The following is a 66,201-nucleotide window of genomic DNA, read 5'->3' on the forward strand; positions in this document are numbered from 1 at the left end:
CGGTTCCCTGCACCTCCTCCTGCTCCCCCTTCTCCCCAAGTTCTTCCTCAGGAAGAGCCCCCGCCCCCGCCTGCCTCGGCCTCTGCCCCGCCCCCACCCCCACCTGTCAGCCGCCTCTCCTGGTCTAAGCCCCTGAGGCCTCTCCTGTGCTGGAGCCCTTCGCCCGTTCTGTCTCCCTGACCCCTGAACGGCTGAGCCCAAGGCCCAGCCCGGCCTCCCGAGCCCCGCAGCCCTGCCTGCCCATCACTGGACCCGTCCGGCCAGGACAAGCCCTCTGCGCAGAGGAAACTGAGGCACCGAGGCCCCCAAGGAGCCCGCTCTGCCCATGTCCCGGTGGCAGCAGGCCTGAGGGCGACGTCTTACAAACAGACATTATTGGTTTCAGAGACGAAGGGAGAGACAGAAACATCACGGCCCCCAAGGGGACGCCCGCGATCCGGGCGCGTGCCCTGACCGGGACCGAACCGGGACTGAACCGGGACCTACAGGCTCACAGTTCATTCTCAACCACTGAGCCCGCCGGCCGGGCCTGAGGGTGACTTTCACTGGGACTCACACCACACCAGCCGAGTCCCCAGGGCCCTTGACAGTGAGGGAGCGGCTCCCCCTCCATGGCGGCCGCAGCAACCCCACAGAGTGGGTCCCCCACCGTGCGAGCAGAGCGAGCTCCTGGCCAGCGCCTAGGCCCCACACCTGCGGCTGGGGCAGCGCGTCCAGACGGTCAGCAGGAGGGAAGTGGGAGCCTCCGGGAGCCCCGTCCGCCCCCCCGCTGCCCCCCACGGGCTCCCCCTCCTCGTGTCCGGGCACCTGGCGGGGGGGGGGGGGAAGGAGGCTCGGAGCTCCTTCCAGGGGGTGGGGTGGATGAGGGTGCGCGTGGGTGCCAGTGCCGAGCCAGGGCCAGGCTGGGACGGCGGATCTGAGCCAGGGTGGCAGGGCAGGCAGGGAACCTGGGGTCCCCCTCCTCGCCAGACCGCTCTGTGGAGGGGCCTTGGGGGGCCTGCAGCCCCAGGACCCAGGAGAGAGACAGGCAGGGGACACGGAGAATTAAGAAACAGCTCTTTACTGTCACACACGGCCACAGCGCTCTCGACGCAGGGCCGCGGGGCAAAGGGAAGGAGGGCGGGTCCACCTCCCGCCAGACCCGCCAGCTGCTGCCCGTCCTGTCCCGGGTCTCGGGAGGTGGTGTCACTTGGCGCTGGGCAGTGGCCGCCTGCGCTGCTCCAGCAGCTCCTCCAGGTGGTCGGCCCGCTTCACCGCGGCCTGCGACACGCACGGGGTCAGGCCGGGCTGACCCCCGTTCCCCCCACTCCCCACCCCCGCCTGTCGCAGACCCACCTGGTGCTGCTTCCGGAGGCTGCTCACGGCCTCCTCCTTCTTGGCCAGGGCCGCCTTCACCCTGGGGACGCACAGCGGGTTCTGGGCGCTGCAGCCGAGTGCAGCTGGGGGGCTGGTGGGGCCTCCCCGCCGACAGCAAGAGGGCAGCTGTCCTGCCCAACGCCCCGCCCCCCGGGCCTGCTGACTGTGGACATTGGGCTGTCCGTAGGGGTTGGGGACAGGAGCCGTGACCCCCGAGAACCAGCCCCTGCGGGTCAGAACCCACAGCAGGGACCTGGCTGTGCACGTTGCCTCTCAGGGCCCGTGGTGGGCAGACAGGCGGGCGGGTGGCCGGGGGGACGCCGGGGCGGGCGGTGGGGGCCTCCAGCCCTCCCGCACAGCCCCCGCTCACCCAGGCGGGGCCGGAGTTCCCCCTGGAGACGCACAGGGGCGCCCGCCTGGCCCGGCCCCCACGGGCACCTGGCTTCTTCCTGGTCTGAAGCTGCGCCCCCCCACCCCCCGACCCTCAGGCCAGCACCCACCTGGCGTGCACGTCCTCCAGCTCCGCCTGCTTCTCCCGCCGGAGCTGCTCCAGCTCCAGCCGCTGCTGCGCCCGCAGCTCGGCCAGCTCAGCCCTGACCTGCCGGTTTTCCTCCTCGGAGGCGGCCAGCCGGTCGGCGAACTCCTGGCGGAGCACCTGGGCCAGGCCGCTCCGCTCGCCCGCCAGCTGCTCGTTCACCTGGGTGGCGGGGACGGCGGGAGCGTGTGAGCCCGTGGCCGTGCCGTGGACGGAGCCCGAGGTGGACGGGAGTCCGCCCGCCCACCCGCCCGCTGGCTGCTCACCGCCTTCGCTTCGGCCAGGGCCCTGTCCTTCTGGCGCACCAGGCCCTGCAGGCGCACGCCCTCGGCCTCGGCCTCCGCCAGCCGCCCCTTCAGCTCGGCGCACTGGTCCTGCAGCCTCCGCTCCGCCTGCTCCAGCTCCGCCAGCTCCGCTTCGTGCTTGTCTCGGAGGCGCCTGACGCTGCAGGAGGCGCGGGTCAGTCAGGCCACCCACAGCCCTGGCGCCGGCACGGTGCCCGTCTCGGCCGGGCCAGGCTCACCGGCTCTCGGCGGCCCTCTCGCTCTCCTCCCTGGCCTGCGTCGTGTCGGCCTCCAGCCGGCGGATGACCAGCTCGATGTCCTTGTCGCGGCCTCTCCGGACCTCCTCCTTCAGCTCCCGCTCCCGGCTCAGCAGCCACGCTTCCTGGGGGCGGGAGGAGGCCCGGGGCCGGATTCGTGGGGGCGGAGGGGGCCTCACCCCACCCCAGGCCCCATCCGTCCACAGGGGAGGGGCCAGGTCCTGTCACTGGGACCCAGTGGGGACCGAGGGGTGCGGTGGGCGCCGGCAGAGGGCCGGACACATGACAGGGCCTCATCTGGGGCTGAGGGTGGCCGGGCGCCCCACGACTGGGGTGAGGGCATCAGGGGGGCGGGCACTGACATCTGGGCACTCCGGCAAGTTTAACACGGTGCCCTTTGACCCTGCTAGCTCACAGGCTCGGAGCCCGCTGTGCGGCTGTGGGAGCAGGACCGGGGCTTGGCCACACTGAGGGCGTCACCAGGGCAGAGGGCAGTTGCACCCGCAGGGGTCTGAGTGGCAGTTAACCTGGAGAGGAGGGGGAGGGGCGCTCCCCTCGGGGTCACCTGGACCTGCCTCAGCCCCGCTGGTGCCCCGGGCACTTGGGGGAAGGGCTGGGGCAGCGCTCAGGGTGAACCGCCAGTCGAGAACCCAGGACCGGACCCAGGGGAGGCCCCAGAGGCAGACCCACCCTGACGCCGGGTGCTGGGGGGAAGGGGCCGGCCAGCCACCGCCGCCCGCAGTGCCCACCTCCTTCTTGGCACAGTTGGCCTCCCACAGCTGCCGCTCCACCTCCAGCTGGTCCTTCAGGGCCTGCAGCTCCATCTGCGGGCGGACGACCATGAGAGCAGCCCCGGCTGCCGTGCCCCCGAGCAGGGCTCCCCCACGGGGCTGGCATGGACGTGGCGACAGACCTGGTGCCGTTGCTCCAGCTCCTCCCGCCCCTTGTCCAGCTCAGCCCGCAGGGCCCGGGCCCTGGCCGCGCTGCTCTCCTCCAGCTGCTGCCGCAGGTCCTCCAGCTCCGCCCGCTGCCTGCAGGCCCGTGGAGGTCAGTGCACGGGCGGGGTGGGGGGTGGCCAAGGGGCGGGGGGCAGGTGGACGGCGGGCACCCCCCAGCACCTGGCAGCCTGCTGGCCCAGCCGCTCCTTCTCCTCGGCCACCTCGCTGTAGAGCCGCCGGCGCAGCTGCTGCAGGTCCCGCTGCTCCTGCTCCAGTTGCTGCTCGAAGCTGCGGAGGAAGGAACTGCTGGGCACGCGGCCGCGACAGGGGAGCCCTGCCCCGCACCCACTGGTCCCGGCCACCCAGCCGCCGCCCAGGGCACGGTCCCTCAGCACCGGCTGGTGTGGCTGCCGCCCTCCTGGCACGCGTGCGGGGCTGCAGCTCGGCTCTGGGCCCCCGTTCTCACTCTGGGGGTCCCGAACTCCCTCTGGGCTCCAGGCACACCCCAGCTCCGCTCGGACCATGGCCCCTGTGTCCTGTGGGGTGCTGGGAGGGGGACACCCACCGCTGCTGGGTGCGCGCGCGCTCCTGCTGGGCCAGCGCCTCCTTCTCCTGCTCCAGCTGCTCCCGCAGCGCCTCCGCCTGGCGCCCGTAGCGCTGGGCCGCCCGCTCGTCCGCCTGCAGCAGCTCGGCCGCGTGCAGGCTGCGCAGCTTCTTCACCTCCTGCTTGTGCTTGGCGATCAGCTTCTGGATCTCGGGCTCCAGGCCTGGGGGCAGGAGCACAGCACTGCAGGGACCCCATCTACACCCCTGGCCAGCGGGGGCCCCGGCAGTACCCCGGCTCCTGGGAGGAGGGAGCCCAGGGGAGAGGGTGCACCGGTGCAGGAGGGCCAGGCCCCATCCGTCTGGGACCCGCTCTCTGAGGGGAGGAGCCACGGGACAGGTGGCAGGAGCCCTGACCCCACCTGAGCGCCCACAGCGCCTCCTGGGCCTGCACCGCCGAGCCCGCAGCCCCCAGCCGTGAGCTGACCCGCGTCCTCACGCAGAGCCGCCCCACCTCTGACCGTGATCTCCTTGATCTTCCGGGTCTTCTCGTTCATCCACTTCTCCCTGCGCACCTTCTCCGTCGCACTCATCAGCTCTTTGAGCTTCTTCATCTCCTACCGGCAAGAAGACGGGCGTCGGCAGGAGCTGCGGGAGCGGGGACGGGCACGCCCGCACCGCCCAGGCTGTGGCGCGGGCTCTCTGGCGCGGGCACTGCACCCAGCACCAGCCCCGTGACTGGCTCTGAGGCCGGGCAGAGGCTCGGCGGCGTGGTCTGCAGGCGGGCGCCTCGGCCGCTCACCAGCGCGTGCTGCTCCCGCATCTGGGCCTCCCTCTCCTGGCGCCTCTGCTCCCCCTGCTTCAGCTCGGCCACCACGGCCGCGCACTTCTCCCCCAGGGTCTTCTTGTCTTCGATCAGCTGCATCGGGCGGGAGGTGCGCCCAGGTGAGGCCCCGCTGGCGTGACCACCGACACCTGCGTGGTGCCTCCCCCTGCCTGGGGGCCAGCACGTCAGCTGGGGCTGGGCCACCCCCCCCCCAGCCCATGTGGACAAGGGGCCACGGCTGTCACCCCCTCCACGCCCTAGCACCACGGCCCCCAGCAGAGCTGAGTGGAGTCCCTCACGACCACTGAGGCCTCCCGGTCCCTCTGGGCTCCTTCCTCTCCTCACAGACCTCGCATTTTGCCCAGAACAGGACCTGGCAGAGGCGGGGGCTGAGCGCAGGGTGAGCTGGGAGCTCGCAGCCCTCACCGGGGCCTCCAGCTGCCACCGGGTACAGCCGCCCAGGACTCAACGGCCAGAAAGCACAGGAGCGGCTCAGGGGGTGGGTCCCGCAGACACCTCCCACTCGTGGGTCCTGAGCCGCCCTCCAGGTGTGCCCTGCCCGCCTGACCTGGTCACCGCCCGCTGCCCACCATGCTGGGCCAGGAGGCAGGGCTGTGAGCCTTGGACTGGCCCATCGAGCGGTGGACACCTTCTCCCTGCAGCGGAGACATGCCCGCTTCCAGAGGGGGGCGGCACACCGTCCAGAAGGCCGTGGGCCTAGAAGCTCCCCGAGGCCCTGTCTCTGACCCTGTCCCTGACCCCAGGGGCCCTGACCCCCCCCTCCCCGGGGCCGGCGCCCAGGCGGCCTCACCTGGTCGATGAAGGACAGGTGCCGCTGGATGGTGGCCTCGTAGTGCTCCCTCTGCTGCCGCAGCTGCCGGCCCAGCTCCTTCTCCGTCTCCTTGACCCGCCGGATGGTGAGGTCCCGCTGCTGCGCCTGGCGGTGTGGGGAGGGGGACCCAGAAGATAAGGACCACTCAGGGGCGGCACTCAGACCACACGCCGAGGGCAGCCTGGGACAGAGGAGGTGATGGCCCACGGCAGGACGCGCAGTGGGGACTGGAGGTGACAAGTGAGGGGCGGTCGGTGAGTGAGGGCGGTCGGTGAGTGAGGGCGGTCGGTGAGTGAGGGCGGTCGGTGAGTGAGGGCGGTCGGTGAGTGAGGACAGTCGGTGAGTGAGGGCGGTGGGGGCGGGAGGGCGGTGGGGGCGTGAGGACGGTCGGTGAGTGAGGGCGGTCGGTGAGTGAGGGCGGTCGGTGAGTGAGGGCGGTGGGAGCGTGAGGACGGTCGGTGAGTGAGGACGGTCGGTGAGTGAGGGCGGTGGGGGCGTGAGGACGGTCGGTGAGTGAGGACGGTCGGTGAGTGAGGGCGGTGGGGGCGTGAGGACGGTCGGTGAGTGAGGACGGTCGGTGAGTGAGGGCGGTGGGGGCGTGAGGACGGTCGGTGAGTGAGGGCGGTCGGTGAGTGAGGGCGGTCGGTGAGTGAGGGCGGTGGGGGCGTGAGGACGGTCGGTGAGTGAGGACGGTCGGTGAGTGAGGGCGGTGGGGGCGTGAGGACGGTCGGTGAGTGAGGGCGGTCGGTGAGTGAGGGCGGTCGGTGAGTGAGGGCGGTGGGGGCGTGAGGACGGTCGGTGAGTGAGGACGGTCGGTGAGTGAGGGCGGTGGGGGCGTGAGGACGGTCGGTGAGTGAGGGCGGTCGGTGAGTGAGGGCGGTCGGTGAGTGAGGGCGGTGGGGGCGTGAGGACGGTCGGTGAGTGAGGACGGTCGGTGAGTGAGGACGGTGGGGGCGTGAGGACGGTCGGTGAGTGAGGGCGGTCGGTGAGTGAGGACGGTCGGTGAGTGAGGGCGGTCGGTGAGTGAGGGCGGTCGGTGAGTGAGGGCGGTGGGGGCGTGAGGACGGTCGGTGAGTGAGGACGGTCGGTGAGTGAGGACGGTGGGGGCGTGAGGACGGTCGGTGAGTGAGGACGGTGGGGGCGTGAGGGCGGTCGGTGAGTGAGGGCGGTCGGTGAGTGAGGACGGTCGGTGAGTGAGGGCGGTGGGGGCGGTGGGGTGACGAGGCGCTCACCAGCGCCCGCTGTAGCAGCGCCATCGCCTGCTTCTTCTCCTCCACCTCCAGCTTCAGCCGCATCACAGACGCGCTCGCCTCGGACGCAGACTCCAGGTGCCGCGGCCCCTCCTCCATTGCGAGCCCCTGAGGACGGCTGTGTCAGGAGGTGCGGTTCCGGGGGAAGACCTGCCGCCCCTCCTGCCTGGGGACCCGCACACCTGGGGGGACCTGGACACCTGGGGGGACCAGAACACCTGGGGGGACCCGCACACCTGGGGGGGCCCGGACACCTGGGGGGACCCTGACACCTGGGGGGGCCCGTGCACCTGGGGGTACCCGTGTACCTGGGGGGACCGCGCACCTGGGGGGACCCGGACACCTGGGGTGACCAGAACACCTGGGGGGACCCGCGCACCTGGGGGGACCCGGACACCTGGGGTGACCAGAACACCTGGGGGGACCAGAACACCTGGGGGTCCCGCGCACCTGGGGGGACCGCGCACCTGGGGGGACCCGTGCACCTGGGGGACCCGTGTACCTGGGGGGACCGCGCACCTGGGGGACCCGTGTACCTGGGGGGACCACGCACCTGGGGGGACCCGTGTACCTGGGGGGCCGCGGCCGGCCGCTCCCGCCCCGACTGCTCCATCTCGTCCAGGAAGCACATGATGCTCTGCAGCTTGGCCTCCGACAGCAGCGCCCCGTCCTCGGGGGGGCCCGGCGGGCGCACTCAGCTTCCCGAACTTCTCCAGGTTGTCGGCCGTCAGGGAGCTGGCGTCCTCCTGCGGAGGGACTCGGGCTGCCTTCCAGGAGCTCCTGGGGCCCCGGGGCAGGAGGGGGGAGGCAGCGCAGGGAGGAGGGGAGGCGGGGAGGAGGTGGGGGGGTAAAGGAAGGGGAGGGCAGGGGGAAGGGGGCAGCTGGGCCTGGGTGGGAAGGAAGGGCCCTCGGCGGCTCGGACCCTCGCAGGGCATGGCTGGCGGAGACAGTGCCCCCACCCCCCCCGGGGCCCTAAGCCTCAGCTGCCCTGGGTGACGGGGGTCGCCAAGGCCCCACCTGGGCCTCAGTAGGGACCAGGAGAGCAGGAGGGCCCAGTGGGCTTCCCTGCCCCCAGGGGGACGGGTGCCAGGGGCAGGGCCCGGTCACCTCGTCGCTCCAGGCGTATCTGTCCTTGTGGTAGGCCCTGGGGCAGGGCAGCGGCTCGGGCGCCTCCTCCAGCAGCCTCAGCGTGTCCAGCAGCTCGTCCAGGGTCGCCCTGCACTGGGCCCTGCTCCCAGGGCCGCCCGTCTCCAGGGCCTCACCAGCCTCATCCTGGGCGCTGGCGTCCTGAGGCAGACGGGTGGGCGGGAGAAGCTAGCACGGCCCTAAGAGGCCGACACCACCCGAGAACCGTGGGGGTGAGGCCGAGCACCCACTCAGCACGAGGACCCGGCGTGCCCAGACCCACTGCCAGGGAGACAGACGGACGGCCGAGTGGGGTGTGCGGGGGCCTGGCCACCACCTGACCTCTGAGCTTCCAGCTGTGTGGGCACAGCGTGGGCCCCACCCCAGGGCATCGGTGACCACCCAATAGGACCCCAAGCCACCAGGGACCCCATCCCTGCGGTGGAGCAGCCATTCCTGGCTGAGCGACCACAGCTGTAGAGGGGCAGGGCAGGGGAGGGCAGGGGCAGGGGAGGGGCGGGGCAGGACAGGGGCAGGGCAGGGCAGGGGAGGGGCAGGGCAGGCTGGGTGGGAAGGGCTGTGACCACACCTGCAGCTTGTCGTCCGGGAGCCGCTGGGCCTCTGGGGAGGCGTTGGGGACAGGCTGGCAGGGGTCCTCGGGGCCCGGGGCCCGGGAGCTGGCCCCTGCAAAGCAGAACAGAACGTTGGCACCCCGCCCGGGGGAGCCCTGGAGGAGGCCAGGCGCGAAGGCCTCGCGGAGCAGAGGGGACACGGGGCCCTGGCCTCTGCTCTAGGGTCCCATGTGTCCGGCTCGAGAAAGTGGGGCAGGAGGGGAGGAGCAGGCCCGGGTGCCGTACAGTGAGGCCTCCTCCACGGGGGGTGGGAGCCCACAGCTGGGCAGCAGGGCCACAGCTCACTCCAGCGACCAGAGCCCCCAGAGAGAGCGGGAGGAGGCGGGGACAGGGGCAGGGGCAGGGCTGCGGGCTCTCCCGCTCACCCGTGTTGTTGGCCTTGGGGGTCTGCTGAGCGCCGTCTCCTGGCTGCAGGGGCGGCTCCTGGGCCGGCTGGGGCTTCCCCGCCTCCTGGGTCCCGTGGCTGGACTTCTGGGCTCGCTTCTGCTGCAGCTCCTGCAGGGCGGCCCATGAGCAGCCTCGCCCACAGGACAGCGGCCCTCGCCCTCGCCCTCACCCTCCGCGGCCGGCTGCCCGAGGCGTGTCCTGGGCCCCCCTGGGGTGCGGCCGCCCTCCGGCCCTCGGTCCCACCCTCGCACCGGGCTTATGAGGCCCAGCCCCTCGCCCCCCGCACCTGGATGGCCGCCCGCCTGGCCTGGCGCGCCTTCTCCTCGCGGGCCTTCCTCCGGGCCGCCTCCCTCTGCCCGTGCAGGTCCAGCAGGTCGCCCTCTGCCGGCCGCTTCTGCTGGCCCTGGGAAAGGGGTGGCTGCCTGGGTGTGGGCTCCCGGCAGCCAGGCCCCCGCAGGCCCCACCTGGATCTCTGCGCCCACAGAAGACAAGCTACCCTCTCGGTGGCTCTTCCGGGCGAGGGGACGGCTCTGCATCACGGAGCAGGGACCCCCAAACCAGAAACCGATTTGGACCCCTCAGCCGGGATGGACCCGGCCGGCATTTCCCGACACCCAGGCCCCGCCGACCGAGGGAGCAGGGAGCGGCTCAGGGCAGGGAGGAGGCGGGGCCCCCGACAGGTGTGGGCCACGGCCCGTCTAGTTCCAATCCCGCGGCCCCAGAAACCCCGCCGTTCACGTAGCTGAGGCCCCAGAAACCCCGCCCGCCCCCGGCGCGGCTCCCACCCACACCGACCTCAAGCTTAGATGCCAGCAGGTGCCCCAGGCTGGCGGCTTGGGCTCGGCGCCGCTGGGCCTGGTGCCGGTACCAGCGCTGGATGGTGATGGCGGCCTGGTTCACCTGGTGGATAAACCTGGCAGAGAGCGGACTCAGGACCCCCGAGGGGCAGGCGGCTGAGCAACAGCCTCCCGGGGCCCCCAAGGCCCAGCGGGGCAGACGCGGGGGCCTGTGCACAGGTGGCCGAGGGCCCCGCCCGCACAGACTCCACCACAATCACCAGGTCTACATGGTGTAGAAATCACACTCAATGGCGCCGGTTAAACATGAAGCCTCAGCCTCGGCGCTCGGGCAGGGCCAGACCGAGCGATTTCGAGGCCCTTGTCTGGCCCGCGGACTGGCCGTTCCCCACCCCCGCTCGAGGGGACAGCAGGCGGTGACCGCCCAGCCAGGGAGGTTCTCACTGTCACTGAGCCGTTCCTGACCCAGAGGGACACACGGCCGGGCCCCAGCAGGAGCCCCCCCCTCCCCCCATCCACCAGCCCAGCACTCGCCATACATCCCTGGGCCGCCCAAGGCTCCCTCTGGGTTTAGTTCTAAGTCTTATTCCCACTCGACGTTTAGCTGCCTTCCTGAAGTTTCCCTCACGCGCTACAAAGGCGGTGCGTTCTGAGTAAGTAACCCGATGGTTTTCTTTACAGTCGCAGAGCGGGCGGCGGGCGGGGCATTGCTGCTAGAATGTCTCCGCCCCAGAACCCCTCCAGCAGCGGTGCCCAGGCCGCATCCCACAGATCTGCCTTTTCCAGATGTTCCCGGAGAACGGGATCGGACAGAATGTGCCTTCCCAGCCTCCGTATTTTAAACAACCGTGATGTGGGAAGTCCCATCACTGGAGCCTGGGCCCCCTCCCCGGCCCCAGCCTGGGTCACCTCTCGGCCTCCTCCTCCGTCACCTCCCGCCGCCGGAGCGGGCCCCCGGCGGCCCCCGCGTTGTTCCGGGCCCCGTGGTTGCTGCCGGCCGAGTTCTTCTGTGGCTTCCCGCCGCCGTGGCCCTCGCCCTCGCGGGTGGCCGCCTTGACGAGGTTGCTGACAGGAGGCAGAGAGAGAGGCTCATGGCGCTGACCCGGCCCTCCCCCCACCGGGGCCTCTGCCTGCCTCGGCCTGGGGCCTGCAAGGAGGCGCCACCGCCCCAGGGGAGCCGGCTGCTCTGTCCACAGCCACCTGCTCTCCAGAGGGCCCGCCCTGGCGGCACACAGGTCACCGTGGCCGTCCCCGACCGAGCACACGGGGTCACGCACTCCGGCCGCTCCGCCAGCTCCACCGAGACCCACCTGGGCTCTGTTCTCGGCTAGGGGGCCCGGGACACGGGGTGGCTGTGGCTTCCTCAGAGGGACCCCACCCAGAGCCGTGAGCCCACCAGTCCCAGCCCGTGTCCCCCCACCAGCGCTCTGGGGTGACGGTGGCAGCCGGGGCCCACGCAGCCCGGGGCCAGGCCTCACTTGAGGGAGGGCGCCGCGCGGTTGGAGCTCTTGGGCGCCGCGTCCGCGGGGCTGTGGTTGTTGTGCACCATGGTGGTGACGAAGTTGCCCACGGCCGCCTTGTTGCTCCTGCAGGAGACAGAGGCGGGTCAGGTCCCCGAGTCCCTATGCCCGCCTGTGCCCCCCCTTCCCTCCTCAGGAGGGAAGCCCCCCAGCTGCGTGCCGTCTGGGCTCCCGGGGGCCACGCAGAGCCTGCCTGTGCGAGACACGCCCTTGCAGCCCCTCCTGGGGGCCCTTGGGGAGAGAGCCAGTCACTCCCTTAATGACTCATTCATTCATTCATTCATTCACTCACTCACTCCCTCCTTCCCTCACTCCTTCGCTCATTTACTCCTTTGCTCGCTCGTTCACTCTCTCCTTCACTCACTCCTTCATGCGCTCCCGAGCGCTCTGGTCTGGCCATGAACTAGACGAAGCACCTGCCCCACGGGTGGGCCATGTGGGCACCTGCGGAGGGCGCACCTGTTGTTGGCAGTGAAGTTGGGCGCCAGGGAGACGGTGCCCTCTCTCCTCCGTGGGCCCACCGGCGTGTCCAGGGCACAGGGACTCCGGGCGGCAGGCGGCGAGGGCAGGGCCCTGGGCTGGTCGTCCTGGCGGTGAACGCAGACGCTCTTCAGCCGAGACGCAGCCACACACGCCGCTGACACCCAGCCCTGCCCCCCGCCTCACTCCTGCCCTCTCCAGGTGGGAAGCTGCGGTCAGGGCTGCACACCCCCTGCCCCCCCCCAGGGGCAGCAGAACAAGGCGGGAGCCAGGCGTGCTCCCGGCCCCTCAGCCGCCCGGCTCTCACCAGGACGTTCCACGTGGCCCCCTTCTCGCTGGAGGCCCTGCTCGCGCCGGCCGGCCTCTGGTTCCCACCGGGGCTGCTCTCAAAGAGCACCAGGAAGTCAGGGGGCTCCGCCGGCCTGGGTCAGAGGGCAGCAGGCGGGGACAGTCAGGAACTCAGCCGGGACGGCCGGCCACCAGCAGGGACTTCTGTCCCCGAGCCTGGGGCTCAGGCGACATGTCCGGGTCCTGATCTAACGGCCGAGCCTGGAAGTGCGAGGCTCTGCCCGTGGCCACGACCCCCCGGGGAAAGCGCCGCCAGGAAGCGGGCGGAGGAGGCAGGGGACGGCGGCCCCGAGTCCACACTCCACACGCAGGGACGACAGGTCCGGACGCGAGTGAAGGGCACCTCAGGCCCCACTGTCCGGCCAGTGCCCACACTGGCGAGGCCGGAAGAAGGGCTGACAGAGGCCAGACAGGAGCAAGTGGGGGTTACAGAGGGGTCAGAGGTTGCCTGAGGGGTCAGAGGTTACCTGAGGGGGCCGGCCCACGCCTGCTTGGCCTGCGGCTGGTGCACCTGCGTGGTGCTGCTGGACCTGCGAAGGTTGTTGATGGCCCTGGAGCTCCCGGGCCCCGTGGCCTCCTGCAAAAGGGGGAACCACCAACCTCGTTCGCGGCCATGGTGTCGCCCGTTCACGCCGTGTGGGCCGTGCAGAACAGGTTAGAGGGAGAGGTGAGGGAGGCGAGGGGGCGGCAGGAGCCGAGGGGCCTCCATCAGCCTCCCTTCTGGAAAGAAGGGGGAGCCCCCCCCCGGATGGAGGCCCCGGAGCAGGTGCGTGAGGCCTGGAGCCTGCCCGCCGGCTCCCCCGAGGCCTCCAGGAGCCTGTCCCCTGCCCCGCAGGCCAGCCCGCTGCTTGCGGATTTAAACAAACCCGTGTCGATGCAGGGAGAGAGCTTGGCACGAGCTTGGCCCCGGCAGGTCTAGGGCCTGGCCTCGTCCTCTGGTCCTCCCTGCTCCCAGGAGGCCACAGGGCTGGATGGGCAACGGGCTGGGGTGTGGGGCTCACCCGGAGTCAGATGCCACCCTGACGGCCCCTCCCTGGGACCCGACGCCCCAGCTCCAGCACTCACCAGCGCCTTCCTCTTCGGCTCGCTGCCTGTGGCCACGGAGATGGAGCGGGCGACAGGCTTGGCGGCAGAGGCGCTGTTGGGGCGTCGGGACACGGGTGGAGGGAGCCCCGTCAGACTCAGGTCCAAGCCTTCCAGGCGGCCCTCGGGGGGTCCGGGGGGGCTGCTGGAGGCCTGGGAGCCTTTCATGGTGGACGAGAGGGCCCTGGGCGGGTGAGGAGAAGTGCAATGAGGCCCCCGCAGAACCGGTCCGTGCACGCGGCCGCTGGCCAGGCCTCGGGGGGCCCGGGGCACCAAGCTCCCTGCGAAGGCGGCGGTCCCCTCCTCCCCAAAACCAGGCACAGAGCAGGACTGCGAGCAATGAGCAGCACAGACAAGGCCTCCGGGGTCACGGCAGCCTCTGGCCCTGAGGGCCCTGCCGGGCGGCGGCCGGCTCTCCGACCCCACCCCTCCCAGGCTCACACCTGTCTGAGCCTCACTGTCTTCATCTGTAAAATGGACATTTAAGAGCCTCTTCACGGGGTCAGACAAGACAGCCGGAGGCTGGCGCACGGTGTGACCGACCGGGATCCGGACGATTCACGCTGCCCAACCAGGGTCCCCGACTCACGTGGCCGCGGGACCCCTCGTCTCCTCAGAACCCGCAGGACAGCCACGAGCTCCGAGGTCCGGCGTCCGCTCTCCCCTCCCAGTGAGGCCGCCCTGCGGGGTCTCCCTTCTCTGGACCCTGAAGTCTGGGTTCCCCCCACCCCCACTCTGCCCGGCCTCTCCTCCACCCACCCTCTCGCCTGGGAGACAGCCTCTGCCTCAAGGGCTGGCGGGTCCCTAGCTCCCCACGCAGACGGCTGCCCTTGCCCTGGCCCCTCAGACCCGAGGCCAAGACAGACCCTGGGTTTCCCCCTCTCGGGCATTTTCTGTAACTGGCTCAGGCCATTTCCCCCCGCACCTCCCACCTGCTCCCTCTGCCACCTGGGGGCTCCCTCTCCCTGCCACCCTCCTGCCACCGTCTGAGTCCTGTGTCCTCCAACCGGACGGCCGCCCCGTCCCTCCCACACAGCGGCCAGAGCTGGCCTTTCTGAACGGCGGGCGTCTCGGGTCACCCTCTGGCCCAGCTTCAACCTGCTGGGCCCGGCCGGCGCGGCTCAGGGGCTGAGCGTCGACCCAGGAACCAGGAGGTCGCGGTTCGATTCCCGGTCAGGGCACAGGCCCGGGTTCGAGCTCCATCCCCGGTGGGGGGCAGGCAGGAGGCGGCCGGTCCATGATTCTCTCTCATCTTTAATGTTTCTCTCTCTCGCTCCCTCTCCCTTCCTCTCTGAAATCAATAAAAAAAATACTTTTTAAAAAAGCCTCTGCTGGCCCCAGGCACAGAGAACAGGGTCCAGACGCCTCCCCGCTCAGATCTGACCATGGCGTTCGTGGCCCCTCACGGCCCCGCTGCCCCTCCCTCTGCTTCAGCCACCGGCCCCCCTGCCGCCGGGGACAGGACTCGGGGACCTCGGCCAGCGGCCCTCTGCCCGGCCCTCCCTGGGGTGTCACAGGCCCCTCCCTCTCCTGCTCTAGCTTGCTTGCCTGGCCACAGCCACCTGGCCACGGTCGCACTGGCCACGGCCACGGCCACAGCCCCACGGCCACCTGGCCAGCAGGCTGGTCTGTGCGCCGTCTGAGCCCTCGGAGGAGCAGAAGCCCGGTGAGGACAGGCCTGTGGCCCGGCTCCTGGCACAGGACGGCCCTGGGTAAGGAGCGGCGAGCTGAGCGGGGAGCGGGCAGCGGGGAGGCCGCAGGGGAGTGAGCCCAGCCGTGGGGGCCACCGAGGGCTCTGGCGGGCACACAGCCACGGTCCCCGCGGGGACCCCGGGCCGGACCTCACCTGCTCCCGAGGCGGCCGTCGCCTGGGCCGGGGGCCGGGGGCCGGGGCCTCCGCCTGCCGCGCCGGCCGGGCTGACCCAGGGCCCCGCCAGCCTCTCACCCCGCAGCTCCCGGCTCCCTGGTCGGGCTCACGGGGCGGGAGCCGAGCCTGCGAACCGGGAGCCGAGCGCGGCCCGGGTGAGCCCCTCGCGGTGCAGGGGCCTCTCACCTGCACATTCCTCACCTGCGCGAGCCGGCCGGGCGCGGGGCCTGCGGGGCCCGAGGCGAGGGGTGCGCGGGTCCGCCTGGCTGGGACCCGGGACCCGCGCCTTGGACCGACGACCTCGCGCCCCCGCCCCGGCGCCGGCACCGAGGCCGAGGTGACAATGAAGCAGCCGAGCGGCGGACGAGCGGCGGCAGCTAGCAACCAGCAAACAGCCCGGCTCCTCCTCCTGGGCCTCACCAAGTCCCGCCTTTCCTGCCCGCGCCGCTTCCGGATTGGCTCCCTAGCCGGCCGCTCCGGCCGTCGTGAGAGTTCATTGGGCCGCTCGGCCGTCTCTCGGGACGTTCAAGCCTGGGAGGAACCGCAGACCTGGGGGCGGGGGGGGGGGGACTACACCGTGGCAGCGGGCTGCCGATTGGACGCGGCTGGCGTGGGCGGGGCCCCGAGTGGTGTGGGCGGGGCCTGGGCAGGAACGAGGGAGGGCGGCGTGGAGTCAGGTCCCGCCAGCCCGCGGGACCCACGCCGTCCCGGGCTCCCCCGGCTCCCCCGGCTCCCCGCAGCCCCGGAAATCTCCGTATTTCTAGTTTCGCGGAGTTTCTCACGAATGGATGTGGATTTGTCTCTTGCTCCCTCTGCGTGTGAATGTGGCGAATGGCACTGGTTTCCAGGTGTGAAGCCAGCCTTCACACCCCGATAAATCCCACTTACCGCGATGGATTACCCACTTATACTTTTTACATATTGCTGCGTTCTTTGTGCTAATTTTTTTTTTGCTTTTTGATAGTATCTTGTTAAGGGTTTTTTCATCTATGTTCTAGATCAAATGCACGTGGACCATTCCCCAACACAGACCATAGTCTGGGCCATAAAACACACTTCAGCAAAAATCTAAAATTTTTGACAATAAAATTTAAGTTATACAAAATGCTAAATTACTGTATCGATTAATAGCAGGAAAGCATACCTTTAAATAACCCCTTGGACAAAAAGGAGGTCTCCAGGTGAGCTAGAAATTATTCTGAACTGAATAAAAATAAGTCAGAGCTCCTGGGATGCAGGCAAAGCAGCAGAGAAGCAAGTTACACATTAAAGTGCTTTATATTAGGACACAAAATCATCTAAACTTCCACCTGGAGCTGGAAAAACATAAACACCACTGAGGCAGTACGAGCAGAAATCAATGAAGCAGAAACACAAAAGCTGCAGAAGCATAAAAGGCGAAGTTAGTTCCCTGAAAAGTTCAATATTAATAAACTTCTAATCAGACTAAGAAAAAGAGAGGAAAACATTGTCAATATCAGAAATGAAGGATGGAACATAAATTAAAAGGACAATTTGACAACTTTCATGAAACTGATTCCTTAAAAGACACAAGTAACTGGAATTCACAAAGAAATATATGCCCCCAACAGTCCTATACCTATTTAAGAAATTGAATTTCAAAGTTAAGAACCTTGCAATTATGAAAATTACAGGATCAGACAGTTCTGGGGAGTTCTTCAGAACATTTAAGGAAGAAATAACGCCTGTCCCTAACTCGAGAAGTCCTCCAAGTGCACCCCTTAGTAAGGCTATTCCATTAGAGTACACCGTGCACACACACACACACGCACACACACGTGAGCACACGCACGCACATGCACACACACGTGAGCACACACACGCGTGAGCACACACACGCAAGAAGGAAAAGCACTTGGTGAGGTGACCGGTTTATTTAGGAAGTTCCCGGAGCTGCCCCGAGAGGCCGCCCTGCAGCCCACAGGAAGCAGCCACCACAGAGGGCGCCCACCGGGGCCACACAGGGAGCTGGCCCGGGCAGGGCCGGTGTGTGGCTGCCCGTGGCCTTCTGCAGAGGGAGGGCTCTGAGCCCAAATACAGAGATCCAAGCAGGTTCCAAATCCACACAACCCGTTTCCGAGAGCGAGGCAGGTGGGGTTCCCTGCGGCCACAGGAGTTCAAGGCCAGAGAGCCAGCCTCTGGGAGGAGGGGGAGAACCGAGGCAGCCCAGGGTCCCCCTCTCCTAGCCGGGCTGTCTGCACCTGGCCCCCTCCCGACACGTCCCCCCATGAGACAGCTCGAGGGGGTCTGGCCTCTGAGCTCAATCACCAGCTCCCCCTCCTTCCCCGCCCTCCAGGGAGACTGCGGGACCCTCTGCCCCGAGGGCCCCCACGACATCTGCAGATGGGACCACGTGGCCGGACAGTGTGCTCAGGGCGCCAGACCAGGGGCGCCGAGGCAGGAGGCCCAGCAGCCCAGGGCGCCGGCTGCCAACCTTCACCAGAGCTCAGCCCCCGGCCTGCAAGCACCGAGGGGCTCCGTGGCCCGCCACCTGCGAGTCCTGCCGCTGCTTCCCCCGCCTCCACGCGGCTCTGGCTAGTTCGTGGCTCCTGCTCTCATTCCTGGAGGCTCGGCCACGCTGCGCTCTCCTGGCTGGGCTGCTCCCCGCACCAAGGCCTCCGGGTGAGAGGGAGAGGCCGACACAGACACCAGGGCTGAGGGCGGAGGGGACCGTGTGCAGTCACTGTCCAGGTCATGAGTTCAAGAAGGCGAAAGCTGATGGCTCTGAGCCAGGAGGCTCTGGGGCTGCCACGCCGTGTGACAACGTCCAAGGGGGCTGCGGGGGCTGCGGGGGCTCCTGGGCGCCAGTCCCAGCCTCCGCCAGGCGGGGGCAGGCCAGCAGCTGCATGCCAGCAAACAAGGACTTGTGGCCGCTGCTGGCCCCCGGGCCCCTCAGGCAGCCGCTGGGTTCTAGGCCGGATTCCGGTCCTCCATTGGGAGCGTCTGAGCCCGACCGGCCCTGCTCGGGTCTGAGCTCCTGATCTCTGGAACCTGCCAGTCTGGGCTCGGCCTTCCTGGCGTCCCCGAGGCCTGGGAGGGGGCACCCACCCAGGGCGGGAGGGGCTGCAGGGCCCCTGGGGGAGAGCAGGGTGGAACTCAGAGGCTGGAGAGACGCAGGGCCCCCGGCGAAAGGCACAGCTTCTGTCAGCAGGTCGGACGCGCCCACACGCGTGGCTGCGGGGCTGGGCTCGGCCTGCGGCCTCCGGGCGGCGGCGTGCTGTCGGCAGGAGGCTTCTAAATGCCTCAGGATCTGGACGGCGGAGAAAGGGAACTGGTGAGGGCCCAGTCGTCCTGGGGATCCTGGAGGGCACATGGCCCTCCCCGGGGCCTTCCCCAGGCCGCTCCAGGGCAGGGCCCGCTGGGGCAGAGTGGGCTACGGGTTGGTCCTCTACGAGCCGTCTCTGCGCTGCCCTCCCACCCCCAGAGGGCTGCCGGGCCTCGAGCTGCTTACACACCGGGCACACCAGGTGCCCACAGATGCCTGCGACCTCCCCTCTGCTGCCTCGTGAACGGCTTCCCTGCCGTCAGACCCGCCGCGTGACCCGTGGCACAGGCAGAGGGGGCCCGGGGGGAACAGTGTGCCTTCAGCCACCACAGCCTCGCCGATGGTTTGATGGACAATTCGGGGACTGGAGACTAAGGATCTGAACTTCCAATGGCCACAGAGGAAGCGGGGGGATGCCAACAGGCAGGGGAGGTATGGGCGGCTGCGGGGTGGGTGGGGGGGCCAGTGAGAGCCCAGGCGGCCTCCCACAATCCCGGCGCTAGCAGGGTGGGGCTCGATGGACGAACAGTTTCTGCCCTCCAGGAGCTGCCCATTTGGGAGCCAAGCACAGACCCTAGAGCTGTGACACGAGGTGGAGAAAGTGAAATAGATCCACCCGAGCAATCAAGGAGGGCTTCCTACAGGAAGCTGCACATGAGCTGAACCACAGGGAAGAAGAAGCGACCCACAGGACAGAGCTGCTGGGCAGTAAGGCGGCTGAGCACAGGCAGGCGAGGCCCCGAGCTGTTCTAGGGCACGGCCTGTCCAGGGCAGCAAGCGGCAGGGGAGCGAGGGGCCTGTCTGGAAAAGCCCGGAGGGATGGGGGGTCCCCGCACCCACTCCTCTGGGCCCGGCGCTGCCCACCTTGGTGGCCTTGCTGGTCACGGGCCCGGGGCTGCCAGCACTGAGTTCCTGCAGGCACGGCCGGGTGAGGAGCAGCATGCGCTCCTGGGAGAGCAGGTCCGTGCACCCCAGGGCGGCGATGGCGCCCAGGGCTCTCTGCGGGGACGGCAGGGGGGTCAGCAGGCTCCACCCGGAAGGCCAAGTTCCCAGGGCCTCCTGGCAGCCCCGCTGGCCCCCTGTGCTCACCCCACGACCCCTCCCGGGGCAGACCCCAGGGAGGGGGTCACCGTGCCTGCCTGCCCGCCCGCACATCCTCACCATCTGCTCGCACTCGCCGGGCCTGCCCAGGCGGCGGGTCAGCAGCTCCAGCACCGCCTCGCAGTTGAGCAGCCCACACCTGCGGGAAGGGCACCGGGCAGGACAGGTGGGCAGGGCAGGAGGCCAGGCCCTTCCCTCGGGGGGCGAGAGCGGGGAGGGAGGGGGGGGGAGCCTTGGTCAGGGGCTCACTCTTTGACGAAGCGCTGAGCCTCCTCTTGGCTCAGGAAGGGGCGCGGCCCCTGTGTCACCATCTGGACCAGGCTCAGCTCCTGCCGGCAGTCGCTCAGGGTCATGGCCTCCACCCTGCAGGGGGCACAGCGGGTGGGCGAAGGGCCAGGCTCTTCCAGATCACACCCCGCTGGGCGGGACCCCGATAGTGAACATGTGGAGGGGCCGAGGGCTGGCTCACCTCTCAGCCACGTCGCCGGGCACCCCGCTGGCCCCCAAGGGGCTGTCACTGCCCGACCAAGTGCCCGAGCCCGAGGCCCTGCTCTGGCCGTTGTCCTGGCAAGAACCCTGGGAGCCGGGGCTGCTGTCCTGCTCGTCCCAGCCCCCGCCCGCCTGCCCCGGCTGGTGTCTTGCGGCTGGAAGAAAGGTGATCACGGTGAGACCCAGGGGCCTCAGACGGCCTCACACCCACTCCCGGGGACCCCAAGACTGGGGGACCTAGGGGACCAGGGAGGGCGCCCCAAGATGTGGACAGGGTGCACCCTCACAGAGGTCGGGTGGACACACCGGCCTAGGGCTCAGGTCAGGGAGAAGCAGCAGCGCTGGGCACCGTGGCTCTCGAAGCTTGGGGAGACCCTCGTCACTCGGGGACACCTCCCCCCTCCTGTCTCCCAGCACCTTGCTCTTCAGTCAACCTGTGCCACTGCCCCGGGCCCCCAGGACGCATGAGTTAGAGGCCAGCCCTTGCTGAGGGCCGTCGGGCAGAGCCATGCAGACGGGATGAAAGGGCTCCTGGCCCCGCCCACGTCTGGCCCTGCACTAGGAGCTGGGGCCTGGGCCTCAGGGCCGATCCACACTGAGCTAACGCCGGGCAGCACCGCCTGCGTGAAGCCACCAGATGCCACAGGACACGTGGTGGTGCTGGTGGCCGGCCGAGCCCCTGGCAGTGTGTCAGGTGGGGCAGGCTGCCCTCCTCTCGCCGGCCCTCAGCTCCGCTCAGCCCAGCAGGGGCAGGAAGGAGCCACGGACGGGGAGAGTCAGACCCCGATACCTCGGGCCCCCAGCAGGGCTCCAGGGGGTGGGTTCGCAGGGGCGAGGTGGCCGTGGCTGGCGGAAGGCGTCACAGCAGGCTGGTAGGCGTCCCCCTGCAGCAGGGGCCCCTGGGAGCTGGGGCCCTCGGGCCCAGGGCGCACGGCACTGGCCACGACCTCTGCGGCCTTCTGGAGGGTGGCGAGGAAGGCTTCCCCCGTGGAGCCTGCACAGAGCGACAGGGAGATGGCGCGGCCCCAGCGGCCCTCCCACTCCAGGAGCCAAGCCTCAGAGGGCCGAGCTGCAACCAGCAGTCAGCACAGCGGCTGGGCTCAGCCCGAGCCCACGTGCCCCTGTGGCCCGGCTGCGGGCCTCCCGCCCACTCCCGCGTCTACTGGGCTGGCCGGGCCCTTTGTCAGCACCGGCCCTTCCTGCCCTAAGCCCCTGTCCCCGCGCCCAGCGCCCAGGCAGCACTCACCCGTGGGACCGTGCTCCCTGCTGTAGCCGAAGCCCCGGAGGGCGCCCTGGGGCCGGGACTGGGAGCCCATGCCTGTGGGGGGGACCCGAGTCACCTGATCCTCGGAGAGGAGCCCCAGGCCCCACCCCAGGGAACCCCGTGTCGGACCTGGACAAGGCTGCGTACCTGCAGGAGGCAGGGCCCTGGGAGGCTGGGAGCAGGGAGGAGGGGACAAGGTGTCCGAGAACAAGGTGCTCCCCAAGTCCTAGACAGGAGGTGAGGGCGCTCAGTGTGGTCACACATCCGACTGGGCCCCCACCCCCACCTTGAGGGCCACACACAGCAGGAAGCCGCTGGGGTCCCCGGGGGAGCTGGTCCTGGGCTCACCTGGGCGGCCGCCCGCACTTGCTGGTACAAGCTGTTCCCGTGGAGGGGGTCCGGGGGCCCCGTGAACCCTGCAGGGCGGGGGGCGGGCTGAGCAGGCGCTGCCCCCGATGCCGGGCTGGACGCCCCAGTCCCCCGTCCCCTCCCCACCTCGGGTGAGCTCGCCGTTCTGCCCCGCCCCCACCAGGGGAGTTTCTGAAACAACAGGTCTGACCTCCAATCCCGTGTGACTTCACCTCCAGGTCAAAGTCCCTCCTGCACCCTCGAGCCTGGCGAAGGCCCGCTCCCCCTCAGGGCCCGCCGCCCACACGGTTCACAGGCGCCACCGCAGCCCCTCGGCCCCTCACCACCCACAGCAGCGAGGCCTCGGTCACCCCGGCGACTCCCTGCTCCTCACCTGCCACCTAACCGCCTCCCTCTACCCGCTCAAAACCCCTCAGCGGTTCCCAGGGGCTTTAGGGAAAACCCACAGGCTCCCGGAAGGCTCCCGGGGCTAAGGCACTCGGCCAGCCGGCAGGACTGGTACCTGCCGCTTCCTGGATGAAGACTGGGTTGCGCTTGAGGATGAGCAGGAAGGAGGAGGAGCCGTGGGCACACAGGTGCAGCATGATCTTCAGCACCTGGGGGGACGGTCACGTGGGGCGGGGCCAGGCCCAGAGGGCACCCCGGCTGCCTCCCGCCTCACCACCCACGGTGTGAGCTCAGGCCTGACCTGACCCCCGAGGGTCTGCGGCCGCTGGGGCCTCACCTTGAGCTTCACGCGGCCGGAGCCGCTGTGCAGCCGGTTCAGGAGGTACTCCAGGAGGCACTGGCTGCTGCCCAGCGACTCGTGGGAGATTTCTGGAAGGCGCTCAGGTTAGGGAAGGAGCGAGCTGACCGGGGCCTCACTGTCACCGAACCTCTTAGGGTCCCTCCCTGCAGGCACCCACCCCAGGCCCGCGTTTCAGGAGCATCGGGCACCGGGGGCCTCCTGGGCTCCTGAAAGGGCCCCGGCCGCCGAGGACAGAAGCCCAGGGCCCTGCGTGGGGACACGGGGAGGATACTGGCGATCTCCTCGAACAGGTAGCCCGGACACGGCGCGTCGTCGTCCGACGTTCCCTTCAGGAGAACCGGGAGCTGAAAGGCAGCGAGAGCCCCGCCATGAGTGGGTGGTGCACAGGGGTGAGCCCACGGCCACCACAGGGGCCGGTGTCCACGCATCTCGGGGTTGGCACGCTGCTGGGTGAGGGAGCGAGGGGACAGCAATGGTCGCATCGGCTGCAGGCAGCTGGCGGGAGTCATGGAGAAGAGCCGTTCTGCTCGGTCCCCCCAGGCGCCTCGCTAACAGCCGGGCAGGACGACTTAAGGCAAAGCCCAAAGCCGAGATGAGCCTTTCCCACGCGGGGCAGATGGGCAGCGTGACGTGGCCCCTAAGCCTGACCCACCCACGGCGGCGCTTCAGGGAACAGACCCTGGAAATAAGCCGCCGGGCGACAGCCGAGCACGTGCGTGTGTTTACTTGTTAGCAGCCAAACAGGTGCCCGTGACGCGCTGACTCACCAGCGCGGGCCGGGAGCAGGAAACCCGCTCCCCACGCGGCCCGCCGGCGGACGGCACAGCCTCAGGGACATCGGGACAGTGCGGGCCGCACACCACAGCGTGAAGGCAGCTGCCCGGTGTCACACGTGCCCGACTGTCACGCCAGGCTGCGCGCACCCACCACCGACACCAGGGGGCGAGGGAGGAGGGGCCGGCGGGGGCGGGGGCGGGAGCCCGGGAGGGGCCGGGGCGCGGGGACCCCGGCAGGGAGGCGGATGGCTCTGGCCCGGGGCGAGGCGGGGGGAGGCGTGCAGCAGGGTCAGACCAACCGCACTCACCCGGTGCAGGAAGCTCAGCCGGTCCCGCAGCAGCGGCGTGGCGGCCATGATGCAGGTCACCTTCCGGCCCTGCCCCGCTCCCAGCCCCTCCAATCACCGCGCGGGCCTGGCCCGCTGGCCAATCGCTCGCGTTGGGCGGGCCCTGAGGCGGAGTTAGGTCAACAAGTTGAGCCTTAACCAATCCGAAGTCCCAGGTCAATGACAGACAGCCTACCAGCCAATTAGCGGGCTCCTGGGGAACGCGGTTCCGGAGAGACAGAGGCGAGAGCTGAAACCTGGCCTATTAGAAAGCGGAAGAGAGGTGATGGACGGAAGCGTCAACCTATCAAAGGGTGCTTCTCCGGAAAGGGACGGACCCAAGATGGCGGCGCCCACGGGTACCAGGAAGAGGTGCTCATGTCGGGGAACGGAGCGGTGTGGGGGCGCGTGCGAAGCCGCCTTCGCGCCTTCCCCGAGCGCCTGGCAGCCTGTGGGGCTGAGGTGAGGAGCCTTGGGTCGGGGCAGCACCTGCGGGACGGGGCGGGGGGTGGGGCACTGGGGGAGGGGGCTGCGCCGGGCCCCGAGGCCGCCGCGACCCTGTCCCGCGCCGCCCGTCCCCAGGCCGCCACCTACGGCCGCTGCGTGCAGGCGTCCACGGCCCCGGGCGGCCGCCTGAGGAAGGACCTCTGCGCGCAGGAGTTCGAGGCCCTGCGGCGCTGCTTCGCCGCCGCGGTAGGTGGACGCGCCCCTCCCGGCCCCACTCCCAGCCCCGCCTCGGGGGCGGGTCCCGCTGGCCCCCTCCCTTCTCCCGCGGGCGGTGTCGAGCGACCCCGCGCCACGAGCTCGTGTGCCCGGCAGGTGGGGAGCGTGGGGGGCCCCAGCCCCTGCGCGAGGGGGTTCCGGGGTGTGGAAAGCGCCTGGTGAACCCCCTGGTGCCGTCGTCAGGGCGGGGGTGGGGCTGCCCACCCAGAACCCCACACCCCGCCTTCCAGCCCCGCTGCGCCCTAGCGGGGTCCCTCCTCCAAGGCGCTCGCAGGGAGATGGGGGCCCCTCCTCCAAGGCGCTCGCAGGGAGATGGGGGGCCCCTCCTCCAAGGCGCTCGCAGGGAGATGGGGGGCCCCTCCTCCAAGGCGCTCGCAGGGAGATGGGGGCCCCTCCTCCAAGGCGCTCGCAGGGAGATGGGGGCCCCTCCTCCAAGGCGCTCGCAGGGAGATGGGGGGCCCCTCCTCTAAGGCGCTCGCAGGGAGATGGGGGGCCCCTCCTCCAAGGCGCTTGCAGGGAGATGGGGGCCCCTCCTCCAAGGCGCTCGCAGGGAGATGCGTTTCCCGGCGCTTTTCCTCTGGAGCCACGTCTGCCTTGGAAACAGCGCGTTCAGACAACGTCCTTCATCTTCCAGGCCCAGCGGACCCTGAAGGGAGGCCCCTAGGCCGGACCCGGCGCCTGGCCCTGAGGAGGAGCCGTGGGCGGAGGGCTGGCCCGCGTCGCGCACACGGGGAGGGTAGGACGGGCCGGGGGAACCGGCAGGAGGCCCACCGGTCTCCCCAGGTGTTGGTACTGAGCGCAGGGTGCGCGGGACCTGGCCTCGCCCCCGTGGGCTGCGGGACGCGTGCCTCCGGGGCCTCGTTTTTTAGAGAATTCTCACCAATAAAATGTCACCCGAACCTCAGACGCCTCTGGACGTTGCCTGTGGGTTGACAGGAGGCACCAAACCTGCGAGACTGAGCGGGAGGGAGAGCCCCAGGCCCGACACCGCTTGGCCTGGCCTTGGAGGGAGCAGGAGCGGCTGGGGGCCTCCCGTGGAGGGCGGTGAAGGCCGAGCCCCAGGGCGGGTGTAGGAGCCCCGCAGCTTCTAGAGCAGCGAGCCTGCAGGCCCCTCCCCTGTGGGGTCACCCCGCGCCCCTTGCAGTCTCCCCGGGACCGAGCCGATCCCTGTCCTGAGAAACACACACACACACCCCCACCCCCACCTCTGAGCCCGCAGCTCCTGGGCGCCACCTGCTGGGAGCTGGGCTGCTCCGAGAAGCCCCTCCAGGGGCACGGAGGTCACACGGTCCCTGAGTTCTGTCTCCTCTTAAAACTCCGGAATTAGCCCGGCTCTCCCCAAGTGGTGAACCCCGGGTCTCAGATGTGGGTGTCATCTCAGCGAGTCCCTGGCAGCTTTGCGGGGCGGCCGGCCCCTTCCTGAGCTGGGCTGCTGGGCAGCCACGTTTCGCAGCCACAAAAACCAGTGACCCCTCTGTCCCCGCCGGGTGAGGGAGGCAGGTTCCTGCTGGGAGGGTGGGCCTGTCTGATCCTGCCCCGACCTCAGCTCATGCCCAGCGGGGGGTGTCCAGCAGGGGCATGGACTTCTCCTTGACCATCCTCCCTCCACTGGCCTCTGACAGCTTCTGGCATCTCCACTGGGCACACCTGTCCCACCTGGTGCTCCCTCCTGCCAACTCCCCTCCAGGTGGCGATGAAGCTACCGACACAGTGCCTTGCACCAGGCCACTGCGGGCTTGCTCTGCTGACCGGCCAGGTGCACCCCAGGCACCAACCTCAGCTCTCTCGGCCTCACAAGATGTCCAGAGGCGCTTCCCCGGGCACGAGCACCCAGGACTCTCCCATACCCAGGGTTCAGGAGTCAGCTCGGCCGCGGGAAATTCCATTCCTCTTACTCATTTGTAGTCAAGCTGCCCAGTGCATAGAAATAACAATAAAAGTTTTAAAATGGCCCTGGCTGGTGTAGCTCTATGGTTAGAGTGTCTGCCCATGCACCAAAGGGTCAAGGGTTCGATTCCCGGTCGAGGGCGTGTATCTGGGTGGCAGTTCATTCCCTGCCCTCCTTCCCACTTTCCCTGAAAAGCAATGGAAACAATAACCTCACGTGAGGGGAAAACAAAGTGAAAGCATTCCCGAGGCCCAGGCAGCCCGGTCCCCTCAGGCTCGAGCTGGAGCGCCCCCCCCCCAGAGGGGGAGCCGGATGCCCACACCCACAAAGCAGTGAGGGGCCTGGGCTCATGGGACAGCTGGTCCACCTGCCGGCGGCTCCAGGGGCTTTTCTGCTCCTTGAAAACCAAACACCGTGAAAACCCGACAGGTGAGCGGGCTCCCGCCGGGCAGCCGAGCCTGGCAGCCCCGGGAGAAGCCGCGCCCATAAGTCGCTGCTGTTTGCGCAGAGGCCCCGTCCTGGTCAGTGCGTTCGGCTGCACGCCTGGCACTGGACCCACGGCTCTGGCAGCAGCCACAGGGTCCCGGGTGCAGGTCAGGTCAGTCTCCCTTCACGACCCTGCGAGGGCTGTGTACAGTCCTGCACACCTTCCTCCAGGTAACAACCCCACTTCACCAACCAGACTGGAATGGTTTTATTTTTAAAGCCCACGGCTACGTGGGGACCAAGGAGCGCGGGAGCAGAGCCATGTGGTGGGCGGGATTCACGCGGCTGCTCTCGGGCCCAAGGACGGAGCCGCCGTCCCACCCGGGGCCTCAGCCAGGCAGCAGCGCTCGTGGTCAAGGCAGAATGTTCATGAAGATTTTCTACGACTCAGGACGTGAGACCAAATTCTGAGTCATGATCTGCGGCCAGGGCTGGTCCAGCAGCCGTGCCTGGGATGGGTCAGCACCGGACGGCACCAGCCCTCACTCAGACCCACAGCTGCATGGACCCCATCTCAGAACACGGAGGGGTGGCCACAGGCATCCAGGGTGGCCACAGGGAGCTCGGTCACCTGACAAGCTCAGACCGCGTTGTGATGGCAGAGGCCACTCCAGGAGAGGACGCAGGTCAGGTGGAGCCTTCAGACCGCCCTCGAGCATGGCCTTTGGAACCGGCTCCAGGCTCCCCGGCGGTCTGGCCCCGGCTGGAGAGGCCAGCAGACCGGGAGCAGGGCAGCCACTGCGAGCCTCAGGCCTCCTCCGGGGCCCCGGGCAGCTCTCTGAGCTGGCGGCTGTGGCCCACCCGCAGGGCGCCCCCCGCGGCCTGGCGGAGCCGGGCGTCCAGGGCACTGCGGAGGTCGCTGACCCGCACATCGTGCAGGGAGTCGAAGCTGATGATGACCCCCTCGTTGGGGACCGGTCCCTCGTCTACAGGAGCCACATCCCGCCGTCTCCTCCTGAGGTCGGCGCCGACCTGAACTTTCAGGTCTCTGTTCGGTTTGACATTGTCCAGCTTCTGAGCCCCGGGCACGGCCTGCTGGGGCCCGAGCTCAGGGTCTGGCTTCTGCTCGGGCTCCTGGACAGCGGCGTCCTGCCTGGGGGCTGGCACATGGTCCCCGCCCAGGGCCTCCTTTTTTGCCTCTGGGTGCCCTTCCGGGGCCCGGGCGGAGACAGCTCGGTGTTCCGGCTGCTGTAACGCAGCCTGGGCCACGGGGACTGCTCCTTCCGACCTGCTGGGCAGGCCTGCAGGTCTCCGGTCTGGGCTCACTTGCTGGGGCTGCACTGGAGGGTCCCCAGCCCCTGCCCCGGCTCCCCGGGCACCTGCCGCTTCCGGAACATGGGCACCAGCGGCTGCTGCCTCTTTATGGGATTTGTTCCTCTCTTGAGAGCCTCCGCCAAGAAGGTCCGGACCCTGTCCGGGGGCGTCCCCGGCCTCAGGCTTCTCTGGGCTCCTGGGGGCCCCGTCCTGCACACCTGCCGCATGGGGCTCAGTGTCCGGCCGGTCCTCCCTCGGCTCTGTGTCCACACCGCCCGGAGGACCAGCGGGGGCTCTGCCTGCAGCCCCCTTGGGCTCCTGCAGGGAACGCTGGCTGTGTCCCTGGGGCGGAGCGGGGGGCTGCCCGGGAGCCCTGAGCTCAGGTTCCAAAGGCTGCAGGGGGGCGTGCACCACCGTCTCCCCGTCATGGGCCTCCTGCTCCTTACTCCTGGGTGCGGCCACCCCAGGCTCGGCCGGCGCGTCCACTGTAAGCGAAGGGACTGGTTTAGCCAAGAAATGAGCAGAAGCCACTGATGCCGGGACTGAAAGGAACAGAACTTGCCACAAACACGTGCCCCATGAAGCAGGAGACGCAGCCCCTCCCCAGCAGCCTTCCTTCAGCGCCCCCCCCCCACCCCCCCCCGCACTTGCCATCCTCGCCATCCGGCCGCTGCTGGTGCATCTCCTTGTGCTGCTCCTCGATCACCGCCAGCAGCTTCTCCTGCTGGTCCAGGAGGCGCTTCTGCTGCTCCTGCTGCTCCTTGATCACCTGCAGCAGGACCTCGTGGTCCAGCCTCTCCACGCGGCCGGCATCTGGGGCGGAAACACCGTCAGAGCCTGTGCCGGCCGAGGCCAGGATGCCAGGGGCGGCAGGACCCTCCCAGGATGCCCTCGGTGTGCTGTCCCCTGCTGGTCCAGGAGGCGGAGGGGCAGAGGGGCTGCCAGGGCTGTTCCCGGGCACGGCCTGGGGCTCGGACACCCCGGCAGAGACCAGGCACCCCAACTCGCCCACGGGCCCCGGCCAGGCAGCACCATGTCCCCTGGGCTGTGGTGAAGCTGGAACCACTTTGGGAAAGAATGCCGGTGCCAGCGGGGCAGTTCCTCCAGGTGAGGATTTTGAGAACAAACAGAACTGCCTGTTTTCGGGGGACAGGCCGCCACGCAGTCCCCACGGCCTTGGTCCCGCCCCAGCACAGGCTGCAGGCGTCGCCAGGAGCTTGGCCAGCGGAGGGGGCGACGCAGCAGGTGTGTCCAGGGGACGCCTGGGGCTGGGCACCTGCAACTGGAGCCTCCACGGGGAAGGGAGCCCCCGCCCGCGCTCCAGCACGGCGAGCTGCTTCCTGAGCAGTGTGCAGACGTGACTGGGCAGAGCTGCCAGTGGGCACGCTCACACGAAGGAAGAAGCATGTTTGCAAGGGGAGGGCCAACAGCCCAGCCATGCCCGCCTGCCAGTGGGGGGGCGGCCTCCTCCCAGGGACTGCAGAGGGTCTCCCGCCGGAGGGGGCGCAGGATGTGCAGGCAGTGGCCTGAGGGAACAGGCTAAGGCTGCCCACGGGGAGGACGGGGCCACGGGAGGAAGGGAGGTTGGGAGGACGGACCCTCAGCAGGGGCCCACCCAGACACCCCGGGCACCGGGACACCGGCCTAGGCCAAGCCACAGCTGTGGAGTGGACGGGGTCAGGACCCGCACTCCCCTTGGGTGAGGGAAGCACACGGACCAACAGCCACCGTGGCCACGGGCCACCTGTCACTCGGCACCCGTGGCTCATGACCGTGTGCTGCTTGGTGGTACAAGGCTGGCCCCACGGGGCCCCAGGCGGGTTCTGGAGGTGCCAGCCCCACTGCCCCACTGGCTCCCAGAGGACCAGCCCTGCACCAACGCCGGGAGGGGCCGCACGGGACAGACATGAAGCAGAGGGAGGTGGCATGCTGAGCCCACGGGGACCACCTGCAGACGGGTGGGAGCTGCCGAGGCTCACACACATGCAGAACGTATGAACACAGGCCATGCACACGGCACAAGTGACACCACCCCTCCCCGAGGCAGGGCCTCTAAGGACTGCAGAGCCATCTCAGGGCATCTGTACGAGAAGGGGGTAAGTTGGGGCGTCGGGGACCCCAACTGGGGCTGGAGGCTGGTTGTGTGTGCAGCTTCCGGGCTCTGCCCACATGCTCCGTGCCGGGCCGTCACGGGACCGCGTGCCCGCGCAGCCCTGTGCTCGCACCCCTGACCCTCGCACCTTCACTGGGACACGCCCCTGCGTCCGTACCTGCTACTAGCTTTTTGATCTCAGCTGCTCATCCCGTTGGAGGCATAGAGAGAGGCAGAGAGGAGCGTGAGAAGTCTCTCCTCCGAGGGAAAGGCAGAGAACCACAGCGAGGTGGGTGCTCAGGCACCAGGACGCAGGGAGACTGAACCCAGAGGCCAAGCAACGCGGGGCCAGGAAGGTCACCCCAGGGAGCCAGGCCCTGGGCCGATGCCACACCTGCTGGCTGCCAGGCCACGCGTGTGGACCCATGAGCACGCCTGCTCTGAGGGTCACGGCCGGGGTCCCGGAGAGCCACACGACAGGCGGCGGCTTTGTAAGGGGAGGAAGGGGACAAGGGTCCCAGGGCGGTGGCAGTGGCAGAGAGAGAGCAGGGCGGGCGGCTGGCTCAGCCTTCAGTCGGCAGGACACTGCAAAGCGCTGAGGCCCGGCACCTGCAAAGACCCCCAGACAGCCCTGGCCTCTCCCGCCGCTCAGGGTCTACGAGGAAGGGGCAGGTGTCCCCTGGGCCCGCGAGGGTGCGGCGAGCAAGTCAGGCCCTTACCCTCCAGCTTGCTGCCGGCGGGGTCCCCGGCCGGGCCCTCCGCATGCTCCCCAGGCTGGCCCTCCGAGCTCCTCTGCCCTCGAGGCTCCGCTGGCTGCCCGGCCCTGGGGGCTGGCTTCCCACCTGCACACACAGTGGACACACGCTCGCTGGCCACTCGGAAGGAGGGGGGACACGGGAGGTGGAGGAGGGGCCGAAGGTGGCAGATGTTCCCTGAAAGGACCTGCAGTCCCGCCCCTCCCTCCCGCCAGCAGTTTACGGGAAGTCTCATAACACACATTTACCCACTTCCCGGCCCTGCTGCGAGCAGGCGCCAACTGCCCGGCCGACCAACACACGCGAGCCGTCAGGCTGCTCTGAGCTGGTGCATGACAACCTGGCAGCTGGCACCTGCCAAGCGCTCGCGCACCGTGCACCGGACACAGGAGCAGCCGGGCCTGACGCTGGTGGCCTGGCGAACACGTGTGACTGTTCCAGCGGCTGCCAGGCCACAGGCTCCCCGCACACCTGCCTCACAAGGAGGGAAACCCGACAGGCCGGGCTGGGCCCTTCCAGGCAGGCCCGCTCCCCCCGGGGGCTTACCTGGGGCGTGGTCCGGCTCAGGGACGCCCTCTGCTCTGTCCGCGGCCCCTGCCCCCAGGGCGTCCTGCCCCTCGGGGGGTACTGCCTGGGGCCCTGGGTGCAGATCCCCGACCACCGGCTCCTGGTCCTCCTTCACGGGCTCCACAGCCCGCGCACCATTTCCTTCTGGAACCTTCTGGGGACCTTTAGGAAGATCCCCCTCGGGCTCCACGACCGGGGCCTGTGCCCCTCGCTCTCTTCCTGAATCCGGCAGAGGTGGTGCCACCTGGCCCTTGCCCCCAGGAGCCTCGTCGTCCACGTGCTGGGACACACGTTCCTTCTCCGCCACTCCTTCTGGGTCTTGACCTTCGTCCACCACCACCTTGTCATGCGGGACAGGGGGCTCGTGGCGATGGGCCTCCCCCATGGGCACCGCCACGCCTGGGAAGACATGGAAGGCATGTCGGAGAGGGAGGGGGAGGGCGTGGAGGGGGAGGGGGGAGGGCGTGGAGGGGGAGGAGGACCCCGTCCAGGGCTGCGGATTGAGGGCTGGTGCCGACAGCAGGCCAGGCCAGCGAAGCCACCTCGGCTCTGGCTGCTGTGGGGACTGAGGCTGTTTCCAGAAAATGACAGACGGGTATTGGCCAACCAGCTGCTCTGGGTGGGCAGAGCAGGCATCTGACCCAGAGGAGGAAGGGGCTGAGGGGAAGACCCGAGGCCCTGGGAGTCCCTCCCCCGGCAGCCTCCGCCCGCCTGCCCGCCAGGCCCACCTTGCCCAGGCCGGTCCAGCTGCGCCTCCTCCTGTTTCTCCTTGGCGCCCGCCCTCGGGGGCACGTCCACGGGGCCCTTGATCTGGGCCTGCTCCAGCTCGTCCTTCTCCCGCGGCGGCTTCGGCTTGTCCCGGGTGTCCGCGGCCACAGCCACAGCCGGGTCCTGGCCTGTGGGCACAGAGTGGCTTGCTGAGCGGCCCGGAGCCAGCGGGCTTCCCTGGGTGGAGTCACAGGTCCCAGCCCAGTGGCAGGGCCTGAGCAGCCATGTTTTCCTGCCCCATCGTTAGCCGGGAAGCAGCACGGAAACTGTCACTTTCCATGTGTCTTCATAACAAAAACATGTCAGGATGAAATTCACACCTGACTCCATGTAGCACTGGCCGTGACCACCAGGTGGCAGCACGGACCCGCCGTCTGAGGGGCTGGGGGCTGGGCTGCCACAGAACAAGGGGGGCTCCTACCCTGGGGAGGTGACTTGTAGCCCTGCCGGCTCTGACTACAGTGCAAGGCAGAGAGGAAGAAGAGCAAGGCCCACAGCGTGTCCTGCAGCCGCCCCAACTCTCCGCACCCCACCCACAGTCCCCATCACCCAGGTTCCCCGTCACCCACAGTCCCCGTCACCCAGGGTCCCCGCCACCCAGGGTCCCCGCCACCCACGGTCCCCGTCACCCAGGGTCCCCGTCACCCAGGGTCCCCGCCACCCAGGGTCCCCGTCACCCAGGGTCCCTGCCACCCAGGGTCCCCGTCTCCCAGGGTCCCTGCCACCCACGGTCCCCGTCACCCAGGGTCCCCGCCACCCAGGGTCCCCGTCACCCAGGGTCCCTGCCACCCACGGTCCCCGTCACCCAGGGTCCCCGCCACCCAGGGTCCCCGTCTCCCAGGGTCCCACAGAGCTGGGCCAGAGGGAGCCTATTGGGAAACCATCTCCATTTCAAACAAACACTTCCTATGTGTCAGGCAGTCGTACGGGGCGGGGGGGGGGGGGGGGGGGGGGTTCAGGGACATTTCACCCCGAGCCAGCAGCCGCCTCAGCTCCCTCTGGAAGGGGAGACCAAGGTCCGAGGCCCGAGCGGGGCTGCCGGGGAGCACCCTGCTCAGACGGGTCCTGCCTCCCAGAGGCGACGGGCGTGCCAGCCGGGAGGCCCCTGTCCTGCGGTGGAGGGAGCCCTGCTGGCTGGTCTGGGTTCAGCCAGTGGCTGGTTCGCAGGAGCACGGGGCGTCACCCCCCAGGTGCAGCGTCCTCGGCCGCCACGTGATCACCCCCTGCAGAAGCCCACGTGCCCACGAGAAGCCCGAAAATCAGGGGTCACCCAGCGACTGCAAGTCAGGAAACGGGGGAACCACCCCCCAGGAGCAGCCTCTGGGCGGTCGCTCCTCAGAGGGACAAAGCCGGGCCCCATCGGGACGGAGGCGAGCTCCACGGGCCTGCCCGGCAGCGGCGACAGGCAGCGTGGATGGCCCAGGAGCCTGCGGCAACCGCCTCAGGCCTGGACTCCACGCTCCACGCTGTCCTTGGCCACGGTCACCGTCTTGAACGCAGAACCGACTCCTCGCTGGGGACCGTGCCAGCAGCGCCCGTGGCCACGGAAAACTGACACACACTTCAGACAGGAGCTGAACAGCCCACGCTCCGCCGGGCCTGGCTTCCGACTAAGAGACAGGAAGTGCCCCTGTGGGGCTGGCGGCTGCTGCCGGGGAACAGGGACAACGGTCTGGACAGGGCTGCAGGGGAGGGGGCTCTGCGCCCCACTTGCTCCTGCAAGGCTGGCAACGCGGGGCTCCAGAGCAGCCAGCAGGGGGTGCCCTGCGCTAGCACAAAACCCGGCCTCGCAAACATCAGCGCCTCAAGGTCATTGCCCAAGTCACTATCCTCAAGGTCATGACTTCCAAGTACCAAAGCAAGACTCGCCAGCAATCCCTGGCCAGGACAGCCAGTCCTAGGGAATTCCGAGCTGATGCCTCGCTGGGCCAGGCCGTGGGGTCCAACCAGCCCGGGGCACCCGGGGGGCCAGCGGCCTCCTGCACACGGAGAGGTGGTGACAGGGACGCCCTCACCCCTGAGGGGCTCCAGGCCGGAGCTCGAGACAGCAGGCCGGTGGCGGGTGCCGCAGACACTTCCCCGAGAGCAGTGTAGCTCTGGAGCAGGAGCAGGCCTGTCTCCCCCCCCCCCCCCACCCCTGCTGCAGGAAGGGGACGAGGTGTACAGGGCTGCGGGCCAAGGCTGCTCCCCACACAGCGTACGGCTGCAGGCGCGGGGCACAGAGAGGGGCACGCCGTGTTGCAAAGCCTGTGCCTGCCTGCAGCCCCCAGGTGCTCCCAACATCAAGTGAACGGCCCAGTGAGCCCTTTCCAAATGGGTGCGGCCTCAGGAGCCTCGCAGGCTGGGCCCCTCCCCCCTCCCCGCTCCCACGCACGGGCGGCCGTGCTCCCCCAGCGCTGGGCCCGGTGCGGTCACTGTCGCCGCCTCAGGGCCAGCGAGGGCTCTCGAGGAAGTCGGGACCGTTTTGCCTCTGAGACATCAGGGCCAGTGAGCGGCGCACAGCCCAGGGCGCAGCCCCGCCGGCCTGTGGCTCGGGCGAGGCAGCCCATCAATTACGGGGAAGACGGCGAGAAAACGGAGAACCTGCTAAACACCGGCATGTGGTTCGAGGGCCATGTGTTTCCTACGGCCTCGAGGAGTAAATGGGAACCAGATGTGGTGCCGGCTCCAGGTGAGGCGGCGCCCGCCCCGACCGGACGCAGCTGCTCGCGGCCGCCCTACCGACTCGCGCCCAGAAACCCGCCCGGGCACGCGCACAGCTCAGCAACCAGTGCCCGCGGCCAGGTCTACAGGGCGGCCCCAGCAGTCAGGGAGACACGCCCCGGGGCCAGGGACTCCGAGGGCGCCACAGGGTGGGCCTGACACCCCCCCTCAAACCACTGACTCCGCGCAGCGGCCACGGGCGCCTCGCAGCTCCCGCACGTGGCTGTTTCTGCCTTGAGCCTCATCCCCAGGTCGTCTCTGCAGGAAACCCACCGGGGGGATCCGCTGGCGGAAGGGCACTCGCCACGCGTGGAGGCCCAGGGCCCTCCCGTGGGGGCCTTTCCAAGCCCAGGCAGGTCCCCAACAGAGGCAGCAGCAAGTCCGAGGCCACAGCGCCCCCTGCCGGCCTCTCCAGCCGCCTTCCCTTCTGTCAATCACGGCGGGCGGGAGGCCTGGAAGGTCAGAACCGCCCTCCCGCACCCCCACGGTGCCGGGCCACCAGCAGGCAGGCTGACCGGGCCAGCTGGGGAACAGGACACGAGCACGGGGGCTCCCGCCACTGGCTGACCCGGTGAAACCTCAGAACCAACCAACGTGATGACACCCACGAGCATCACCTGTGAGCGCCCTGAGCGGAGCCTGGAGGTCCCGGCCCTGCTGTCCACCTGCACCTGCCCCTGCACACAGGGCTGCCCGCCCACTCCAGCCCCAACAGGGTGAAGCAGCTGGCAGACGAGCCAGCCCGGGACGGGCACCCGCATTCTCACGGCCCCACGGTGTCCGCAGGGGCACCTCCCCGGGGCTGGAGGGCTGGGGGGCTGGGCCCATGGTGGACCCGAGGGAGCGTACCTGGGAGCTGGGCCGCCTCCACCTTCACCGCACCCTCAGCCTCCGCAAGTCGACTGCCCGGGTCTTCCTTTGCCAGGTCCACGTCCACAGGGGCCTCCTCGCTCACGGACAAGGTGGTGAGAGTGCTGACCACCAGGATGCCCAGGCCGACCCAGAGCACCACCTGGAGGAGAAGAGGCCCTGGAGCAAGAGCGGTTGGCAACAGGGGCGCCAGGGGGAGCCGAGGAGAGAGGGGCCTGCAGCGCAGGTCTGCGCGCAAAAAGCTGCGGCCACATTTCCCAGTGCGTTTCTCAGAAATGCGTATTCCTCACGCGCTAAGGCTGGGAACCAGGCAGGACCCCAGGCAGCCCCCTCAGGCAGTCACGCAGCCCCGCCCACGCGGAGCCCCGCCCACGCGGAGCCCCGCCCACGCGGAGCCCCGCCCACTCCGGCTCTGCACAGACTGGCAGAAGGAGGTCAGTGGGGCTCGCTTGCCGCAGCAGCGCATGCAGGCGTCCGAGGACGCACACCCGTCAGTGCACCGAGCCGGAAGCTGGCGTCAGGCTCAACCGGCAAACACTAGACACTGTCCCTCCGGGTCAGGAGGAAGAGGCTCGCCCCACGGAGCCAGGGCCAGGGATGGACCCGAGATGAGTTAACACTGGAAAGGCAGAGCCTCCGGCCTACAAACCACCACCAGGGCAGGCCAGGCCCGGAGTCACAGCCGCGCCGCGGGCGCACTCGGACAGGAGCCTGCGAGGCGGAGGCACCCGTCCCTGGCCGGGGCATCCCGAGGCCACGCCAGGTCCGGGAGGGTTTACAGACATGGACTCCAACTCCACCCCCAACTGCACCAAAGCACCAGCAGCGCCTCCTGTCCGCGCGGGAGACACCCTCCCGACCCCGCGGTTCTTAGGGCCCGGTCCACACCACCAGGCCCGGGAGGCAGGGCCGAGGATGGGAAACCACGAAACCGCAAGGATCGCGAGTAAATATTGACGACCTGGAACCATAACGTCTGGAGGAGCTTAAAGTCTGTGTAAAACTAAAACACACAACAGCACCCAAGGCCAGAGGCAGGAACATGGCGTCAGGATGGCCCGGGGTTCTGGCCTTGTCCGGGAAGAAGTAAACAGCTCACTTGCCATCAACTCTAATGGGCCAAGGCTTCGCATCAAACAGCCTCGTAGACGGGCGAGCGGCGTGTACACAGCAGCCAGCAGGCGAGAAAGGGAGACACTGGGGCCCTGGCCAGTGTGGCTCAGGGGGTAGAGCATCAGCCCGTGGACTGAAGGGTCCCGGGTTCAACTCCGGTCAAGGGCACGTAGCTTGGTTGCAGGCTCATCCTCGGCCCCAGGTGGGGGTACATGTGGGAGGCAACCAATCGATGTGTCTCTCTCACATCGATGTTTCTCTCTCTCTCTCTCTCTCTCTCTCTCTGTCTCTCCCCCTCCCTTCCACTCACTCTAAAAAATCAATGGAAAAATATCCTCAGGTGAGGATTAAAAAAAACCAAATACTTAAAATGCTTGATTTATCCAAAAGATAGCAAAGAGAAAAAAACAAGTAAGAACAGATGGGACAAATGAAAAGCAAAGAGTAAGACGGAAGCTTTAATGCCCCCAAAATCAGCAGTTACATCAACTGGAAGTAGTCTAAATACGCCAGCTAACAGACCGGACAAAACAAAACAAGACGAAAGCCAACCGTCTGCTGTTCTAAGAGGCGCACCTTATAGGGAGAGACAGACCAAGAGGAATAGGCGGAGAAAAGCACGCTGTGCCCGAAAGACCACGCCAAGCGGGGCCGCTACACGGTACCGGGCAAGGCCCCGCCTCCCACGAGAGAAGCGTTTCCATAGAAAGGGGCCCCCCGAGAAAAAGGGTCCCTTTAACAAGATATAACACCTTCCTGTACGTCCCTCAATACACAGCTGCAGATAAGAGGCAGGACTGGGAGAAGCCGTCTACAGCCACAGGGGGAAGACAAACAAGGTGGGAAAGTCAGCAAGAACAGGGAAGCCCTGAACGTCGCAGCGCAGCCCAACCCAACCCGCGTGCAGCAGGTGCAGACACTCAGCAAGGAGCACCCCGGGGACCTCGCTGGCCACTGAGTCGCTGCCGACGACCAAGGGCTGAGCCTCAGTGTGTGTCCCCCACACCTGCTGTGCTCGGGGTGGCCCCCCACCCTGGCACCCAGGCCACCGGAGCCCCTCCTCCCCGCCTCGCGGCGGCTCAGGGCGCTCACCTGGGAGAAGAGCGAGTTCCTGTGCACCTTCCTGTAGATGAGCGCCGGGCAGATGAAGCAGATGAGGCTCCCCATGGTGGCACCCGTGAGGCCCAGGATCGTCTCCACTGGGGACAGAGGGACAGGACGGGACGGGGTGACGACGGGCTCCTGGAGGGACGGAACGGGAGCTTCCAGCCCGCACGGCGCCCCCGACAGCCTGGCACGGGGGCCGAGCCAGGCCTCGCCCTTGGTGCCCACAGGCCACTCGGGACCATGCGGGCACGGTGGCCGCTCTGCCCACGGTCACGTCTCAGGCGGGCTCCCTGCTCTGCGCCCCGTTTCCTCCCTAACACACTCCGTCCCTTGGGTTCTGGTGACACTTGTCCGTCCGCAGGGGGCGGGCACCTGACGCAGAGGCCCCGCTCAGGGCCTCCCTCCCCCTGGGGAGGCACCACCTGAATCGGGGCGACAGGGAGGAGCTGCTTTCAAGACACAAATGGGGACCCCGACACGGGGCAGAAGACCCTGAGACGCGGTGGCCACCGAATGCCCGTGGGTAACGGCAGGATGAGGACGGCACAGGATCGTGTGGTGGAGGGGGGCCCAGAGCGGCCCTCCACTTACCGTTGGGGATCATGATCCCACCAACCATGGTCCCGAACACGACAGAGAGGGTGAGCGCTTTGAACCGCAGGGGCGGCATGTAGCCTCCAGCGGCGAAGGTCCCGTCTTTTTGCTGTGGAAACACGGGAAAAGGTTTGGAGGTGCGGTTTTCCCACGGCCACCCTGGGGGCGAGCACGGAGGCCCCACCACGAACCCGCAACCCGGCCCGGGAGGCACTGGCGGCCGCAGCCAGGCGTGGACGTCAGAGCTACAGCTGCGGGTTGAAAGGTCAGTGGCAAGGCCTGGCTTCCCTTTAGAGCAGCCACGGCGGCTGGACAAGGCCCCGCTGCACGGGGAGAAGACACAGACGCGGCTCCGTGACCCCCTGCAGGCTCAGCTCAGGACCCGCCCCTCACGCCCGGCAGCAGCGGACTCGCAGGAAGAAAGGAGGCGGCGTCACCACCCCAGCGCCCCTGCACCCCGCGCGGTCTCCTCCTGTGTGAGCACAGGGTCCGACGGTGACAGCTCAGGCGTCTTTTGTCCAACTGTTACCATGCTCAGTCCCCAAGCGTGCGGAGGCCATGACGGGCCCAGTGCCCGCCCAGCCCTCCCCTGGGTGCGCAGACCAAACCCGCTCCCCACTGCTGCTTGGGGCGCAGCAGAGCTGGAGTGCGGGCGACAGGCGGGACCGGCCCGACTCCACGTGCGTCCGTCCCTGTTGGTTGTGGCGCTGTCTCTTTTCCCCAAAGTTGGTCTTAAGTCCCCACTGAAACCCCTCACTTTAGTGGAAGCTCTTTAGGTTTAGCCAGGAGAGTAACGAGCGAGCGCCGCCACCAGGACAGAACGCAGGTGGGGAGGACGCCCGTTCCCAGCGCGGGGCGGAGGCGGCTCACCTGCTGCTCGAACAGCAGCGTGTTCAGGGCCTGTCTGCAGGGCAGGATCATCATGGGGAAGCCCACGGCCACCGACATCATGAAGCCGGCGCGGACCATCTGGGTCACCAGGTTGGAGGGGAAGTGCATCAGCACGTTGCCCGCGATGGCCTCGGCGAAGCTCACGTAGCCGAAGAAGCCCACCTGCGGGGACAGAGAGGGCAGCTGGGCGCCTCGCAGCAGCCGCAGCAAGTCCCACCGCCAGCCGCGTGGGCGGAAGGCCCTCCTCAACAAGGGCAAACCCCAGCGTGCGTCTCTCTCGAGCCTCGGCTTGAGGACAGCGGGCGCCAAGGAAAGGGAGCTCTTGGTGGAAGGCAGGAGCCCGGGCCCACGCCCCCTGCCCACGGAGGCAGATCTTCATGGGGTTGGAAACCCAGCCAGGCACCGTGGGGTAAGGCATGGCCCCAAGCGGAGCCACTCGGTGGAGGCACTCGGTGGGCGGCGCCCGCATGGACCATTTGTAAACATGACAAGAATGCCGAAACCACGAAGTGCAGGGCAACGAGCCAGAACTCTGCGCGTTTACAACCCTCTGCGATGTAACGGAACCACAGGGCATCGCGGGGGCTGGTCACTGACTGTGGTGCAGCTCCTACTGGCCACACCCCCTTCTGTGGGGACAGCGAGCCCGGCAGCACCATCCACGCCCCTGGGGCGGGAGCGCCAGGGCTGCCGGGAGAGCGGCTCTCAGGATGGCCGGGTGGAGCTGAGGAGCAGGTCTGCCCGTGGCCCCTGGGCTCTGGGACCTACACGGGGTCCAGAGCAGTCCCTGCCAGGGGCCTGGAGGAGCTGGAGGGAGGGGCGTCCCTCCTGCACGGCCCCCACCTGGGACACGGGCAAGGGTGGGCGTGCAGACCCTACCATGACGTAGAAGGCGGTGACCACGTTGAGGGAGGAGGCGAAGATGGAGCTCATGGTCTTCACGGAGGGCTCGTCCAGGCTGTCGTAGGTGGGCAGGACCTGGCTGCGGGGAGACAGGCAGCTCCACACGCAGGTCCCAGGGTCCCCAGCCCAGTCTCCAGCTCCGCCCCTCTCACCCACTCGCCACCAGGGAACTTGGAGCCGAGAGGCTGCAGCCCAGGGAGGGGGTCTGGGCATGTGCTCAGGGCTCCCCACTCACTCCGGGACAGGCTAAGCGCCCCGAGGGAGAGGCAGCGTGTGCCTGCGGGGAACGGGGAACGGGAGGCCCGGGAGCGGCTGGGCGGGCCGAGTGTTAACAGGGGAAGCAGGAAGCGGTCGGAGCGCTGCTGTCAAAAGACTGGGAAGTTAAACAAACACAAGCCGCCTGGACTCCGGACGCCGCCATCTCCGAGCCGCGGGCAGGAGGCGGGAGGCGGAGCGGTGTCTGTCCCGGCCCGACCTGCAGTGCCGCTGGGTGAGGAGGGCGAGACCACCTGGCTCTCCTGCGAGACTCGGAGGGGAGGGGGGCGAGGAGAAGGTCTGGGGGCTGCCCCGGAGGAGGAGCTGCACTGGGGGCGTCCAGGCGAGAAAGCAAGAGGGACGGGGTGCTGAGGGCCGGCGGCTCCCGTCCTGGCTGCTGTGGTCCCCGTGGGGCTCACACACGCATCGGGACAGAACGTCACTGGCAATAAGTGGACAAGCACAGCAGCCAGGGGAGCCAAACCCCAGCTCCTTTAGAAGTGAGAGAAGGCAGGGCTCAGTGGCTGAGCATCGCCCAGGAGGTCACGGTTCAATGCCTGGTCAGGGCACGTGCCGGGGTGCAGGCTCCATCCCCAGCTCCGTCAGGGCACGTGCAGGAGGCAGCCGATCCATGTGTCTCTCTCACACCGATGCTTTTCTCTCTCTGTCCCCCTCCCTTTTCACTCTTTCTTAAAAAAAAAAATCAACGGAAAAAACATCCCCGGGTGAGGATTAACAAAACTAAAAAGAAAGCGAACAGAGACGAGAGGGAGAACAGGTAGCCAGGCACCAGCGCGAGCCTCACGTCGCTGTGAGGGCTGAGCAGCAGGAGGGGGGTGGGTGCTGTGGGAACAGCTGCGGGGAGAGGCGGGAGGCGGGGCTGGCTCTCGCGTGGGTGTGAACACACAGGAGCGTGTCACACAGGTTTGCGATGGGCACAACCGCGCCCACGAGAGCGATGGGGGCGCTCTGCCAGCGCTGCGCACCGACGGCCTTTTCCCGTCCGCGCCGCATTCACGCCTCTGAGTGGGTGACTGGCTCACCATCGCTGGCGAAGGCGGTGCTGCTGGGGGTTTGGGAACAGCCTGGTCTGCACTCAGAGCTCCACGCCAGGGAGGGCACGCGCTGGCGCCAACACACGCACACATGCCCACACGTGCGTGCACATGCACGCACACACTCATGCATACACACACACACACACACACGTGCTCACACACATACACACACATGCGCGTGCACACAAGCCCACAGGCCTCTGACAGCAGAGCGCCCAGAGCAGCCTGCAGGCAATGTTTGTGCAACTTCCTTTTAAACATTCTCACGCAGACAGCTAACTTCTGGCATATGCTGGGACTGCGGATCAGATGGGCTGGCGGCTCGGCGTCCCCACAGCCAGCTCTCCTCGGGGACTTGGCAAACCGGTGCTCTCACCAGCCCAGCCGCGCTGGCAGCATGAGGACAAGCCGGCTTCCTCACATACCACGTAGGAGACGCATAACAATGCCGCCACTCCCTCAGGCGGGGGGGGGGGGGGGGGGGGCAAAGGTCACAACGGAACAGGACTGGACGCGGAGCCTGAGCCAGGCTCTGAAAGAAGCAGAGGAGGCCCGCGCCCGGCACCGACCCCCAACCCGACAACACAGGACGCAGCCGGGCCTGGCGCAGGCGGCACTTACGACTGGCAGGCAAAGGACATGCCGAAGATGGGGATGCAGCGGAAGACACCCTCCCAGCGCACGTAGCTGACCCGCCGCAGCCACTGCCCGCCGAAGAGGCCGTGCTTGAGCGAGGACAGCAGGATCTGCGGGAGCAGGAGAGAGGCGCGGGGACCCGTCAGTCCCGCTCCGGACCTCCGCCCGCGGGCGCCTGCGCCAGCCTGGGGCCCCGAGGCCGGGAGAGCAGTGAGGCGTGAGGCTCCCGCGTGCCCCCGCCACGGCCTCAGAGGCAGGATGCCCCAGACTGGGCAGGCCCTCCCCAGCCCCGGGGGGAGCAGTGGGTGCCGTCACGAGCGGGCGCTCACGCTAAGGCCCACGGAGAACGTGCACTGGGGCTCGGCCCTAAGGACACTGGCCACAGAGACCTCCGGGTCCTGCTCCCCGGAAGCCACCCTGACCCTGACTCTGACCTTGCCGGTGGATGGGCAAGAACCGGACGCCCTGCGTCCCCACTGCACGCGGGTTCTGCCATCCAGTCACCAGAAATGCCCACTCGGAACCCATCCCTGTGGCGGCACTGGGCCCCTGGCCACACCCACCTGAAACCGCTGATATGAGGCATAGCCTCACCCTCCCCTCCCAGGACCCACTGGGCCACGGGGATAGCCCTCCCCTCACCTCCCCTCCCAGCTCCCTTCCCATCATGCGGAGGCAGCGCCCGGAACTCACCACGAACATGAAGGCGGCGTAGAAGAGGAGCGCCATGGCGCTGAAGGACTGGATGGAGGCCATCATGTTGCGCTGCAGGCTCAGCGGCAGCACGATGCACAGCGACACCGCGAAGAGCAGCAGCGCGCGGAAGGAGCCGGTCACCTGCGGGCGAGCACGATGCTGGGCAGGCGCCACCTGGGAAGCCCCGTGCTGCCCGCCCGCCCGGGCGCCAGGACCTGCGCCCTCCCGCTCCCGCAGGTCAGGGACCAGACACGGGGACTCCTGGGGGAGTCGCACAAGCAGCCAAGGCAGCAGACACCGAGAGGCCCTACCTGGAACCCGAACAGCCGGGCAAAGAAGGTGGAGCCCAGGTCGCCGATGACGACGTAGAAAGCGATGCAGGTCCCCAGCATCAGCCCGATCATACTGCAAGAGGGGGTGGTTCTCAGGCAGTCTCGGGGTCTGCTCCCCGCGAGGCCGCCCCAGCCACGGGCCGATCGCCACCCGAAGGCCGGGCTGCGTGGAGGATGCGGTTTCGCAGGTGCGGGCCCTGGCAGCCCGCTGTTCCCTGGACACACAGGCGCCAGCGCCGCCTCCTCTCTGCGGGCATTGGCTCTCGCGGGCGCTGCTGAGGCTCAGGAGCCACAGAAATGCCCACAGCCGGGCGAGCAGGGACCCAGGACCCAGCGGCTCTCGGCTCTCGGCTCTCGGAACGGCTGTCGCGGCTGTGAGCCTGAAAGTGTGACCCCCCAGCAACCTTTCCGTCTCAGACGGTTGTGCTCCAAAGGGAGAAAGCAGGACATTTCCAACTACTGCCCCTCGCAGCCGCGCTCAGCCCGGGACCACAGCGCCGGGAACAGCCCGAGGCGTGACCCAGCCCCGGGAGCGGCCCTGCACTCTGTCCCGAGTTTTCCATTTTTAATTTCCCTTCGTAAATAAGGCCTTCAACCTGACGCGGCCCATTCTCAGGTACGATAAGCTGAACCTCCAACTCCTCAGCCAGTCGCAGCTCAGAAACACAGACTGAGTCCCCGGCCACCCGGCCTGAGCATCAGCCGCGGGGAGGGAGGACGGAGCAGCCCCAAAGGGGCGCCTACCTGGTCTCCACCAGCATCTTCCCGGCCTTCCCGTAGGCGTGAAACGCTGCGGAGGAGAGAGAAGCGCGCTCAGCCCCGCAGCCTGAGGGGCAGGTTGGTAACACACTCCAGGTGACAGGCGGGAAAGGCAGTGGGACCACGCCCGCTGGCCTGGCCTTTCCCGGGCATGTGTACGGGGGACATGTTTCTATGTTGGTCCCACACTTGTGGCAGCGCTGCGATTGACAAACGAAACCACGTAAAACAAGAACAAAGCAGGGAAGAGAAGCAGGCTGGCTTTTCATTCAAAGAAGAATGAGCAGCCCTGCACCGTGACCGCCCCGGCCGGCAGGAGGGAGGCCTGCTGGTGGGGGCCCTGCCTGGAGTGGACGCTGCGGACAGAGTGGGAGGTGCCGTGGGCCGGTCCCCCCAGACCAGCACACCCAGTTTTCACAGCTCAGACCACAGGGCCGGCTCTGGGCTTTGGGTTCCCTGTCTGGCTTCTCCATTTCTGAGCTGGGCCACGCCTGAGCCAGGACCACGGGCAGGGACGCCGCAGGAGCCCTCCTGCTCGGTACCCAAGACATAGCGGGAGGCCGCTGGCGGGTTCCCACCTTCTTGCTCCTGGCGGGGGGACTGGGCTGTGGCTCCCAGGAAGGAGCCCGCAGGCAACCGTGCCCTCCTCGGGCTTCACGTCTCGCCACGCCGGCCGGCCTTCTGGGGCTTTCTAAGAGCCACCAGGCAGCCGTCAAAGCGCACGGCCTGCCCCGTCCAGGGTCACCTGCCTCTTTCAGGCACAGCCAGGTACTTCCTGGGCACTGGCCACCGGAACCGGCTGCCCAGAGGCCCTCAGGGCGAGAAGAGGGTCACCCGCAGGTCCTGGCCCTGCAGGTGAGGGAAGGGCTGCCCGAAGCAAGTTCATCCCAGGCTAAACTAGGTCTCCCCGCGGGTCACGGGGAGCCAGTGAATTTCACTAACTCAGTGACCCCAACAGCGAGGCTGACAGCTCCAGCCTCATCAGAAAGGAAGAGGAAGGGCCTTCAGGCCTGAGGCCCGAACAAACCAGCATCCGGTGCCCACGCTCAGCGCACAGACGGGAAGGAAAGCAGAGGCTGGCCTGGGTCCTGCCATCACTCTGTCTCCTGGAACTCTGCGCACCGTTTCGTCTCCATGGAGACAGCTGGGAGCTGAGGGCCCGGGCGCCCGGGAGGGCCCAGCATCCCAGTCACACTGGGCCGAGAGGAGGGGGTGCCGGGGGGGGGGGGGGGGGGACCTAGGGCTTTCATCCGGAGGCCAGGAGGTTCCCAGGCACACACAGGGCCAGCTCCCTCCTGGGTTTCCCAGGCACAGGACACAGAGCCTCAACTCGGTCCCCGAGCTGAACTACCAGCCAACATTCCAAACGGAAAGGAAGCAGAAAGGAAGGAAGCAGAAGTGCAGCTGGACCCAGGGAGGGAGGGAAGAACAAGGAAAGGAAACTGCAGCGACAGCATCCGGGAGCAGAGAGGCCGTGGCCCGGGAGAGGCCCGCGGGGAGCCTGTCCGGGGCACGGGTGGAGGGGCAGGAGCGGGCGCTGTCGGGAGCTCCGAGGACGCTCTGGACCAGGGGCCGGCAGTGAGCAAGTCCGCAGAGAGGGGGGGCGGCGGCTCTGCCTGAACTTGGTGCTTAGAGGGGAGACAGGAAAACCAGACCCTCTCGTGGCACCTCAACTCCGAAGCATATGACTATAATCAATTAAAAAATAATTGCCGTTGAAGGCACATTTTAACAATCAAGTGGAAGGGCCCTGGCCAGTTTGGCTCCGTGGCTAGAGCGTTGGCCTGCAGACTGAGGGGTCCCAGGTTCGATTCTGGTCAAGGGCACGTGCCCGGGTTGTGGGCTCGATCCCCAGTGCTGCGCCTCACCCAGGCCCGCGTAGGTCCTCCGCTTGCTCAGGCTGGCGGCTTTCACCAGGAACATGCAGGACTGGTGCGTCATCCAGGCGCAGAACGCCAGGAGCAGGGCCCCCAGGACGATGCCGCACTAGAGGAGAGAGAGACGCTGACGAAAGGGAGCCGCCGCAGGCCTTGCACACAGGTCTCAGTGCCCGGAAGCCCCTCCGCGGCGGCCCAGTCCGTGCCTGTGGGCGCAGGGCCTGCTCCGTTCCCTGCCCGGCCAGCACTGAAAGGGCCAGTCCCTGGTGTGGGCGCCACACCCTGTGTCCAGGGACATCAGTTCTGTTCGTGATCCTGAAAGAGCAGCAGGGGCCACCCCCCTCCCAGCCCCCCGAGTCTGAATGCACGCCCCACGGGTCTCTCAGTCCTCCACACACCCCACTGTGGGCCCCTTCCAGCCGCCTGGACCAGCCGCTGCGCGGCACACACTCTGGAAGGAAGAGACCGGAGGTGACATTCATGCCTTTCCTGTGAGTTAGACACCGACCATCTGACCCAGGCTCTGCGCCCCTAGGGCTGACCCGGGAGGAATGTTAACGCGTGTTCCCGCAGACACCCGCGTGCCCACGTTTACAGCAGGGTCATGTGAAACCCAAACACCGAGGAAGCAAGCCGCGTGTCCTCCTGGTGTCTCCCGGAGCTGAGCGCACACATAACGACGCTCCGGCTCTTTACTCGGAGGTAAACGCCCGTGAATGCAGACAGAGTCCAGGCCTCTGCGTGTGGGCACGGAGCTCCCGACGGGAAACGCCAGGGGTGCCCAGCAGAGGCCGAGGGATAAACAGACGCTGGTACATCCATACAGTGGGATGCTAGCCAGACGGCAAAACCAACACGGGACACGACTCTACTTCCATGGGCTCCGAAACAGGCGACCCTGACCTCTGGGGCCAGCAGGTGGCGGGGGGTGGAGGGAGGACCCTTCACAGGGAGGCAGTGGTTGGAGGGAGGGGTGCTGGCAAGGCCGTGCTCCCTAACTTGGGAGCCAGTGACATATGCTTGTTCACTTTATGAAAATTCATCAGGACTGTGCATCTAAGCCCTGGCCGGTTTGGCTCAGTGGATAGAGCATTGGCCTGCAGCCTGAGGCGTCCCCGGTTCAATTCCAATCAAGGGCACATGCCCGGGTTGTGGGCTAGACTCCTAGTAGGGGGCGTGCAGGAGGCAGCTGATCAATGACTCTCATCATTGATGTTTCTCTTTTTCCTTTTCCTTTCCTCTCTGAAATCAATAAAAATGTATTTTTTAAAAAAAGACTGCATCTAAAATTGTGCACTTTTTTGTTTGCACACTATCTATATATATAAAAGCCTAAGCAACCGTTCGACCGTTCAACCAGTAGCTATGATGCGCACTGACCACCAGGGGGCAGATGCTCAATGCACAGGCATGGAAACGGAACAGACTGATGAAGCTCAGAGGAAAGTGGGGAGGGAGGAGGGTGGGAAGAGATTAACCAAAGATCTTATATGCATACTAGAGGCCCTGTGCACGGATTCGTGCACCGGTGGGGTCCCTCGGCCTGGCCTGCGCCCTCTCGCAATCCAGGACCCCTCGGGGGATGTCGGAGAGTCGGTTTCAGCCCGATCCCCACAGGCCAGGCTGAGGGACCCCACCGGTGCACAAATCCTCTAGTACCTCAATAAAATGTTAATTTTTTTAAAAGTACCAAAATTCCTAAAATTAACCAAACCAAGAAATAAACTTTTTAAAAATGACATGGCTGTCACACACTAAAATTACACACACACCCCCCCCCAAACTGCCCACTTGCCTCCCACTATGCTCCAGCCCGGGGCTCCCCTGGGAGGAGACGCTGTTAACACGGCCAGGCCCTCGGGACAGGTGACCAGTCCGTCCATGGCTCCCAGGTAACCTCCACCACTGAGCTTTGGGCTCTTGCTGAGCAAGCCAGCCTCACTGTGTTGAAATGCTCTGCCAGGGCCTTGTGCCCCCCCACGGCCCACACGCAAGTCCGTGGGCAGCCACGGTGGCATAAAGGCTGGCAGCACGAGACCTGCACATCCCCGCCAGCCAACTACACCTCCCAGGATGCAGTTCTGTGCCAGGCAAGTCGCAATGCACCCTGGGACACGTAGTCCTCCCAGAAACACCCAGGGCTGGCCAGCCACCAGGGATGCAATACCCAGATACAGATGTTGCCCCGGGGGTGCGAGGAGCCGCCAGCCGGGCCTCCCACGACTGCCTGGCCTGCACACCACCAGCTCCTGCCAACATGCCCGCCAGCCTCATCAGACGGGCTCTCGCCCAGACAGGCTGGAGGGCTGGAGGCAGGGGATCCAAAATCCCCAGACTGAAACTTCTCTTTTCATCTACACGACACTAAGTATGAAAAATGCAACGTGTCTGTCCCCGCGAGACTCTAAAATTAAACAGCTAGGGCTCGGTTCACTTCCCAGAGGTCCATCTTATTTAAGTTTTCTACCTATGTGACGGTATCACGTAGGACGCCCCGCCCCACCCCAGGCTGTCTCCAGTGGGCAGGGGGCAGCGACCCCCCTGGCCTGCTTATTCGGGGATGATTTCAGCAACAGCTAAATGGAGCCACAGATCAGGAGTGGTGGCTTGCACTCATGGGGAGTTTCCTATTGGCATGATCCTGATGTTTGAATATTTCAGATTTTTTATCTGCCGCTGGCGAGCTGACGTGTTCAACCTGGCGAACTCTGTAACCACCTGCAGCCAGCGCCCCGCCTCGTTCCACGGCCTCGGGGGCTGGACGTGCCCGCTTCTGGATGCAAATGCAGGAGGCTCGGAGTTTTGAAAAATAGCAACAAAAGCAGCGCCGGGCGACCCCTCGGTCACGGTCCGTTCTGGACGGTCATTCTGCTCGGCTACACCTTGCGCTCGAGCCGGAGGTACTGCGTGCGCGGACCTCGCTGCCGATGCCGATACCGCGAGCTCCCCGCGGAGGGAATCCCGAGATCCCGCCCGCAGGCGCCCGCCCCCGACTCACCTGCTTGAAGCAGAAGGGCATGGTGAGCACGCTGACCCCCACGATGCTGTTCACTATGTTCATGATCAGCCCCCAGTTGGAGGCGGCGGCCGCGGTCATAGCGCGGGCTCGGGCCCGGGAGCCCGGGTGTGCGGCGCCGGGACCACCGCGGGGCGCGAGGCCCTGACAGGCGCGGGCGGCTGCCTGGAGGAGGCGGCCTCGCGGGAAGGCGGAGGGGCCGTCAGCCTGCAGACGCCGCCAGGCCCCGCGGCCGCCCCATGGCAGCGTCTCTGGCTCACTCACTCCCGCCGACCGCCTCCGCGTCCCCGGCGCCAAACCCGGAAGAGACGCCAGCTGCCAACTCGGCACAGCTCAGCCCGGCTTCGGGGCTGCCCGCGGGCGCACACTTCCGCCTTCCGCCGACTCCTCCTCCCGGAAGTGACGACACGGAGCGAGCCCTAGAAGAGCAGGAATGGGCGGGGCCTGCAAGGGATAGCGGGCTGGGCGGGGCGGGGCCTTTAAGGGCGGGGCTAGGGAATTAGGAGCCAATGAGGGTCAGGCACTGTCACGGGGGCGGGTCTGGAGGCGGGGCCAGGCGGCCGCCGAGCTGAGCACCTCTGCAGGAGCCACGCTGGCCTCCCGCGGAGCCCGGCTGCTGAATCCCGCCCGGCAGCGGCTGCGGCACTGGGGACTCGCCCGCGGAGCCCCGGTCGGGAAGGGAAGCGGAGGGCAAGAGGAAAATGGCCGCGCCGCGCCTCCCGGGGAAAAGCCGGGTTCCAAGCGTTCAATTGAGCGATTACAGCTAGGGCAGCAGTCGCGGGTGTGCTGGGTGCCCTCTGGGCGCGCGGGCGGGGCCTTCACTCTTGGTCCTTCGTGCACGCGCTGCTTTCTGGACGGATTAGCTGCTGATTTTTGTTGGTTTAAATATTTTTAATTGATTTCAGAGAGGAAGGGGGAGGGAAGGAGATAGAAGCATCCATGATGAGAGAGTCATGGATCCACCGCCTGCTGCACGCCCCGCACTGGGGATGGAGCCTGAAACCTAGGCCTGTGCCCTGACCGGGAATCCAACCGCGGCCCCCTGGTTCATAGGTGGACGCTCAACCACTGAGCCATGCGGCGGGGCAGTGCTACTTGGTGACATGCGTGTTCACACTTGCCCATGTTCCTAATTAGCAGTTTGTCTCTGCTCTTATGCATTCCATGTGCGTGATAACCAACGCGGTGTCCCTGGGTCTGGGTTTGCCGGATGTCTCCCCGCGAGACTAGTTCTTCATTCTGTCCTAACAAATCACTGCAAACTTAGCAGCTTCGCCAACACCCATCCATCCTCACGCTGGCAGACCTTGGTCCCTTCAGGCAGCGTTTTCTTGCCAGTTGTAAACTGCGGTCCCTTCAGGGCTTTTCTAGGGGCTGCCGTGTTCCTTGGCTCATGGCCCCCTTCCTGCAACTTCAAAGCCAGCAGCAGGGATGGAGGATGGGCGGGGGGAGCGGGGGGGCGCGGGGCGGGGGGGGGGGGGGGGGGCGAGTGAACTCCTCCGGGACCCAGCCAGGGAAACTTTTCCAATTTCCAGGATTCATGTGCTTAGACTGAGCCCATCGGCTCATCCGGGATAATCCCCATCAAGGTCTGTGCCGTAATCACATCTGCAAAGTCCCTTTTGCCGTGTAAGGTAACATGCTCACAGGTTCCGGGAGTTGAGGGACACCCCTTTGGGGCGGTGGCATTATTCTGCCAACCACACTTGTGCTGAGATTCAAATTATGTTCCTTTAGCAGAAACACCACGGAGGTGTGTGTGACCCATGTGTCCACGAATGCCGGCACATGCTTCTTGGCCTCAGCTCGTCCCACAACCCACGCCGTGCTCCTGGTCACGCGGTGAGACGGGCTTCCCCACCGGGAAGTTACATCTTTGTGGCGAATGACAGGTTCGCGGGGAGGTACTTGGAAATGAAACATCCTAGGCCTGCGAGGCCGGCATGGCTCAGGGCTTGAGCATTGACCTATGAACCAGGAGGTCACGGTTAGATTCCCCGTCAGGGCACAGGCCCGGGTTGCAGGCTTGGTCCCCAGTGTGGGGCGTGCAGGAGGCAGCCGATCAATGATTCTCTCTCATCATGGATGTTTCCCTCTCTCTCTCTCCCTCTCCCTCCCTCTCTGACATCAATAAAAAGGTTTTTAAAAATAAACAAAGACAGCAAGTTTTCATTAGGTCTGGAGGCCACAGCTGTGGCACCGTCGGGGAGAGAAGGGCCTGGATGCTGGGTCCTGGCTCTGGAAGCTGGACCCAACGATCATTCTTATGCCACTCGGACCCAACCCCCGGCGGCCTGTGTGCGAGCGCGGCGGGGCCTGGTGTGGCCTCTGCAGACCTGGTCCCCCCCGGGGCGTCCCCTCTCCCTGGGCTGAGTGGGAGCCAGCAGCCAGGCCCCGCCCAGCAGCCACATGGGAAGAGTGTCCCCAGACCATCAGAGAGGAACCTGGACGAGCTGCAGGGACGGACAGTGTGACCTTCCGACGTCCCTGAGCTCAGACAAGAGCTGCCGGGACCATCGTGGCCACGGGAGGGAAGGGCCCTGAGCCTCACTATCCTCCTGACGAGGAGGGGGCTGGGCACTCACGCGGATGAAAACCAGCTCTCACCTACGTCGTCCCCTTTTCTACAAATCCCAGCAGGAGGGAGAGCCCACGGCCACAGAGCCGCCGGTGCAGACACGGGGCCATGAGCACAGGCCCGGCTCCTTCCCGCGGCCTCAGCGCAGGTTCCCGGGGCCTCGGAGGGCGTGGGTCCCCACAGGTTCCCGGGCCTCGGAGGGCGTGGGTCCCCACAGCGGACCCGGACGTTCCCAGGTAGACGGGGCGCAGGAGCAGTGCGGCCATTGCTGAGGACCGCCCCTTCGGCTTCATCCTCCTGATGCACCGAGCAGGCCCAGCACGGGCCCTGGACCCCCGGCACCCGACCCCCAGCCATCAGGCTACACGGCTCCCGGCCTCCTCAGCCAGGACACTAGGCCCGGGCAGCCAGGCAGTCCCAGGGCTGCCTCTGTCCAGCTCAGCCTCGGGTTTGGGGTGAAGCCGGGCTGAGACCCTGGCCCGCACAGCCCGCCCTGCTCCCCGCCCCAACGGCCGGGAGACCCCCCAGGATGCAGAGGTGGCACTTGTCTCCCCTAAGAGCTGTGCCCCAAACGGGGCTGGACCCGACACCACGATCCCCATGGGCCCTGCCCAGGCTCCCCCGAGAGCTGTGACCCGCAGGGGACAGGCGACCCTGGAGGTCAGAGGGTCCCACCTCGGGAAGCCGTGCCCCGCCCTCACTGTCAGAGCAGCAGAGCCCCTGCAGGCAGCCCCAGCAGACCCCGGGGGAGCCTGTCACTGACTCCTGTTTGCCAGGTTTGGGGCCAGGGCTATGCAGGGGGTGGAGGGGGGCAGACACAGCTGGGAGTCCCGGGGCACAGCTGGGCGGGATCCAGGCTCCCCATCCAGCAGCTGCAGCCCTCCGGCTGCCCCGCCCCGTGGGGGGCAGCAGCCGGCCTGGGGGAGGAATGCAGGAATGCGGCGGGGCGGGTGCGGCGGGGGCGGGCATGCCTGGGCCCAGCCCGCAGGCCGAGAGCCTCCCCAGCTGTGCAGAGGCCAGAAGCCCCGGCAGAGGGAGCCTGGCAATTAGGGCCCCGACAGCCACGTCCTGATGGAACCGGGAGCACAGGTGGGAGGGGGGGGAGGGGAGACGGCTCTCCCTGGGGACTTGGGCCTGTGTCCTGGGAGGGGCTGGGGCTGGATCTGGGGGAGGGCAGCCTTCATGGACGCAAGGGCCTGCCCAGCAGGAAGGCTGCAAGGGGCCAGGGGCAGGGGTGGCAGCCTCAGCCTCCATCTCCCCATCTGAGGAGGAGCCTGTGAGAGACACACACCCACCAACCCGAGGAACGCACAGGTGTCTGCATCTGAGCTCGGCTGCCTCACCCCCTCGCAGCCCCGGAAGGAAATCAGTGAGGCCCACCGAGGGCCTGGTGCACAGCAGGGGCTGGCCCCTCCGGACCCCCTTCCCGACCAGCTCCGCCCACCTCTCCTCCGCAGGCCAGGCGCTGGGCCCTGGGGTAGAGGAGCGGTCACAGTCCCTGCGGAGAGGCGGGCGGAGGGGAAGAGGCCGCATGGGGCACAGCAGATAGCAGGTGTGCTGGTGTTATTGTTGCTGTGGCTTGGGGGCTGGGACACAGGCGAAGTTTTCAGACAGCTCGGGAGGGGGCGTGGAATGCCGGGCCACAGGAATGCTGAGCCCCAGGCCCGACCCCCATCGGGGCTACCCACACTTGGGCTCCCAGCCCAGGCTCCCCCAGCTGTCGCCACCCTCCTGGGGTAGAGGGAGGGCCCCCGCCGACTGCCTGCACCTGACCGGGCTGTCGGCAGGGGCCGCCTCGGAGAGGACAGGCTGAGGCTCCAGGGTCAGCCGTGCTGGAGAGCAGGGTCACCAGGCAGGGCGGCCAGGCCACCTCGACTCCTGGCTCAGGGCTCCGTCCAGCCTGCCACACAGCCCCGTGGTCCTGCCCATGCCGATGCCGCCAGCTGGAGGACGTGGCCAGGAGAAGAAGACCCCTCCGCCTCCCTCCAAGCTGGCAGGAGTGGGGCGGCCCCTGCCCTGGTACAGCGGGCAGAGGGTTCAGGGTGCACGGCAGCCGGGCGGCGCGGCTCAGGGGTTGAGCACCCACTTATAAACCAGGAGGTCGAGGTTCGGTTCCCAGTCAGGGCACAGGCCTGGGTTGTAGGCTCGATCCCCAGTGGGGGGCGTGCAGGAGGCAGCCGATCCATGATGCTCTCATCATTGGTGTTTCTCTCCCTCCCTCTCCTTCCTCTCTGAAATCAATAAAAATATATTTTAAAAACAAACAGAAAAAGTGCACAGCCGCTGCTCCACACCCTCCTCAGGCCTCAGTCTCGGGCAATCCCCAAACACAGGCTTTCTCGGCTCTCCTTCCTCCTGCAGCCCCGGCCTCGGCCTCGGAGCCCCGCCTTGAAGAAGCCAGGCCTTTCCCGGCCTCTGCCCAACCGGCCCCCCCCCCCCCCCCCGCAGAACCTGGGGGCACAGAGGAAGGCACCACGGTCCCGGCTCCCAGAACGCTCCTTGGGAGGGCGGGGCAGCGCCTGGCAGAGGTGGGGACCAGGTGACCTTGAGCTGAACTCTCGTGCCACTAAGTTTTCCCAACACGCTCGAGACCACGTCAGAACAGCGAGAGCTGGCTGGCTGCACGCAAAGGTTTTCGTTATTTCAGGAGGCGCCGCTAAGGCCCACCTGCCCCTCCTCCAGAGAAGGCGGGAAAGGCCCCCACCTGTCCCCAGGTGTGCTGGGAGGGCTCAGCTGGAACCTCAGGGAAGAATTCAAAACAAAAGCCGAGGTAACGCACAAAGAAACACTTATTGCAGCAGGCCCCTCCTAGGGCCACACCCTCCCCAGGTGCCGCTCAGCCACCCTTCTCCCCGGGCCCATAGGCTGCTCACCTGTGCAGGTGCTGGGGGGCTGTGGCCAGGGGGCCCCTCTGTGGGAAGTTGAAATTACCCCTAGACTAGCCTTCCCCGTGTCAGAGGCAGAGGCAAGCCTGGTCCCTGCCTGGAAGGGACAGAGGGGGGGGCCTGGACACTGGGGCCCGTGCCCGGAGGGGACAGAGGGGGGACCCTGGAATGTCCTCCGAGAGGCCTGGACCCTGGAGGAGGAGGCACAGCCCTGCAAGGCTGGCAGAGCGGAGGCTCGGGAACAAAGGCCAGGTGAAGATATCAATCAGCCAGCAGATCGCATTTCCTGCTCTGAAAGGTCCCGTAAAACCAGGAGAAAATGGGCCTGTCAGGGGGATGGATGGGCAGTGATAGTGGCCGCCCGCAGGGCCAGGCTCCCCGCCCCCTCAGGGTCCTAGCTGCAAAGGGTGCCCCCCCGCCGCTCCCCCCAGCCAGGGGCTGGGCTGGGTGCTCACAACCTGTACGGTCCCAAGTGAGCGGAAGCCAGGCAGGGGGAGGGCTGGGGGGTCCAGGAGGCTGCCCTGGGGACTGGCTCTCGCGCCCCCACACGCCCGCGCCCCCAGACCCCCGCGCCCCACAGGATGAGGCCCAGCTGCCGAGACCTCGTCAGGCTGTAAAACGGACGGAGACCAGAGATGGTGTCAGCAGGCAGCTCGAGTACCTTTTAAAAATGTAATCTCTTTTTATTTCCCTCCTCCCTCCACACGTAACCTCCTGCTCACCCCTCTCCCTTCCTGCAGCGAGGGCTGGCGGTGACCTTGGGCTTGGACCTCAGTGTCTGGCGGCCGGAGCCCTCAAGGAGGCCCTCCTGGCCGCGGGGAGCTGGTGCAGGGGTGAGTCAGCCGCGGGCCTAGGTGCAGGGGACAGCAGGGCCCACACCCGCCGCAGTGACCCCACCGCCTGCAGATCCTGCAGCCCTGGGCTGGGACAGGGTGGCCCGGACACCCCCCTTGTGGCTGCGGCCCGAGGAGAAGGGCAGGGCCCTGTGGCCGCTCCTCAGGATGATGGGGGCACCGGCTGCCTGGCCACCTCCCCGCCTCTGGAAACCCTCTCCTGGCTCCTGGGGACTCCCAGCCTCGGGCCGTCCATCTGGTCCCCCCTCCGGCCTCTGGGCCATGGCAGCAGAGCCCCCGCGGCCTGAGGGAACCCAGCTCCCACCCTTTGGGGGCCAGGCCTCTGTTCTCCAAGGGGAGCCCCGAGAAACGGAGGAGGGGCTGGTCCTGAGGCCCTGAGCGCCTCTCGGGACAGGATGGGGCGGAGGCACCGGAGAAACTCACGTGTCCGTGTGGGCCCGACTGACACAGGTGCGATCAGCCGGGCCCCTCGGAGCCGTGGCGCCCACAGAGCCGTGGGAGGGACAGGTGCCTGGAACCGGGGGCCTGGGCGGTGAGGAGACTGAGAAGGCCAGCAGGCCGGGCGCTACTCAGGGCCCCAGGATCCAGGCTGCCACACGGGTGGCCCCAGGGACACAATCAACAGGGCCTGGGGCTCCGGGCAGTCTCTCCCTCCAGCAGACGGACCACCGTGGAGGACAGGCTGGGGGGGAGGGGGGGGGCGGCGGTGAGAAGGGGTGCAGAGATGGGAGATACCCACAGGCAGAGAGAGACACGAGGGAGAGACCGAGAGAGGAAGGCCAGGCAGAGCAGAGGGTGGAGGGCAGAGGCCGGACGCTGTGCGCAGAGCAGGGCTGGAGGGCTGGTCCAGGAGGGACAGCTCCCGGTACCTGTCGCCTGCACCCCAGCCAGTCCCCGCCACCTCCCAGGTGCAGAGGCTGTGCTGCCCAGGCCCCTGGCCCGGTGCTCCCCGCCCTGCAGGTGACAGAGAGCGGCTGCGAGCAGGGCCCCAGGGACACCGGGCCCCAGGCTCCTCCCCAGGGGCCGCAGGAGGCAAGAGGCCGCCCTGGACCAGTGCCTGGAGGGGCAATGCCACGCAGCCAATTCTGGGGACAAAGGCAGCTGTACCTCCTTCTGCATCCCTCAGGCCGAGCGGGGCTGAGGGGCTGAGAAAGGGGAGGTGGCCCTGAATTCAGGCCTCCAGCCAGGCCCTGCCCGGCCAGCTGGCTGACCGCACCGCTGGCCCTGGGGAGCCGCCCTTGGGCCTGACCCTGACTGACTGGCTGACCTGTGATGGGTGTCCGTGCCTCCTGCTCCGTGGAACAAAGCCTCTTTCAGCCACGGGCGAGAGGCCACTTGCTGGCAGGGCAGGCCGGCTCGTGAGCCGACAGCGGGCAGATAGGTAACCGATAGATACCCTGCTGTCCTGGGGAGGTGGTCCCTCCTTGCCCAGATCCCCTGGACCGTGGGCACGTAGGGATGCAAGGCAGGAAGGGAGGGCGGGGCTCAGCCTCATCCACAGGGTTTGGAGGCAGGAAGGACCCCTGAGGGTGGGGAGGGGTGGGGGCCCGAGGGTCTGGTGTGGGTGGCGGGTGAGGCTGGGCCAGCCTGGGCAGGGCAGGGCAGGGCGGGGCTGGCTGGGTGCTCTCACAGCACCACGGAGCTCTCTTTGCAATCGGGTAGTCCGTCACCCCCTTGCTCCCCCCAGCTGAGGCCTCTGGACCCCGCACTGCCCAGCTGCCCTCGGCCTGCTGCCCTCAGCCCCCAGCTTCCTTTCCACCCCCCCCCCCCCAAGCTGTTTCCCTCTCCCAGGATCCCAGGCCTTGCTGGGCCCAGCCCTTGCACCTACTCCCCTGCCCTGGGATTGCCCCCTCGTTGCCAAAGCCCCACGACCTCACCCTAAAGGGGGGAAGCGATGGGTTCGAAAGCAGCCCCCCCACCTGTGCGCTCACACTTCCGGGTCAGGCAGAGGGAGTTGGGGTACCCTGTCTCTCACGTGCACACACATGGTCCCCCCACCCTCCCCTCAGGGCCACCCCCACTGCTCAGCCTGAGCCTCTCCCGCCCACCTGTCCACCACCGGCTGGGTTTCGATTCTCCCGCCGGCGACCTGGCCACCTGCCCAGCGACACCCTGTCTGACTGCCCCCAGTGCCCAGCCTTCCTCCTCCTCCTCTTCTCCACCTCAAATCCTCGACATTCCCCGCCTCCCGGGAGGCCGGGGTGGACTGGTTATGTAGGGCAGCCAGGCTCCCTGGGCGCCCACGGAGGAGGAAAAGCAGGTTACAGCCCCGGGGCCTCGGCTGCCGGTCTCCGCACCAGCAGGAAGCGCAGGCACTGGCAGGCGCGTGTGTGCAAACCCAACGCGGCCCAGGCTGAACCAGCCCGGCCTGCGCACCCCCATTTAGTCCCCAGGCTGAACGGCCTGCGCACCCCCACTTCGTCCCCAGGCTGAACAGCCTGGCCTGCGCACCCCCACTTCGTCCCCAGGCTGAACCGGCCCGGCCTGCGCACCCCCACTTAGTCCCCAGGCTGAACCGGCCTGCACACCCCCATTTAGTCCCCAGGCTGAACGGCCCGGCCTGCGCACCCCCATTTAGTCCCCAGGCTGAACGGCCCGGCCTGCGCACCCCCACTTAGTCCCCAGGCTGAACCGTCCTGCGCACCCCCACTTAGTCCCCAGGCTGAACCGGCCCGGCCTGTGCACCCCCATTTAGTCCCCAATGTTGCTGGTGGTATTTTTTTAAAACATGTTTTTATTGATTTCAGAGAGGAAGGGAAAGAGATTGAAACATCAATGATGAGAGAGAATCATTGATCAGCTGCCTCCTGCACGCCCCACACAGGGGATCGAGCCCACAACCCGGGCCTGTGCCCCGACCGGGAATGGAACTGTGACCTCCTGGTTCATAGTTCGACGCTCAACCCCTGAGCCACGCTGGCCGGGAGGTGGTGGTATTTTCAATACAACTTAATTTTCCCACTTCTCCAGAAAGTTAACTGTTTAACTCTAACAAGACAAAGAGAAAACTCAGGAAGCCAGCAAGGTTGGGTGCCCACCTGGGGACTGGCAGGGGCAAGGCCGCCCACTGGGGGTGTAGAGCAGGGAGCCGTCTGGGAATAGAAGTGCAGGGCACAGGGGACCTGGGACCTGGGACAACCGGGCCAAGGGCTTGCAGACCTGGGGGCTTTTGGTGCAGCCACACGGGGAGGGGTCCCCCTCCCGGGTCCCCCCTCAGCCCGGGCTCCCCAGTGGGCCCGGACAGGACCGAGGCTCCCTCTTCCCAAACACACCTCTCTCTCCCACAAAATAATTTAATGCAACTAAATGGCTTGAAGTTGATGTAAAAATTACAGGCATGTGGGGGGGGCATGGAAGAAATCCTTTTGAAAATATAATTGAGTTAATGGAGCCATAACTGTGTCTCATTTTGGGGGTAATTGGCCTGCTTTTTGTCACTCTGTCCATTTACATACTCCTGTTTTCTTTTCGCTATTGATTTTTTCTTTATAAAGTGGGCCACTTTACTGCAATTTTAAAAGCCCCAGTGATGAATAAAAACCTCATCTTCCCACTCATTAAGACTCAGGAATTAGCCTGCGAGGGCCCCACTCATCAATTTGCGTAACAATCCCAGGCTGTTCGTTTTTTAGGTTGCGGCAGGAAAGGGGGGCTGCCTGCTCATGGTGAGGGGTGAGGGGGCAGCCAGAGTGGCCGGGCAGGTTCCGGGAGGCGGGTCCTGGGCGAGAGGCGTCTTGGGAAAGGTCCGCCTCCGGGGAAGGAGGACTGACGGCCACGCAGAGGTCCACAGACGCACCTGCCCGGATCCACCCGGGTCCCCTGGACGTTACCTGAGACGCCCTCCAGGTCTGGTCCTCCTGCCCTGCCCTGGGCCCCTCTACCAGCACCCGCCTCCTGTGACCATAACGCAGGGCCCCACCCACCTGCCCTGGGCTGCAGACTTAGGACACATTTCCTTTATAAAACATATATTTTTTAATATTTTTTTATTGATTTCAGAGAGGAAGGGAGAAGGAGAGATAGAAACATTAGTGATGATGGGCCCTGGCTGGTTTGGCTCAGTGGATAGAGCGTCGGCCTGCGGACCAAAGGGTCCCGGGTTCGATTCCGGTCAAGGGCACGGACCTCGGTTGCAGGTTCCTCCCTGGCTCGGGCCCTGGTTGGGGCTAGTGCAGGAGGCAGCCCATCGATGTGTTTCTCTCACATCAGTGTTTCTCTATGTTTTCTCCTCTCTCTTCCGCTCTCTCCAGAAAGATCAATGGAAAAATATCCTCGCCCTAACCGGTGTGGCTCAGCGGATAGAGCGTCGGCCTGCAGACTCAAGGGTCCCAGGTTCGATTCTGGTCAAGGGCATGTACCTTGGTTGCGGGCACATCCCCAATGGGGAGTGTGCAGGAGGCAGCTGATCGATGTCTCTCTCGCCTCGATGTTTCTGACTCTATCCCTCTCCCTTCCTCTCTGTAAGAAATCAATAAAATATATTTAAAAAAAAAAAATCCTCGAGTGAGGATTAACAACAACAAAAAGAAACATCAGTGATGAGAACCATCCATCAGCCGCCTCCTGCTCGCCCCCCATGGGGATGGAGCCCACAACCCGGGCCTGTGCCCTGACCGGGAATTGAACCTTGACCTCCTGGTTCAGAGGTCGACACTCAACCACTGAGCCATGCTGGCCGGGCTAGAAAACATTTCTTTAATTCTAAAATCCATGCACACACACAGTAAAAGAATCCAACAGCACAGAGGGACAGAGTGACAGCAGTGCCCCTCCCCTGCCCCCGCCTCTACAGGCAACAGCTGCGAATGGCTCCCTGCCACCTGCCCCTGGTTGTGTGGTCTCCCTCCCTCCCTGGGGGACGCCCTCCGTGTCTGCCACTTCTCATGTCTCCCTCCCCCGCTGGCATGTCTGTGCCGTGTGCCTGGGGCTGCCCAAGACCCACCCGGATCTCCGGTGCCGATCCCGGGACCGTCCCAGCCGACGGGGGCGGCCGGCCGGTTTCCACGCCTCTAGCCAGGGTCCGGCTTCTCGCTCTCCGCGCCCTCGCAAGCGTGTCTGGAAGAGAAAGTTCCTACAAGAGGAGCTGCCAGGTGGAAAGGCCCCCACATGTCGGATGGGGATTGCTACTGCCAACCCGCCCGGCAAAAGGTGCCAACCCCACCGCCCCCCACCACCCCCCCCCCACCGCCCCGCACAGCAGCGTCGGCTTCCCTGCGCGCCTGCCCAGGCTGGAGGCCGCCGCTCATTCTGGCCTCTGTCACCTGGTAGGTGCCATGTGGCGCAGGGTTTTGTTCCATTGGCTTTCAGACCGAGAGCCCTGGCCAGTAAGAGTGTCATCCTGAGGGGACGACTGTGGGTTCAGGCCCTGTCACAGCACGTCCAAGAAGCACCCAGTGAGGCAGGAGCGCCTGGAACCCCAAATCCATGTCTCTCTCTGAAATCAAGAAACAAAAGGTGATAAAATATATGTTTCAAAGCTATGACTCAGCTGCAATCAAGCACCGTTCTGAGCGCGCAATCCGATGAGTTTCGGCATCGCCCGGGCAACTGAGACACGGAACTCGCGGCACCGGGAGCTTCCCGCGGGCCCTCTCCTCCGCCTCCCGCCCGCCCGCCCGCCCGCCCGCCCGCAGCCCCGGCAGCCAGACCCGCTGTCCGTCCCTGCAGACGAGTTTGCCTTTTCTAGCAGCTTCCAGAAACAGTCACACAGGGTTCCCGGCTTCCTCGCTCAGCACAGGACCTGGAGACTCACCAGGGGGCTGTTTCCTCGTGACGGCCGGTGGTGTCTGCCATCGGGGCGCCCCCATTACTGGGCCCCGGGCTGGGACATGCAGGCCGCCCCAGTTTGGGGCTGTTAATGAATGAAGCTGCAATGAGCCTCAGTGTAAGGCTGTGTGTGAGCCGTGCCCAGGGTGGCCCAGCTGGGTCCGGCGTGTGTCTCTGCCGCTAACGCTGCCACACTGCTCAGCGGCTAACAAACTCCCCCCGCTCCCCGCCCCCCCCCGTGGGCGCACCCGGACCACCGGGCACCGCCGGCCCATTCACCCAGTGGCACCGGAAGCCGTGCAGCCGTCACTCTGTGGTTGTAACTTGCATTTCCCTCATCAGTCCGCCGCCTTTTGACATTTGTTAATAATGATGTTTTTATCGTGAAAAAAATATCTGTTTATGGTTTTGAGGTTTTGTCACAGTTTCCTCTTATACTGACCGTGATGGCGCTGGTCCCAGGAACCGCCCTCGGTGGGCACCACTTGTTTCTTAGGTGTTTCTAAAGCGACGGAGCCACACGGGGCTCACATCCCCCCCCCCCCCCCCCGTGGGAAAGCCGTGTAGAGACCAACTTCTCTGCCCACCTGGGACACCAGCGCCCGCCTCCCGGGGCCTGGCCTGCCGCCTGGGCACCTCTGCCTGTGTCTGACTCACTCTCTGACCACAGGGCTCACGCCAGGCCCAGGAGCCTGGAGGTTACAAGGTAACCTGAGGGCACCCACAGGTGAGCCCGTGGGCAGGTGGCTGGGGCCCAGAGAAAGGGAGCTGGAGGGAGGGCCCCAGGTTGTCAGCCCTGACCAGTGAGCCCCAAATCCACTCCCGCTTCTCCCCACACTTGCTGTGTTTCCCAACACCCACTGTGGCCATGGTCACCTCCAGCTGACCTCATGGGCGAGGGATGTGAGTGGCAGGGGGCGGGGGGGTGGGGTGTGGGGGGGTGGAACAACGGGAGCCCCTGGGGCGGGGGAGGGGGCTGAGCCACCAGGCTGGACCCCAGTGAGATGGAGCCACCAGGCAGCTGGCTGAGGGGCTGGGCCCCGAGCAGGGGTGGGGGGTGGGGGTTGGACCAGAAGCCCTGCAGTGACTCCAGCTGAAAGGGCACGCAGACCGCACCTTCCATGCAAAGAAGAGGCCTCCCGCCGGCCGGCGTGGCTCAGTGGCTGAGCGTGGACTGTGAACCAGGAGGTCAGGGTTCAATTCAGGGCACAGGCCCCGCTTGCTAGCTCCATCCCCAGGAGGGGGGCGTGCAGGAGGCAGCCGATCCATGATTCTCTCTCATCATTGATGTTTCTATCTCTCTCTTTTTTTCTGTCTTTTTTTAAAAAAATATTTTTATTGACTTCAGAGAGAAATTAATAAAAACATATCTATCTATAATAATAAAAGCATAATATGCTAAATAGACCGGACGTCCTTCCGGACGAAGCCGGGGCTGCGAGGGCCAAGTCCCTTGCACGAATTTCGTGGATCGGCCTCTAGTATTTTCTAAAAAGGGGTGGTGGGTGGTGGGTGGTGGGTGGTGGGTGGGAAGAGATCAACCAAAGAATTTTATGCACAAATGGACGCAGATGAGGGGCGGGGGCTGGGGCTGGGCGGCCTGTCCGTGGACGCGTCACACTCCAACATAAAGATGAAAAGGCAAGAGGCCTCCAGGGCGATGCAGGGCGATGCAGGGCAGGCGGCAGAGGGAGGGGTGAGGGCAGGAGGGGGAAAGGGGCTGCAGAGGAGGTTGGGGGCCCGGTTTGCGGATGAGGAAACCGAGGCGCCGAGAGGCCTCACTCACGCAGGGCGCCCAGGCAGCGGGGAGCCAGCACTGACCCCCAGGGGATGCGGGCGGCCCCACACCCTGCGGGGCGCCTCCCCGCCCGCACCCCTGCGACCCGGGGCGGTGGGGCCCGCCGGCCTCGCGTTCCTTCCTCTGCCGTCTCTTTGCGCCTCCACTTCCCCAGCCGGTGCTGGTTTTACCAAAACAGACACTTTTCGGGGGAGGGCGGCACGGGAGCCTTCGGGGTCCCCCCGGACCCCGGGAAGGACTTCCTTTGCAGGTGGCAGCTCTCCCACCCCAGCGAGGACCCCGCCCCCCGGAGCTTCCCTTAGCAGGTGGGGAGCCCCGGGGAACCCCCCCCCCGCCTTCCTCACCGGCGTCCAACGTCCTCTCGTGCTGTCGGCAGCCGGCGCACCTCCTCTCTCCTGCGCGACCCCCCGAAACCGGGGTCCGGGTGGAGCAGGTCGGGCCGGGCGGAGGGGAGTCCCCAGCGCGCCCGCCCCGCCGCGCCCTCTGCTGGGGGCCCGCGGCCCTCCGGGAAGACCCGTCACGTGGTCAAACGTCGCCTGCTCTGATTGGCCGGCCTGCACTCCGCGCCCGCCCTGATTGGAGCCGGCGCTGTGATTGACAGCCGGGCCGCGAGGGGGCTGGGGCGGCTGCGGGGGGGGGGGGGGGGCGGGGCGCCCCGTGCTGTGGGCGGTGAGCAGGCTGCTGCCCCCACCCCGAGGGCTGTGGCCTGAAGTGTGACCCCAGCTCCTCTGCAAAGCCCCCAAGGCTGCTACCCCGGGAGGCACCACCCCTGCACCCCGTTTTCCCATCCCCCACGAGCCCCAGACTCTCCATGACGGTCATGACCATCCCAGCGCCTTCCCGGGCTGCTGCTGGCTGTTCCTAGGGCGGGGGCGGGTCTTGGGTGCCATTGTGCACCCCGTTGTGCTCGGGCCTTGTCCACGACCCCCTTCTTGACCTGGGCCTGGACGAGGGCCCCCTCTCAGCCCCCGCCCTTTGCAGGACGGACCCCGAGCCCCATTTCCGGACGGAGCGGGGAGGGAGCGTGGACCCTCAGTGCGGGGATGACCTGCATCTGGTCCCCTCTGCCCGTGAGGGGGTGGGGCGGGGTGTAAGGGGGTGGGGGTGGGGGGTGGGCAGGACCAGACCCTCCCACCCAGCAGCCAGGTGACTGACCTTGGCTGTTTCCTCCCATCAGGGGTCACAGGACAGGCCCCCCTCCAGGAGCGTGCAGCCTGGGGTGCTGTGGGCTGGGGCAGGATGGGGTGCTTAGTGGACACCTCTGCTGGGTAGGGACAGGGAGGTGCAGAGACCGCGTTGGGGGGAAGGGGGTGGCCCTCCAGCCTGGCTCTCCCTCTCTGGGCCCCAACCCCCCCCCCCCCCACCTGCCCGGGAAAGGCTCCCAGCAGCTGTTTCTGGAAACAGCTGGAGGCTGAGGTCAGCGGGAGGCCAGCAGGGAGCCTGAGTGGGGGTGAGGCTGGGAAGCCCCCCTGCAAAAGGGGCCCCAGCCCCTTGCCTTTCAGGCCGGGCCGAGGAGGTGGGGTGGCCGGCCAGCCGGGAGCCGCAGGGGCACGCGGAGTGCAGCGCTGCGGCGAGCCGCCAGCAGCCTCAAACAATGTGGTTTCAATCTAATTGTCCCAAAATATTGTTACAACACAAACCACGTGCCATCCACTCACCTGCAACTAATCAGCGGCAAAGCTACCGAATAAATCGGTTCCACACCCGCGGGGCCAACGGGCCGGGAGCCCGGAGCTCGAACCCGGGTGCCCAGGCCGAGGCCGCCACCGCCAGACCTGTTTCCTGCTGGGGGTGAGAACCGTCAGGGCAAGTGGGGGACACGGTGGGGACACCTCCTCTCTCTGTGGCTCCACCCCACTCAGGGGGGCAGAGCTGGGAGGCACCAGCCCCTTGCGTGACGGTGCACCCAGGCCCCAGGGGCCCGGCCAGGGCACTGGGGCCAGAGCCGGGTCAGCAGCGGTCAGCCCAGGCCGGGGGGCCCAGGGGGTCCCCATCCTCCCTCCGCCCTGACCATCCACCCCGTGGCCCTGGGCCTTCGCTCCTTCAGGAAACGTTTGCCCGCAGGAATAATGACAACACAACGGCCTTCGAAGCCACCCAGGCCCTTGGTAAATGAGCTGAGTGATTCCGCCAACCCTCAAGGGCGCTAAGGGTGTCCCCATGTAGTCCACAGAGTCCCCCAGACGTGCCGGGGCCCATCGCTAAGGGGCTGGGACATCCAACCCCTGGCTCGGCCCGAGGTCCCCGCCGGCCCCGTGCACACTGTGGCGGTCGGACGGACACAGCCCTCCGGAGGAAGCCGCAGCTCTGGGGGAGGGGACAACGCCGACCAAGTGTGAGCTCTGGGCATCGGCAGCTCTGACCTTCCGGAGCCTGGAAGGCCCGGGTGGCCCTTGAGCGAGGCCTTGAGGGCAGTGATGTGTCCACGGTGGGAAAGATGGGTGACCATGGGCTCCTTCTTCCAAACCAGGTCACGCTCACAGCTTCATTCCTTTTTTGGGGGGTGAGGCACCATTCAACCCACTACATAGAGACACCTCACCTGTAACCACCCTTTTTTAAAATATATTTTATTGATTTTTTACAGAGAGGAAGGGAGAGGGATAAAGAGTTAGAAACATCGATGAGAGAGAAACATCGATCAGCTGCCTCCTGCACACCTCCCACTGGGGATGTGCCCGCAACCCAGGCACATGCCCTTGACCGGAATCGAACCTGGGACCTTTCAGTCCGCAGGTCGACGCTCTATCCACTGAGCCAAACCGGTTTCGGCAACCACCCTTTTTTTAAAAAAAGATTTTTTTAAAAAATCAGTTTTGACCTGGTGAGGTTGAAACGGCCCCCGTGAGGTAGGGACGGCCCCGGTGAGGCTGAAACGGCCCCTGTGAGGTAGGGACAACCCCGGTCTGGTAGGGACAACCCCGGTCAGGTTGAAACGGCCCCGGTGTGGTAGGGACAACCCCGGTGAGGTTGAAACGGCCCTGGTGAGGCTCAGACGGCCCTGGTGAGGTTGAGACTACTCCAGTGAGGTTGGGACAAATAAAAGGGACCAGTATGGACTGATGAACAGGGGTAGATACAGAAGCAGAGCAACATTGAACAGAATGTTAAACTACAGTGGGAAGCCTGGGGAGGGTTGGGGGGGGGGGATTAAGAGACCAACTGAAGGACTTATATGCATGCATATAAGATTAACCAATGGACACAAGACACGGGGCGGGGGGGGGGGGCGGGGGGTAGGGGTCGGGGGAATGTCCAGGGGGGGGAAAAAGGAGACATATGTAATACTCTTTGTAATACTTTAAGAAATAAAAATTATTAAAATATTAAAAAAAAAAATCAGTTTTGAGAGAGAGAGAGGAAGAGGGAGAGAAACATCGATGTGAGAGTGAATCATCAGTCGGCTGCCTCCAGGGGCTGAGCCTGAAACCGGGGCGTGTGCCCTGACGAGGAATGGAGCCAGCGGCCTTGCGGTGCAGGGCACGACACCCCGACACCCACACAGCTGACCGCACGGGCCGGGGCCGCCTGTGACCCCGTGAGAGCATATAGGGTGTT

The 66,201-nt window shown here is 66.8% G+C and overlaps 4 protein-coding genes and 1 long non-coding RNA gene across 6 annotated transcripts; 1 reads left to right on the top strand and 4 right to left on the bottom strand.

Moving 5' to 3' along the window:
* Nucleotides 1-1,044: 1,044 nt before the first annotated feature.
* On the bottom strand, nt 1,045-15,428 carry CEP131 (centrosomal protein 131). Its single transcript, XM_070394667.1, is given in 27 exon segments — nt 1,045-1,260; nt 1,336-1,396; nt 1,857-2,053; nt 2,158-2,335; nt 2,415-2,557; nt 3,182-3,256; nt 3,346-3,463; nt 3,551-3,658; nt 3,936-4,137; nt 4,428-4,530; nt 4,716-4,832; nt 5,551-5,676; nt 6,804-6,929; nt 7,393-7,509; nt 7,511-7,567; nt 7,929-8,108; nt 8,536-8,630; nt 8,944-9,073; nt 9,252-9,368; nt 9,761-9,878; nt 10,672-10,827; nt 11,241-11,348; nt 11,742-11,869; nt 12,070-12,184; nt 12,578-12,687; nt 13,176-13,377; nt 15,247-15,428. Coding segments are annotated over 27 exon segments (3,270 nt in total). The 5' UTR covers nt 15,255-15,428; the 3' UTR covers nt 1,045-1,185.
* A 1,522-nt stretch (nt 15,429-16,950) lies between these two features.
* Nucleotides 16,951-23,475, bottom strand: TEPSIN (TEPSIN adaptor related protein complex 4 accessory protein). The gene is made up of 13 exons (XM_070394091.1): nt 23,402-23,475; nt 22,589-22,661; nt 22,294-22,385; nt 22,072-22,165; nt 21,549-21,616; nt 21,348-21,426; nt 21,183-21,254; nt 20,727-20,930; nt 19,917-20,091; nt 19,697-19,810; nt 19,508-19,586; nt 19,211-19,345; nt 16,951-18,331 (listed from the first exon to the last, which is right to left on the bottom strand). The coding sequence occupies exons 1-13, from the start codon at nt 23,447-23,449 to the stop codon at nt 17,774-17,776; spliced, it is 1,791 nt and encodes a 596-aa protein (XP_070250192.1). The 5' UTR covers nt 23,450-23,475; the 3' UTR covers nt 16,951-17,773.
* A 107-nt stretch (nt 23,476-23,582) lies between these two features.
* NDUFAF8 (NADH:ubiquinone oxidoreductase complex assembly factor 8) lies at nt 23,583-25,046 on the top strand. The gene is made up of 3 exons (XM_070394092.1): nt 23,583-23,881; nt 24,002-24,112; nt 24,777-25,046. Exons 1-3 carry the CDS (start codon nt 23,798-23,800, stop codon nt 24,804-24,806), a joined length of 225 nt encoding a protein of 74 aa, XP_070250193.1. The 5' UTR covers nt 23,583-23,797; the 3' UTR covers nt 24,807-25,046.
* Nucleotides 25,047-26,700: 1,654 nt separating this feature from the next.
* SLC38A10 (solute carrier family 38 member 10) lies at nt 26,701-49,137 on the bottom strand. Of its 2 annotated transcripts, XM_070393200.1 has the most exons (17): nt 48,745-49,137; nt 45,738-45,855; nt 43,855-43,900; nt 43,090-43,183; nt 42,776-42,919; nt 42,068-42,192; nt 40,110-40,212; nt 39,210-39,392; nt 38,337-38,448; nt 37,731-37,837; nt 35,505-35,667; nt 31,913-32,080; nt 31,164-31,583; nt 30,582-30,704; nt 30,041-30,064; nt 28,422-28,583; nt 26,701-28,255 (listed from the first exon to the last, which is right to left on the bottom strand). In XM_070393200.1, exons 1-17 carry the CDS (start codon nt 48,841-48,843, stop codon nt 27,264-27,266), a joined length of 3,183 nt encoding a protein of 1,060 aa, XP_070249301.1. In that variant the 5' UTR covers nt 48,844-49,137; the 3' UTR covers nt 26,701-27,263. The 2 variants fall into 2 exon arrangements, with proteins under 2 accessions (XP_070249301.1, XP_070249302.1); XM_070393201.1 differs by lacking the exon at nt 30,041-30,064.
* Nucleotides 49,138-59,078: 9,941 nt separating this feature from the next.
* On the bottom strand, nt 59,079-63,124 carry LOC138993968 (uncharacterized). The gene is made up of 3 exons (XR_011468360.1): nt 62,988-63,124; nt 60,341-60,513; nt 59,079-60,134 (listed from the first exon to the last, which is right to left on the bottom strand). It is a non-coding gene; the product is annotated as an uncharacterized lncRNA (long non-coding RNA).
* Nucleotides 63,125-66,201: the final 3,077 nt, after the last annotated feature.

The sequence above is a fragment of the Myotis yumanensis genome, unplaced genomic scaffold (assembly GCF_028538775.1).
Source record: "Myotis yumanensis isolate MYYU_CA2020_CCGP unplaced genomic scaffold, mMyoYum1.0.hap1 SCAF_16, whole genome shotgun sequence".
NCBI lineage: Eukaryota > Metazoa > Chordata > Mammalia > Chiroptera > Vespertilionidae > Myotis > Myotis yumanensis.

Excerpts from the sequence above, each read along its gene's own strand:
- SLC38A10 (XM_070393200.1), bottom strand. The coding sequence starts at position 48,843 with ATGACCGCGGCCGCCGCCTCCAACTGGGGGCTGATCATGAACATAGTG. Across the intron at positions 39,393-40,109 it reads TCACCGCCTTCTACGTCATG|GTGGGCTTCTTCGGCTACGT; the intron begins GTAGGGTCTGCA and ends CTGTCCCCGCAG. Across the intron at positions 38,449-39,209 it reads CGCTGCTGTTCGAGCAGCAG|CAAAAAGACGGGACCTTCGC; the intron begins GTGAGCCGCCTC and ends GTGTTTCCACAG.
- TEPSIN (XM_070394091.1), bottom strand. The coding sequence starts at position 23,449 with ATGGCCGCCACGCCGCTGCTGCGGGACCGGCTGAGCTTCCTGCACCGG. Across the intron at positions 21,617-22,071 it reads CTTCATCCAGGAAGCGGCAG|GGTTCACGGGGCCCCCGGAC; the intron begins GTACCAGTCCTG and ends CCCGCCCTGCAG. Across the intron at positions 20,931-21,182 it reads CAGGGAGCACGGTCCCACGG|GCTCCACGGGGGAAGCCTTC; the intron begins GTGAGTGCTGCC and ends CGCTCTGTGCAG.
- NDUFAF8 (XM_070394092.1), top strand. The coding sequence starts at position 23,798 with ATGTCGGGGAACGGAGCGGTGTGGGGGCGCGTGCGAAGCCGCCTTCGC. Across the intron at positions 23,882-24,001 it reads TGGCAGCCTGTGGGGCTGAG|GCCGCCACCTACGGCCGCTG; the intron begins GTGAGGAGCCTT and ends GCCCGTCCCCAG. Across the intron at positions 24,113-24,776 it reads GGCGCTGCTTCGCCGCCGCG|GCCCAGCGGACCCTGAAGGG; the intron begins GTAGGTGGACGC and ends TTCATCTTCCAG.